The 72,089-nt window shown below is 35.5% G+C and overlaps 3 protein-coding genes, 3 long non-coding RNA genes and 2 pseudogenes across 10 annotated transcripts; 2 read left to right on the top strand and 6 right to left on the bottom strand.

Annotated features, from left to right (window-relative positions):
- Positions 1-3,085: 3,085 nt before the first annotated feature.
- On the bottom strand, positions 3,086-4,913 carry LOC136234227 (probable 2-oxoglutarate-dependent dioxygenase AOP1). The gene is made up of 2 exons (XM_066024133.1): positions 4,520-4,913; positions 3,086-3,792 (listed from the first exon to the last, which is right to left on the bottom strand). The coding sequence occupies exons 1-2, from the start codon at positions 4,897-4,899 to the stop codon at positions 3,213-3,215; spliced, it is 960 nt and encodes a 319-aa protein (XP_065880205.1). The 5' UTR covers positions 4,900-4,913; the 3' UTR covers positions 3,086-3,212.
- A 17,409-nt stretch (positions 4,914-22,322) lies between these two features.
- Positions 22,323-33,407, bottom strand: LOC136233462 (cytochrome P450 71D445-like). Its single transcript, XM_066023416.1, has 2 exons — positions 32,506-33,407; positions 22,323-23,183 (listed from the first exon to the last, which is right to left on the bottom strand). Exons 1-2 carry the CDS (start codon positions 33,400-33,402, stop codon positions 22,563-22,565), a joined length of 1,518 nt encoding a protein of 505 aa, XP_065879488.1. The 5' UTR covers positions 33,403-33,407; the 3' UTR covers positions 22,323-22,562.
- Positions 33,408-34,862: 1,455 nt separating this feature from the next.
- On the bottom strand, positions 34,863-48,635 carry LOC136216610 (cytochrome P450 71D445-like; annotated as a pseudogene).
- Positions 35,753-39,869, bottom strand: LOC136220676 (uncharacterized). 3 transcript variants are annotated; one of them, XR_010684667.1, is made up of 5 exons: positions 39,514-39,869; positions 39,108-39,275; positions 36,655-38,509; positions 36,508-36,587; positions 35,753-35,970 (listed from the first exon to the last, which is right to left on the bottom strand). It is a non-coding gene; the product is annotated as an uncharacterized lncRNA (long non-coding RNA). The 3 variants fall into 3 exon arrangements; XR_010684668.1 differs by having other exon boundaries at positions 36,655-38,722; positions 39,552-39,869; XR_010684665.1 differs by having other exon boundaries at positions 39,552-39,869.
- On the top strand, positions 42,202-45,792 carry LOC136220690 (uncharacterized). Of its 3 annotated transcripts, none has more exons than XR_010684675.1 (7): positions 42,202-42,508; positions 43,141-43,213; positions 43,305-44,601; positions 44,684-44,761; positions 44,846-44,921; positions 45,487-45,586; positions 45,689-45,792. It is a non-coding gene; the product is annotated as an uncharacterized lncRNA (long non-coding RNA). The 3 variants fall into 3 exon arrangements; XR_010684676.1 differs by having other exon boundaries at positions 43,084-43,213; XR_010684670.1 differs by having other exon boundaries at positions 43,080-43,213.
- Positions 48,636-49,384: 749 nt separating the features above from the next.
- Positions 49,385-64,041, bottom strand: LOC136216601 (cytochrome P450 71D445-like; annotated as a pseudogene).
- On the top strand, positions 51,664-52,532 carry LOC136232940 (uncharacterized). The gene is made up of 3 exons (XR_010690726.1): positions 51,664-51,732; positions 51,922-51,971; positions 52,071-52,532. It is a non-coding gene; the product is annotated as an uncharacterized lncRNA (long non-coding RNA).
- Positions 64,042-65,295: 1,254 nt separating the features above from the next.
- On the bottom strand, positions 65,296-68,171 carry LOC136232234 (cytochrome P450 71D445-like). The gene is made up of 3 exons (XM_066021662.1): positions 67,635-68,171; positions 66,108-66,511; positions 65,296-65,919 (listed from the first exon to the last, which is right to left on the bottom strand). The coding sequence occupies exons 1-3, from the start codon at positions 68,137-68,139 to the stop codon at positions 65,296-65,298; spliced, it is 1,533 nt and encodes a 510-aa protein (XP_065877734.1). The 5' UTR covers positions 68,140-68,171.
- Positions 68,172-72,089: the final 3,918 nt, after the last annotated feature.

The following is a 72,089-nucleotide window of genomic DNA, read 5'->3' as shown; positions in this document are numbered from 1 at the left end:
CAGGTGCTCCGCCCGGTAATTGGCAAATTTGTAGTTGTGTATTTTGATGACATTCTGATTCATAGCCAGTCCTTGGCGAAATAGGTGGAGCACTTGCGGACAGTCTTTGACCTATTAAGGAAACACCAGCTGTATGCCAACACTAAGAAATATGATTTTGTCATGGAGAGCCTGGTTTTCCTTGGGTTCGTAGTCAGTGGCGATGGAGTCCAAGTTGATGGGGAGAAGGTAAGAGCTATCCGAGAATGGCCTACTCTGAGGAATGTGAGGGACATCAGAAGTTTTCATGGGCTAGCAACATTTTATCGCCGATTCATCAAGAACTTCAGTGCCATAGTGGCCCCATTGACAGAATGTTTGAAGAAGGGAAAATGGTTCGAGTGGGCTAATGCCCAAGAGAAAAGCTTCGCCCTGATCAAGGAAAAGTTGAGTACAACGCCCGTGATGGCGTATCCCAATTTTGATAAACTGTTCGAAGTTGAGTGTGATGCCAGTGGAGTTGGGATTGGTGGGGTCTTGATGCAAGAAAAGAGGCTCATTGCATATTTCAGTGAGAAACTCTGTGAGGCACGGCAAAAGTGGGCCACTATGATCAAGAGTTTTATGCTATAGTAAGGGCGTTGAAAGTGTGGGAACATTACTTGTTGGGGAAAGAATTCATCCTCTACACTGACCACCAAGCTCTCAAGTACCTGGGAAGTCAAAAGCAACTTCGAAGCTCCATGCATGCCCGGTGGTCCGCCTTCATAGATAAGTTCCCCTATAAGCTTATCCATAAGGCTGGAATACAGAACAAGGTGGCGGATGCCTTGAGTCGAAGGGTGACACTAATCAAGACAGTAAACCTGGAGACTGATTGTTTTGAACACATCCGAGGAGAATACTTGGCGGATCCTGCTTTTGGCAGTATCTGGGAAAAGTGTCAGCACTAGCATGGGGATGGGGCGTATCATCTGATGGATGAGTATCTCATGAGGGGCAACCAACTTTGCTTACCCTGCACTTCCATCCGCGAAAAGGTTGTTCGTGATCTACATGGCGGATCCCTTGGAGGGCATTTTGGGCAGGACAAGACATATGAAGCAGTGAGTTCTCGTTATTTCTGGCCTAAGATGAGAAGAGATGTTGCCTACTTAGTAGAACGATGCTATATTTGCCAGATCGCCAAGGGACGCACTACCTATGCTGGCTTGCAGCTACCTTTGCCTGTGCCAGAGATCATATGGGAGGATCTGTCCATGGACTTTGTCCTAAGGTTGCCCAGAACTCAGAGAGGCATGGATTCCATCTTTGTTGTGGTTGATCGGTTTTCAAAGATGGCCCACTTCATACCTTGTCGTAAAACTAATGATGCCTCAGCGACTGCTAAGCTATTCTTCAAAGAGATTGTCAGGCTACATGGCGTACCTAAGAGCATTGTCTCGGATCGTGATACGAAGTTCCTCAGTCACTTCTGGCGAACGTTGTGGGCTCTGTTTGATACGTCTCTGAAGTTTAGTACCACTGCCCACCCTCAAACAGACGGACAGACCGAGGTGGTCAATAGAACTTTGGGAAACTTACTGCGCAGCAAATGTAAGGATAAGCCCAGGATGTGGGATGTGGTTTTAGCCCAAGCTGAGTTCGCCTACAACGGCTCTGTACATTTGGGAACCGGGAGATCCCCATTTGAGGTAGTATACATAAAGACCCCAAATCACGTCCTTGACATAGCCCATCTTCCTAAAGGAAACGTGACTGCCAACCAGCTGGCTAAGGATTATGTGCAGATGCACCAAGAGGTGAGAGAGACTCTTGAGGAGAGAAATCAGAAATTAAAGGCTAAGGCGGATGAGCACCGTAGGGACCTACAATTTGAAGTTGGGGATGAGGTTATGGTATATTTGGGCAAAGAGAGACTCGCCAACGCCACAACCAGCAAGCTTCGGCCTAGGAAATACGGGCCATATAAGGTCACCAAGAAGATCAATGCCAATGCATATCATATAGCATTGCCGAATTGGCTTGGTAAAATCTCACCGGCGTTCAACATCCGTGACCTTAGCCCGTGGAAGTCGGATGGCACTTTGGAGTTCAACACAGACAAATCAGTGCCGAATTCTTTTAAAGAAGGAGAGAATGATGCAGACATCCTAACTGGGATCGCTGATCACACGCGCTCTGGCGGATCCTCAGACATCGGACCCACGGAGGTTGTACCTAGGAGGGCGGATCCCCAGGACATACAAGCGGGGCGGATCTAGGAGTACACAAGGAGGCGAATCAACATCTACCCCTGGGCGGATCTCGGTTTACTTCCTCCCGAAGTAATTCACCAACAACCCTGACAATCCATACCTGTACCATTGTACTGATTGTCGGGGCGTATCACCTATTTTACCCTTTTATGGATAGCCTTATTGAAACCCTAATAGGGGTAATCCTTGTCTTTTATTATCATTAAGGGGATGTATTTAAACCCCCATTTTGTAAGGATGAAACAACTTTTTATTAATAAAAAATCATTCTCTTTGAGAAACTAAGGTTTATACCTTGTTATTGGGATTCACTCCTTCTAGTTTAGCTAGAGAAGAACATCTTTGTTGGTTTACGATTAAAACCTTCATTTATCGCTTTCCATCTGTATCAGTTGGTATCAGAGCCGATCGTTTCCTGACCCGAAACTTCTTTTGGCAATGGTTCAACCTCGACAACCGCAAGATTCCATGGAAACCGGTGACCGGAGGTATGAGGAGCTGAGGGAGCACCTCGCGGAGCAGATCCAAGCCAACCATGAGCGGCAGCGCAATTACCTTCCGGGTGTACATACACTAGCCGAATCTCCCAATCATTTGCATACAACCTTCGACACTTATTTACAAGCCAATAACAACGATGATGATTCTCATTTAAATCCTCCTCAAATTACTTCAACTCCGCCTATCAAGCCTACGTTGTAGATTGAAGGACATCAACAATGATTTAATGGAAACTAATTTTTAACTTTGAAAACTTTTAATTTAATTAGAATTGTCGACAATACCTTAAAATACGCAAGTCACAATGCATTTGATCTCCATATATAGGCTATAGATAGAAAAAGAAACATAACCTCCACAAAATTACCAACAATTAGATCAGAATAAGAACGATCACATCTTTTATTCTTTAAAACAAATACACAAATCCGTCCCAATAACAATCTTCTCATACAACATGACATGAGTTTATGATCAAATCCCAGCATATTTATACACTAGTTGGTCCGAATCGACAGTCGGATCTTTAGTATTACAGAATTTCAAGTATTCCGAGTGAACAAACTCTTTGAACATAGGAGGATGATTGTCATCAATTAACTCTTCCTCTGGCTTGATTATTGCACCCTTTACAGGAAATAAAAAAGCTGCAATAGAATGTCTTTCCTTATCTCCCTTCATGGACACTCTATGCTTCATAGAATGTAATCTTCCATTACTCCAAGCCATCAAAGGATCACCAACGTTAAAGATGAAGGAATTAGGATGAGTTGGAAGCCATTGAAACCATTGTCCATCTTTGGTTGCAATTTCTAAACCTGTACATTCATCTTGACAAAGAAGTGTGCACAATGGTTTATCTGTATGGGCATAGGCTCCAAGGATGTCTTCTCCTGGTGGAGGTGGTTTGTATTTCATCATACGGAGTAATGTTTGAGTTCCCATTGTTGCTACTGTTTCTGGCTTGTCTCCAATACCATAACTATCAACAATTAGATTCCTAATTGTTTGATGTAGATCATGTAATGGCTTCACCAGAGTGTTAAAGGTTTTGCTGTATCAAAAGATAATTATTATTAGCTCTTTTAGTTGATATTTATGTCACATAATAGAAAATATTCTTTAAATCTTATCAATTAGTTACTTAAAGGTTAAATTGCATCAATGTCTAAAAGGTCAATAAACTTATTTTGTATTAATAAAGTAATTTAACTTTTCTTTTCTTTTGATAAATTTATTCCTAGAAAAATTGCTCCAATAGTGAGATTTTATATTAATCTCCGAGACAATAGACATGATATTGGACAATAGACATAGCTTATGGGTCTTACTGATCAGTTTAAAGCTTTAAAATTAAAATGTACCATGATATCGTATGAGAGGCTGTGAGACCTAAAGGTTATCAGAGGCTTTGATACTATATTAAAAAATAATTTGACCGGATGGATTCAAGATTCATTGAGAGGTATGTGCTTTTTGGGTGCTAAATTGATATTTTTTTAGTGTTCTTTTATGAAAAATTTAGAGCTTTGTTCAGAGTTTCCATAGAATTTTGAGGTTTTTCTGCGACCAGTGGATGCTCAAGCCTTTCCAAAAAGACCCCTCAATCCCTCCGTGCTTAAGTTTATGGAGAAAAGTACATACAAACACACAATTTTAATGTTTGAGTTTGCTTTAGTAGATAATACTGTGTAACTTTTAGATTGACACGAAATCGAGGCATGGATGACGTATGCATCATAAAACTAAAAGAAGAAGTATGAAGAAAAAGGAAAACAAACCAAAAGTGATCTTCAGCAAGTGGATCATCAGCCATCATCAACTGAGCAAAGCCTTTGATAGACTCATAGTTCGAAGCATCTTCAATGCCAAAGCTTTCAAGTAAAGGAATAACTGGATTTGGGGAAGCATAAGCCATGAAAGGATTTGAATTTGTGTTCTTCTTTTTAATCTCCATTGGAAGAAGATAAAGTTTGTTTGTCAAAGAGAATATTTCCTCTCTTAATTGACTTGAAATTTGTTCACAAATCACTTCAAAACACCCATAATCTTCACATGCTTCTCTAACCCTTTTGCTTACTTCAATCCATTCTTGGCTTCCTCTCTCTATCTCCTTTGAAAGATCAATTATTTGGATTCGATTTTGAGATTCTGAACCCATTTTTTAGTAAACACTTTGTTGGTCAATTCTGTACCTTAAATTGCTTCTTTCAATGTTATATACAGGGGATAATTAACCTTCACCGTAGATTTAGCCCTAACATACGAAATCATGTAAGTAAGATCATTTTTGCTATACGTGATCGAAAATTTGAAAATATTTACCATGACACTAACACAATTAACAACTAAAGTATGATACATACAAGTTAATCAAAATTTTGTTTCAGTTATTAATATAATTATAAATAATCAACCAAAAATATACAAAACTGTTTTATGTTATGATAAAATTATTTAGAAGGTATGATGTGACACTTAAATAACAGTCAAACTATCAATTTCAAATTTTCGGTAAAATGGGGTAAAAATTGATATTTCATGGAACGGTTAGGGTTAAATATGTATAATTTCGTCCTATTGCACTTCTCATAAAACCTTAGGATTAAATTTGTCCATTATCCCTGAATATATACCTCTCTGTTTCTATGTATATTTTATTTAGGCTTAGTACTCATTTGGTACCTAAATTAAAATTTCAAAGTCAATAACAATTTTAAACTATCAAAATCATCAATTAGGTATTTAAACTAAGCAAAAATAATTAATTGAGTCATAATCATATCCAAAACTCATAAATATTTGAATTTGAACTTGTTGTTTCTCAAAGAATATAAAGTTTTTTTTTTTGTCAAATATAATATTTCCTCTTTAAATTGAGTTGAAATTTATTCAAAAATCAATTCAAAACACCCATAATCCTCATATGAATCTCTAACCATTTTGCTGACTTCAATCCATTATTGGCTTCCTCTCTCAATTATTGGGAATTGTTTTTGTGATATAAAAGTTCCTAGCTATATGTAAAGAACAATTTTTGCTTAATAAATGATTGATTATTGTCATAATATTTAAGGTAAAACTTTTTTTAAAAATACATATGATTATACTTTTTTTTGTCAATTATATGTCTATAATTTTACTTTTGTTCAAATGAAGACTGATGTGTTTTGTTAGGACAAGGAGGTTTTCACTTTGCTATAAATATAAATAAGGATATTTTTAGTTTACACTATTAAACTGACCATTTACGATCTTAAAATTGTAAAATTCCAAGAATTGATTATATTCTAAACAACTTTAATTTTTTAATTTGGAAGTCATTTATATGTTATATAGTGAGGAGAGACAATGTGAATGTTTTGGATGAGAATGCTTTGAGAATTATGCTTTTGGAAAATAAAAAAATTGGTTTTATTATAAATATGGTACTAAACAGCTTTTATTTTTGAAATTTTCCATTTTGAAGCCGTTATCATTCAACTACAAAACTATTGTTTTAAGGGTAAATAATTTATTAGTCCCTTACTTTTTACTTAACACATTGTTTAGTCCTCCTATTTTGAAAAACACATTATAAGATCCGTAACTTTTGTGAATATTAACCATGTTACTGTGCTATTTTATGTCTGTCTGTTTATACCAAATATAATGGTTAAAAATCTAAAAAAAAATAGACAGAAAGGTCAAAAGGTTAATATTGATAAAAAAATAAAGATCTTATAATGTGTAAAAAGTAGATTACTAATAAATTATTTACCCTTTATATTTTAAAGCAAAACCAAAATCTTATTCCGTTTGAAAAAAAAAATACATAAACATTGATAAAAAAATGTAACCACCGGCATAATTATTATTAATTTTTTTTTTGGAATTTAGCCTTTTGCTTAATTCATTCTATTCTTTGCTTCCTCTTTCTATCTCCTTTCCAAAGGTCAATTATTGGGATTTGTTTTTGAGATTCTGAACCCAATTATTAGTATACTTTGGTGATGCAATTTTACTTGACAGTAAAGTGTAAATTTATCCAACAATGATATGTTTGTTGAATTTGAAAAATAATTTACTAAACTGTGTTTTCAGACATGAAATGTGTCATTTACATTTGACCTAATAAATCATCAGTTTTCAGAACTTGTCTAAAATAGTAGATTGGATCGCTGAATATTAGAAGTGTCTTACTAGCTCCCTAAACTTGCTCATTTCGTATCATCAGCTCTCTAGACTTGTCCATAAAAGCAGAATAGGTCCCTGAACTTTGCAAGTGTCTCACCAACTCCCCAAACTTATTAAACCTAAATTCTAAAAATACGATTTTCATCTATTCGAGAGGTAATTTTTCCACTTCTCATACCTTTCAACCTAATTTGGGGAGTTGGTGAGACACTTGCAAAGCTAAGGGAGCTAATATACTTTTATGGACAAGTTTAGGGAGTTGGTGATACGGAATAAGCAAGTTTAGGAAGCTTGTGAGACACTTGCAAAGTTCAGGGAACCAATCTACTATTACAGACAAGTTCAGAGAGCTGGTAATGTATTAAGCCTTTACATTTATATGTGCGTTATTTTACCACTAATTAGTAACACATCACAACTTACAAAAATTATACTGTATTTTATATAAGTTGAACAAAAATTTCATCGAATTAAAAAATATTAATCTCTAATTTATTATTAAATCATAAAATTAGAACCAACTAATGGACAACTGATACAGAATAAGGAACATAATATATGTGTTTTATAGTGATATCAAGATTTGATCCAACTTACCAACATTAGAGTGTAAAAGTACTTTTGGTTGCTAATATTAGCAATAAAATTCTATTATTTTAGATGTTACACGTAAAAATTTCATGGCTATTTACGAGTATTTTTCTACTTTATCCCTATATAGTACCAAGTTCTCTATTTGTATGTATATTGAAATTAATTTTTGATATAAAAATTCATAGCTACGTTTAAAGAATAATGTTTGTTTAATAAAATTATAAATTATTGTCATAATTGTTAGGCAAGTTTTGTCATGTAACTATTTTTGATAGAATCAAAATTTGGATTCAAGCAATTATGCAGTCAACATTCATCAGCTCTGGCAATGGTATTATTTTTATTTAAAAATTATTTTTTTAGTTTTTTTTTTGTATTTATTATTTTTTTAGTTCTTAATAGTATGTGTTTCAAAAAAAACAAATTTAATAAATTATTATGTATATGACAGGATTTGTTGTTACAAATAATGACAATAGTATATATAATTCCCATGCTTTTATTTGCGGTATAATGTTTAAAAAATTTAAAGAACAGAATACAAGTTTTTTTAAAGGTTAATAAATACTCTTAACTTGTCTAAAAGAAATTAATTGTTCTCCTCAACTTTGAAAATATACAAATAACTCCCTTAATTTATGCACAGGCCAAGTTGAATCTTTGTGCAATGCCCTTAGGACTGCCCTAAGAGTAAGGAGGTTTGGCAGAAAGTTCTTCCGCACCACATTCTCCCCTCCTTCTTTGCCTACCCTGAGAATGACTGGTTCTCCAATGGGGTTAAAGGTAGGTTAATGGCTAGCATGGAGCAGGGAGACATTTTATTTGCTATTATCTGCCACCACCTTTGGAAGTGGAGAAACGAGGAGATCTTTGGTGAGAAGACTGTTTTTATTCAGAACTTACCCGAGTTCTTCTCTAAAAAGCTCCTTACCATTACGGGGAGCTTCAAAGGGGACCCCCTTGCCAATTCTACCCAGAATAAAGAGGTTCAACTCGTTGGGTGGTGTAGGCCGAATGATGGAGTGATTAAGTTGAACACGGATGGGTCCTGTCTCAACAATGGAAAGATCGCGGCTGGAGGCGTGCTCAGGGACGCGGGAGGTGCCTGGTTGTCTGGATTCACCCATAACCTGGGTTTGGGCTCATCCTTTTCAGCGGAACTTTGGGGTATTCTTTCTGGAGTCAAGCTTGCCAGAAAGCTGGGTATTAAAAGGTTTGCTGTGGAGTCTGATAATATGGAGGCTATTAGTATGATCTCTAATAATCATGCTTTTTGTCTTAGTAGCCAGAACCTTATCAAAGCAATAAGAAGTCTTGGCTCCTCCTTTGAGTCCTTAGAGTTCAGCCACATCTACAGAGAACAAAATCGAATTGCGGATCGCTTGGCGGCGGCTGGGCACGAGGGGATGTTAGGTGTTTCCACCCTTTCTGATCCTCCTATCTATCTTTCTTCTCTCCTTTTAGAGGACAAAGTTGGGGTTAGCTTTTGTCTCGGTGTTGGCTTGTTTTCTTTCTTGTTTCTACCAAAAAAAATTATGTATATGACAGGATTTGTTGTTACGAATAATGACAATAGTATATATAATTCCCATGCTTTTATTTGCTGTATAATGTTTAAAAAATTTAAAGAACAGAATACATTTTTTTTAAAGGTTAATAAATACTCTCAACTTGTCTAAAAGAAATTAATTGTTCTCCTCAACTTTAAAAATATACAAATAACTCCCTTAATTTATACAAAAGAATCGGATAGTCCCTTCAGTTTGTATAAAATGTAATTAATTAATATTCGGTTGCAAGAAATTATAAGTTGCATGCGGATGTTCTCAAGTAAAACGACCATGATCGGAGATATGAAGTTCTAATATCCGAGAGGAAAAATTTAACAGTTGAGCTAGTAAGAGCTTCATTTTTAATATGTTTTAATTTATTATGTAAATTGTGTAGTAAAATTCTAAGGTATGTGCAACATACATTCCGCATGCAGCTTATTATTTTGTAACCGATTGATTAATTGATTACGTTGAGGGCGCTCTTAGAATATTTTAAACAAGTTAAAGGGAGTATAAAATACTTTGAAAATACAGGAGGCCAATTAAACTTTTTGTATGATTCAAGAGGCAGATGAATATTAACAATTTTTTTAAATAAATGAACCAGTGGATGACAATCCCTACGCGTATGAGGAGAATTATTTCATTGTTTAAATTTTGGGGACAGAGATGGGAAATACCCATTATGATGCGGACATCCTAACTGGGATCACTGATCACGCGCGCTTTGGCGGATCCTCAAACATCAGACCCACGGAGGTTGTACCTAAGAGGGCGGATCCTTAGGACATACAAGCGGGGCGGATCTAGGAGTACGCCAGGAGGCGTATCAACATCTACCCTGGGCAGATCTCTAGGTTTACTTCCTCCCGAAGTAATTCACCAACAACCCTGACAATCCGTACCTGTACCATTGTACTGATTGTCGGGGCGTATCACCCATTTTACCCTTTTATGGATAGCCTTATCAGAACCCTAGTAGGGGTAGTCCTTGTCTTTTATTATTATTAGTAAGAGGTATTTAAACCCTCATTTTGTAAGGATGTAACAACTTTTTATCAATCAAACATCATTTCTCTTTGAGAACTTAAGGTTTATAACTTGTTATTGGGATTCACTCCTTCTAGTTTAGCTAGAGAAGAACCTCTTTGTTGGTTTACGATTAAAACCTTCATTTATCGCCTTCAATTCGATCTGGGAATGAGTGGAAGACGGCTTTTAAGACCAGAGATGGATTGTATGAGTGGGTAGTAATGCCATTCGGGATGACTAATGCCCCCAGTACATTTATGAGGCTGATGAATCAAGTGCTTCGCCCGGTGATTGGAAAATTTATAGTTGTGTATTTTGATGACATCCTGATTCATAGCGAGACCTTGGTGGAGCATGTGGAGAATTTACAGATAGTGTTTGACCTGTTAAGGAAACACTAGTTATACGCCAACACTAAGAAGTGTGACTTCGTCATAGAGAGCCTGGTTTTCCTTGGGTTCGTGATTAGTGGGGATGGGGTCCAAGTTGATGGGGAGAAGGTAAGAGCCATCCGAGAATGGCCCACTCCGAGGAATGTGGGGGATATCAGAAGTTTTCATGGGCTAGCAAAATTTTATCGCCGATTCATCAAGAACTTCAGTGTCATAGTGGCCCCGTTGACAGAATGTTTGAAGAAGGGAAGGGGGTTCGAGTGGGCGGATGCCCAAGAGAAGAGCTTCGCCCTGATCAAGAAAAAGCTGAGTACATCGCCAGTGCTGGCATATCCCAATTTTGATAAACTGTTCGAAGTTGAGTGTGATGCCAGTGGAGTTGGGATTGGTGGTGTCTTGATGCAAGAAAAGAGGCCCATTGCATATTTCAGTGAAAAGCTCTGTGAGGCACGGCAAAAGTGCGCGACGTATGATCAAGAATTTTATGTTGTAGTAAGGGCATTGAAAGTGTGGGGAGCATTACTTGGTGGGAAAAGAATTCATCCTCTACACTGACCATCAAGCTCTCAAGTACCTGGAAAGTCATAAGCAACTTCGAAGCTCCGTGCATGCCCGGTGGTCCGCCTTCATAGATAAGTTCCCCGATAAGCTTATCCATAAGGCTGGAAAACAGAACAAGATGACGGACGCATTGAGTCGAAGGGTGTCACTAATCAAGACAGTAAACCTAGAGACCGATTGTTTTGAACACATCCGAGGAGAATACTTGGCGGATCCCGATTTTGGCAGTATCTGGGAAAAGTGTCAGCACTAGCATGGGGATGGGGCATATCACCTGATGGATGAGTATCTTATGAGGGGCAACCAACTCTGCTTACCCTGCACTTCCATCCGCGAGAAGGTTATTCGTGATCTACATGGCGGATCCTTTGGAGGACATTTTGGGCGGGACAAGACATTTGAAGCAGTGAGTTCTCGTTATTTCTGGCCTAAGATGAGAAGAGATGTTGCCTACTTAGTAGAACGATGCTATATTTGCCAGACCGCCAAGGGACGCACTACAAATGCTGGCTTGCAACTACCTTTGCCTGTGCCAGAGACCATATGGGAGGATCTGTCCATGGACTTTGTCCTAGGGTTGCCCAGAACTCATAGAGGCATGGATTCCATCTTTGTCATGGTTGATCGGTTCTCAAAGATGGCCCACTTCATACCATGTCGCAAGACTAATGATGCCTCAGCGACTGCTAAGCTATTCTTCAAAGAGATTGTTAGGCTACATGGCGTACCTAAGAGCATTGTCTCGGATCGTGATACGAAGTTCCTCGGTCACTTCTGGCGGACGTTGTGCGCTCTGTTTGATACGTCTCTGAAGTTTAGTACCACCGCCCACCCTCAAACAGACGGATAGACCGAGGTGGTCAATAGAACTTTGGGAAACCTACTGCGCAGCAAATGTAAGGATAAACCCAGGATGTGGGATGTGGTTTTAGCCCAAGCTGAGTTCGCCTACAACGGCTCTGTACATTCGGGGACCGGGAGATCCCCATTTGAGGTGGTATACACAAAGACCCCGAATCATGTCCTTGATATAGCCCATCTTCCTAAAGGAACCGTGACTGCCAACCAGCTGGCCAAGGATTACGTACAGATGCACCAAGAAGTAAGAGAGACTTTTGAGGAGAGAAACCAGAAATTAAAGGCTAAGGCGGATGAGCACCGCAGGGACCTACAGTTTGAAGTAGGGGATGAGGTTATGGTATATTTGGGCAAAGAGAGACTCGCCAACGCCCCAAGTAGCAAGCTTCGGCCTAGGAAATACGGGCCATATAAGATCACTAAGAAGGTCAATGCCAATGCCTATCATATAGCACTGCCGAATTGGTTTGGTGAAATCTCACCAGCATTCAACATCTGTGACCTTAGCCCATGGAAGTCGGATGGTACTTTGGAGTCCAATCAGGGCGGATCAGTGCCGAGGTCTTTTAAAGAAGGAGAGAATGATGCGGACATCCTAACTGGGATCACTGATCACGTGCGCTTTGGCGGATCCTCAAACATCAGACCCACGGAGGTTGTACCTAAGAGGGCGGATCCCCAGGACATACAAGCGGGGCGGATCTAGGAGTACGCCAGGAGGCGTATCAACATCTACCCTGGGCGGATCTCTAGGTTTACTTCCTCCCGAAGTAATTCACCAACAACCCTGACAATCCGTACCTGTACCATTGTACTGATTGTCGGGGCGTATCACCCATTTTACCCTTTTATGGATAGCCTTATCGGAACCCTAGTAGGGGTAGTCTTTGTCTTTTATTATTATTAGTAAGAGGTATTTAAACCCTCATTTTGTAAGGATGTAACAACTTTTTATCAATCAAACATCATTTCTCTTTGAGAACTTAAGGTTTATACCTTGTTATTGGGATTCACTCCTTCTAGTTTAGCTAGAGAAGAACCTCTTTGTTGGTTTACGATTAAAACCTTCATTTATCGCTTTCAATCTGTATCACATTATACGTGGGAAAGGATGTGAATGTAACATCTGTCCCATTAACATACATACTCGGTTCTTGTTAGACACTTTTTTTTTGATAGATTCTCTCCCAGTTATTTTTTTTTACGTACATTAGGACTCAAACTCCATATCTCTAGGTTAAACGACTTGTGGTAGGACGTGATTATTTCAATTCCATATTATATGAGTTCCTAATTTAGGATAGATATTGATACGAGTAAATTTGTCGGTAATGCTCAGTTGAGATCTCTTAAACGCCCAAAGTAAATTTGTTCACATGCAAAGAAACAACTTGGCGTTCTGGAAATTCTGTAAGTTAATTTTTCTACGTGTAGGAAATGATAAATTATATTCTCATTTACAACGAAAGCTTCAATACTTATCGAAAATAAGGCGTCACTGATGAAGCTTTGTTCACTACTACGATCAGGACCGGCCCTAGGCCTAGGTCAGAAGTGCCATGGCCTATGCCCAAGGCTGTAAGAGGTCCAAATATTTTTTTTATCAGCTGTATATAAATATATAGAGTAACAAATAAATTATACTGATATTAATAAGTATCCAAGTAGTAAGCACTCAATACTCATTTAAAGGGGATTTTATACAGAGATTCGAGTGTTCCACCTCATGAAAAACACCTTCCATATATTGCTTGACACCTGTCCTCCACCTCATTAATTTAAAAAAGGGCTTAATACATCATTTGCCCCCTGAACTTGTCCAAAATGGTTGATTGACCCCCTGAACTTTCAAAATATCTTGATAGCCCCCTGAACTTGCATAAAATGTTCAGTTAGCCCCCTGAACTTGCGTAAAATGTCATCAATTAATCATTTGGTTGTAAAAAAGTAAGTCAAATGCGAAAAATATGTTACACGTGCCTTAGAATGTTATTACATACTTCACAAAATAGATTAAAACATGTTAAAAAAGAATTTCTTACTTATTCAACTACAAAACATTTTCTTTAATATTATAATCGCATACCTCGATCTTGGTCGTTTTACTTTTTTAAGATGTGTGCAACATATCTTCCGCATTTAACTTATTTTTTACAACCGAGTGATTAATTGATTATATTTTACGCAAATTCAGGGCGCTAACTGAACATTTTATGCAAGTTCAGGGGCTATCGAGACCCTTTGAAAGTTCAGGGGGCCAATCAACTATTTTGGACAAGTTCAGGGGGCAAATGATATATTAAGCCTTAAAAAAGCTTTTTATTATTTACGAAAACGATGTTTTGATTGAATAGAACGACTTTATGACTTCTTCCCCGCTCTTCCTGTTTGTTCGACGGAAGTCTCAGAGCCACCGATCTCCACTGTCGCCGTTCGAGTACCACTTCCGATCTCCACCGCGGCTCGTCCAGACCGCCTACATCCTTAATGGTTTCCTTAAGCCCGTCCAAATTAATTTCGGGTGGGTCAGCAAACAAACTGAAGTTCTATGGGTTGTTTCAAAATTCTGCTGGCCTGAAGATCACTGCGCTGATAACAACATTCCTCTGCCTAATATCACCAGCAAGATCCTTTCAAAGGCAACTGAGTACTGCAAGAAGCACGTCGATTCTCCTAAGTCCGAAGACCTTGTTGATGGAAGTTGCTTATCTGTTAAGAGAATCGATGTTTGGGTAATCACACGATTTAGGTGTTTTTATAATTGAATAAAAAATTGAACTTGCCAAATCACAGAAACCTTCTCCCAATAGATGAAAATGGATTTATTTATCAGTATTAGAATTTATCATAACGTTAATGGAAAAGGTGAGGACCTCTTAAGTTTTTTCTTTCTTTGTGGTCTTTTACCCATTCCTTTTGTTTGTACGTATCTTTATTATCTTGAAATATGGATTTGAAATTTCATTTATTTTATAGTGGTGCACATAATTATCAAGAAAAGATGAATTTTGGGATTTGAATTTTGAAATTTGATGATTTAGTGTTTGGATTTAGAATGTTTGTTGATGTTTCTTCATCTTCCCTTCTATCTGTACAACATCTTTTTTTTTCTTCTTCTTTCCATTGATCTCTGGTGGCGGCAGCGAATATCGGCAGCAATGTTGAGGCAATTTTTCCTCTTCAGCCGATTCGTTCCTCCTGCCCCATTTTTTATTTTTTCTTGAAGAAACATTAGAACTATTAACGATTAAAAGGAGAGGAATTTTTAAATTAATGAGGTGGAGGACAAGTGTCAAGTAATGTATGGAAGGTGTTTTTCCTGAGTTAGAACACCCGGATCTCTGTATAAAATCCCCATTTAAAGGGGCTTAGGATCGATCCCCTCAAAATGTAAATTTGTTTTTCTTAAGATAAAATATTTTACAAATATTTGGATTTCTTAAAAAAAATTATACAATTATTAAAATTAATAAATTTACATAGAAATTCACCTTTTAAAAACTTATTTACAATTATATGGAATAATACTTTCAAATTATACTGAATTAATAAAATCAGTATTTTTAATATATTTTAAATATGTACTAAAAACATTATTTCTAATATATTTTTTATATAAATATTTGGATTTCTTAAAAAAAATAAAATTTATACAAATATTAAAATTACAAAATTTACATAGAAATTCACTTTTAAAAACTTATTTACAATTATATCAAATGATACCTTTTTTAAATAAAGGCAGACGAACTGACAGAGGAGAGCTCAGGACATACCAACTAGGTCGGCACCCCCTGAAGAACGCCCGAGGCCAGCGCCAAATTTATTAAAGAGAAAAGAAAAGAATAAAGAATACAAGCAAAGCAGCCTAGGTGAAATGGTAGTTGTGTTGTCCCACACGGTCGCAAAAGAAATCAGAGATACATAAATTGGGGAGCTCATCCCACCAGACAGGAGCATCTGTTGTTCTACCAAAATTTGCTAAAGAGTCTGCAATTTTATTCCCTTCCCTATAAATGTGAGAAGCATCCAATGCAGACGAGCTTAAATGCTGCAGACAGAAGAGCCAATCCTGCAAAAGGGACCAAGGGACCTCCTTAGTGCGATTGCGGATGATTCCAACCACGTATGTTGAATCACTCTCGATCCAGAGGTTAGTCCAGCCACGCCCAATCGCCGTCTTAATTGCATAGACGGCAGCAGTAAGCTCAGCGACGAACGGAAGGGTAGGGTCCATGGCGAATGCAAAAGCCCATTTTGAATTGGTTATCCGCACTTCTGAAAATTCCCCCACAGCCTGAGCATTCGGGTCGAATTACGACAGACGCATCTGTGTTCACCTTCGTCCACCCCATCGGCGGAGGTTGCCCGCAGACCAGAACAATCCGAGGAGAATCGCGAAAGTTTAACTCAATGCCAAGTTCACGCAACATGTGTTTTTCAATTAGCGAGTTCCCGCATGTGCCAAACCCAAATCCCGCAGCCTCCCGGATGTACTGCCAAAGCTTACGCAGACACCGGTAAATGCTGGGCTGCTGATCTTCAAAATAACATTTATTTCTGGTAAACCACAGTATACCAATTGCACTGATAATTGCAGCAGACCATTGGACCCTTACCTGTGTGCTAAAACGCTGCCTTGAGGTGTTTTGAATTAGATCATCAAGGGTGGTAGTAATGATTTGTCTGCCGAACAAGGAGCTAATTCCTTTCGAAACTTCCGCTGCAAATCGACAGGTAACAAAAACATGATCAATCGACTCAGCAGCCGCTGCACAAAGGAAACAGCGAGACACAATCGACATCCCTCTCATACGAAGTCTGTCATGAGTCGGAAGCCCACCGCGCAAAGCCCTCCAACAAAGAAGCGATCGTGCCGGCGGAATTTGCTTTTTCCAAATGAAATTGCACCAATGCGGAGCACTGATATTCAGGGTCATCCAAGTGTAAAAAAGCTTTGTAGTGAAGGTACATGTGACTGAGGGAGTCCAAACGTAAATATCTTCCTGCTCATGCCCTCGTTTGATCTCCCGCACGCAATCAGCAATATCAGCAGGGATGCTAGGCAGATTTTCCCAACTTGCGTCTGCCAAGAAGTCATCCACCCCATCAAGCAAATACTTCCATTCCTTCAACGGAATTCCACTCCTAACTGCAACAGACGGCTTAATCCAATCACTGTTCTAGAAATTCAAGTGGGATCGGCGACCAATCCACTAGAAGCAATCCGATGTTAGGGTTTAAAACACTCTTTTGATGGAAATCCAAATCGAGGAGTTCGCCAACATGTCGCGCGGCAGACCTGCGATAATAAATCTAGAGCGCAACAGAGCAAAACAAAAGGAGTCTGATTGCATAACCCCCCAGGCCAATTTACCAAGCATGGAGATGTTAAGCCTTATCAAATTCTTCATGCCTAATCCTCCTTTTTCAATAGGCTGACAGCAGAGCTTCCAAGGCACGACAACAATCTGTCGGGAGTCAACGGAACCAGCCCAGACGAAGTTCCGTATAGAGCGCGATAATTTGTTTAGCAATGACGAAGCCCACTTATAGACAGTGAAAGAGTGAATCAGGCTTTCGCTGATAACTGAATTTACAAGAGCAATACATCCTGCCATTGAGAGGTGGTCACCTTTCCATTTAGAAAACTGAGAAACAACCTTATCCAACAGACCAAGCAAGTGTCTTGTCTTTAGAGAGCCAATGAAAAGAGGAATGCCAAGGTATCTGAAGGGTAAAATGCCTCTGCGCATCCCATTCTAATTCATCAGAAGCAAACCGCGTCTATCAGAGATGCCCGTTCCCAAAAAAAATTCAGATTTCTGCCAGTTTACCTGCTGTCCTGCCATGGTACCATAGAGTGTAAAAGCCTTATTTATGGCTTTGATGTTCGCCAGAATAGCCTTGCAGAAGAGAAGGACATCATCCGCATAGAGAAGATGAGTTGGGAAATTTCTAGAATTGGAATAACCCATTGCCTTGATTGCACCCCTGTCATGTAAGTGCATTAGCCATCGGCTAAAGAAGTCCTCAGCAATACCAAATAGAAGTGGAGAGAGAGGATCTCCCTGGCGGACTCCTCTAGAGCAACTAAAATACCCAGTGGCAACTGACCCACTGATGATGGAGATGCGTGTAGAGGAAAGGATATTGAGTATCCAGTCCCTGAATTTGAGAGAGAAACCGAAAGCCTCCAGTACAGCTAGGATGAAATTCCAATCCAGAGTGTCGAATGCTTTCCGTATATCAATTTTGAAGGCCATGCTGCCCCCAAAGCACCTTTTGTTAAGCATATTTGTCCCTTCGGAAGCAGTTGCAATGCACTGATGTATGCTTCTACCCGGGATGAACCCAAATTGGTTGTCAGAAATAATCCTGGAAGCAATCTGTGAAAGCCTGTCAGCCAAAATTTTAGCGATAATCTTATAACTAAAATTACTCATGGCAATAGGTCTGAATTGATCAATTGTCATTGCTTCCTCGACCTTCGGAATTAAAGCCATGATACTAGAATTCATACCAGGCGTGAGAGAGCCGTTTGCAAAAAAACTCCGAACCATTGCCACTAACTCAGGATGGATGATATCCCAAAAGGATTGATAGAAGGCCCTAGTAAAATATCAAATAATACTTTGAAATTACTAAATTAATAAAATCATTAATTTTTAATATATTTACTAAAATAATTATATTTTATATATTTACTAAGGTTTATAATTTATGAATTTTGGTCTATTTTTTAAATTGGAGTATAAAATCATACTTTATTCTTATATATGAAAAATAATGACATATTGAAAAATAATTTTGATAATATGATTTAATTGTAATGTTGTAATCAATTGTGATATTCATGTAAAAAGCCTAAAAATTATTTAGGTTTTAAAGGGTCTAAATAATTAATATTTTAAACTTAAAAGACGCTCATTTGACTTTTTTAAAATAGATTGAGGGTTAATTAAGAATAAAAACTCATATTTAACCTATGTAGTATCCAAAATTTTGTCATTCTATTTGGTAACATTTTCCAAAATTGTTGAAACTGACATCTCTTTGAATACTTTTTTTCTTTTCTGAAAGAATCTTTGTTTACCAAAAGTCCAAGAAGAAGTAACTCTGATTAAATGAATGACTAATAAAAGTGGAAAAAGTATGTGAAAAAGGAAAATACAAGAGGTGCGTGTTGATTCATTTTTTTAAAGCCCTTCACTATAAGAAAAACAAGAATTAGCAACCAATGTTTGAGACAAGATTAAAATCGGTTGCAATTGCAACCAGTGTGATTGCAAAGCATTGTTACAGGTTGCAAAGGTAAGGATTAGATTTCTTCCATTTGAGACAAAAAATACAGTTTCAAAGTTCTTTTGGTTGCAAATAGTGCAACCGGATCTGTCTCAATATATATTTTCTGGTTGTCATTACTATTATGGGACCTTAGAACTTTTTATTATTAGTTATAAATTTAGTTTAATGTATGTATAACTTTATTTTTTTAGAAGAGTATGTATATAACTTTAATTGTTACTTATAAATATATTTTGTTTATTTATGTCAATTGTTTCTTTCAGTACGGAAATATATATATATATATATATATATATATATATATATATATTTATATATATATAACAAGCTGTCCACAAATTCACCGCCGAATAATATCGTCACTAATCCGACGGTATAATATTGTTGGTTGATGACATGAGCTTTCAACTTTCCGTCCAAAACCTCATTGGAAAACTTGTTGTTGAAATTTTGAACCGAATTCTTTGCTACCAAAAGCTAGTATCTAACATCATTGACACACAAATATGAAGTTGGATATTGAAACCAAATAGTGGTAGTAAAAGAACGGTGAGTTAACTTTGCCACCAACTTAATGACTACCTTATTTGTTGCAAACTTTGCTATCTTAAAAAAGATCTGGTTTCTCAGATTTAGCAACCTAGAAATTACCAACTGGTTCATTTTGGTTGCTAAAAGTAAAAAACTGGTTGCAAAAACATGTTAGCAACCAGATTTTGATTGGTAATTACTGTTTTTCTTGTAGTCATTTGATTCACTTGGTCTGAAAAAGACCAAATATTTTGTACATGAATAGTGACATATATGCATACATAGATTGTGAAGCCAAAAAAACTAGCAGTGGTTGTGATTAATTTTGCTAGTGAGCTATATGATATGTGGGTCATCAGAAGTTGGTTTGGATTGGTTGTTATTAAAGACATATATTATAAATATACTTGTTTTTCTATATTAAATAATTTTATATTAATATTTTTAGTTATATAATACATATTTTAATTAAATTGTAAAATTATTTGTTGATTAATAAATAAAAATTATAAAAAAACAAATCCCATTAATCTTCAATTAAGCCCCGAATAATCCGGGAAGGCTCCGTCCATTCGACTAAGACCTAAAGTTTTTTCCAACCTTAGTCCTGCACTGCTTTATTCTAATCTCATGCTATATGCATCTAAGGGATAAATCTTAAAGCAACTTTGATGTTGTGTGTCTTTTGCAAAGAAAATCTTAGTATTTTCCATGTATCAGTGTAACCAGAAAGAACATGTAACATCCTAACAATTTCTATATCAGATAACAGTTGCAAATAAATGGCATTACACTCTTATAACATATCTTGTCTAGAAATGGATTGTTGGAAAATTTTGAATAAAATTATTTGTTAATTTTAATACCAACAAACACCTCCTTTCATGAACAGTCATGTCCTTCGTGAACAGTCGTGTTCGTACGTAAACAGTCGTGTCTGTCCGTGTACAGTCGTGTTTGTTCGTGAAATGATATATCCTTTCGAGTTCTATTTATATAGAATGAATTGTCAAAATTCACAAGTTGCAAAAAGGTTGTTGAAGTTTTTCAAAGTACTCTTTTGTCTGTTCACAATGTTCTTGTTTTACTACTCTGGTGATAACTAGGCTACACACGGTTTGAGTTCGCTTGCCTAATCTGTTGTATCCTGGGAGACGATCGTCAATAGCGACGACATCTGTCTTAAGGAAACTGCTAATACATGTCTCAGATTTGTCTATCTCTTTCCTTTTAATTTCTAGTTTTATTGTTAGTATGTTTTTCTGTGTTTAATTTGTTTTTTGGTTAATCACATCCAACATTTTTAAAACAGACATAAACGTTTGTCTAACAGAAATGGCGATGTATAACTTCAAAATGAAAATTATAAAAAAGAGTTATGGTAAGGAATAATATCATATGTACGGAATCCACAGCAAATCCAATTTGGGACCATATTCTCATCTAATGTAATATGATATTTCGAAAGGAATGTTCTTTCTTACCGAATAAAGATTGTAATGTTTAGTTCGGTCTTTTTATTCCTGTCATAATGTCGTGATGGAAAAACATCAGTAAATAGTGAGGACGTCCTAAGGTTTATTTTGGTCTGGTATTTCATCTCTGCAGGAGACGAAATTTCGTTAACAAGTTTGTCACAAAGTTTGGGCACAACAAACCTAAGCGAAATATGTGTCAACCGATATAAAACTAAGTTATGGAACCATTTTCCGCCATTATTTGAAGGTTTACTGATAGTGCACCATGTTATGGAACCAATTGAACTAAAAAACTAAGTTGATAGTTAAGCCTCCGATCATAATTTTTATTATTATTTATAACATACCTCTTCATGTTAATTATCCTTGAAACGTGTACAACATGAGTGCATCTCACCATGTGTTGAAATTCTATCAATAAATGGATTGCCAAAACCCTCGACTACTTAGTCTAATACATTATGATACCATGTTATTCAACAAACAGAAGTAAAAGTTTAAACTGATAATATCATAATTATTTTTATTAGAAAAAAACAATTTGTTATTACCAATTAATATTAGAGCAATGTGACAAAGGCTTCATCTCAATTCTGGTATTTCATGAATAAAAACAAATTCTTATACTTCATGCATCATCAAAGTAACAACCCATAAAGACCAAATTCCACTCTAATGTACTGGATGAAGTGCAAAATTAACCTTAATGTATAAATTTGTCCAAATTTAATGCTAATTTTCTCAAACAATATCAAATTTAGCCTACTTTCCTAAAAGTTTGAAAATTCTCAAAAGTGTTATTTAACTATCAAATTGTATATTCTAAATATCAATTATATCTAAGATATTTATAAATATGTTACTAACACAGTTATAAAAAAAAACATGTTAAGGACCAAGAATAACTTTTTATTATTATCTCTCACATACCCCTAACGCAAATCCCCTTCGACTTGAAACGTGTACATCACAAGCACATCCCACCATTTGTTTAAATTCATCAATAAATAACGGTGTCAGGAAGAGACTCTGATACCATTTCAAGGAACCAATTGAACTAAAAGTTTAAGATTACAGTTAAGGTCCAAGGATAACTTTTTATTATTATTCATGAGATATAGTTCAAGGAGCTAACAAGACACTTTTGAGTTTAGAGACCAATCAAATTTTTAAGTCAAACTACATAGTCTCCTAATGTATGAAGACTTTATTAATATACATAGTCTTGTCTCTATCCAATCCTAAGAACAATGCAAATAAATTAAGCACAAATGACAAGATTTAACAACAAGGATACATTAAACATGATAAAAGATTATTTGGGACTAATTAAAACATTATTTACCTAGTATGAGTATGGTATGAAGTAGGAATGATGCAGAGATTAAATTTCCTTTTCGTAGTAACACCAATCTCTTCAGTCATATCAAAATCTTCCAATTTGATTCCATCAGCAAGTTTCCAGTCAAAATGGTATATCAACTTGGCAAGTGGAAGATCAACATTTGCTAACCCAAACACTATTCCAGGACAGCTTCGCCTTCCAGCACCAAAAGGAAGATACTCAAAATTATTTCCTTTAAAATCAATTGAACTATCAACGAATCTCTCTGGTTTAAATTCCTCCGGATCATTCCAATATTTGGGGTCTCGTCCCATTGCGTATGCATTAACCATGATTCTGGATTTCACTGGAATATCATATCTATCAATCACACAACTCTTTGCACATTCTCTCGGAACCAACAATGGAACCGGAGGATGTAGCCTTAAGCTTTCTTTGATTACTAACTTTAGGTACTTTAGTTCATGTAAATCGGTTTCATCGACTCTTCCTTTTGCATTGCATTTTTGTCTTATTTCTGCTTGTGCCTTTTCCATTACTTTATGGTTTTTTATTAGTTCAGACATTGTCCATTCTAATGTTGTAGCTGAAGTATCAACACGAGCAGCAAAAATGTCCTGAATTAAAATCACACATCATTAGAGTAGACTCATATCCACACAAATATGTGTCAGCAATTTTAGTCAAATATAACAGATGGTTGAAAGGAGGATAAAAAAGAATAAATAGATAACTAAAGTTTTTAGTTCAATAGGTTCATTCGCATTGTATTAGAGCCTCTTAGACCAAGTGATTGAAAGTTCAAATCTTAAAAATCTTATTTGTTTACACTTTTAGTTCAATTGGTTCCTTGTTACATTTTTCAATTTGATTTTTTGTTCAATAATTTACTAGTCCCTAAATTTTTTTTGGATAGAAACACGTCATGTGGAAGGAACAGAGGAAGGGCATCCACACGACAGGTGCCCATAAAGGAAAGGTTCTACTTATTTTTTATTAATTCACACGGTGTGGGAAGATTTCAACACGTGGCGTGGGTTATCAAAATTTTAGCCCACGCGACTAGTCAATTTTCTCCACAACATGTGTGCCATGTTATCTTGTAACTATTTTACCCCTAGTGGCTTAGGGCAAGTTGGTTGTGCCTTGGGGTTCATGCCTTTCCTAACCTAGGGTTTCAGGTCAACAACAATGGACTTTTGTTAGGCCCTTCGGCCCTCAAAGTAACGCTGATGAGACCACCACCATGACCACCACCGCTCAACCATACACAACCCCAATCCATTTTCATCCCCAACCTTATTTTCCCATACCGCAAATTTACATAGCCAATTAACTATTAAGCTTGATTCCTCGAACTCTGTTCTCTTGAAACCGCAAGTTTTATCCATTGTGTGAGTTAGTGGACTATGCTATATGGTACCAAAGGGATAAACAAGTCCTGAGCTGGTTATTGGGCTTCGTTTCTGTATCTTTGCTACCACACATCGCCTCTACTGCCTCCACTATTGAGGCGTGGAAAAAATTGACAAAGGCCTATGCCTCTGGATCTCATTCTCGGATTTGGAACTTGAAAGATCAATTACAAAAAGCTTCTCATGGCACTGATGATATGTCAAACTATGTGTTTAAGGTTCATAGTATCTACTATCAACTTGCTTTGTATGAACATATTGTTCCTAATAATGATTTTGTTGATGATTTATTGAATGGTCTTGATGAGAAATACTTCCTGTTTGTTCGCTCAATTCAATTACAAACCGAGCTAATTGACTTTGATCATTTTTTTGGCCTGTTATTGCATGAAGAACTCAATTACACCGCTCATCTTCATCAACGGTAATTGAACCCACTGCTCTATTTACCACTCGGCCAGCCAGCAGCTCTCGTGGTCGTCGTGGATGCGGCCGAGGCAGATAATCAATCGAGGCAGCAGTGGTAGAGGTTCCTCGGGTTTCAGTAGGAAGCGGATTCGGCCTATCGAAGGGACAAATAATTCTTCCTATGGTGTTTCTAATGGTGCTAGATATTCAAATAATAATTTTTATGGTGTTAACAATGCTTCTCGATACTCAAATAATACTTATTATGGTGCTAATTGTGCTTCTCGATACTTATCAACCAATAATATGTTGGTCCCGTGTAACGTGACAAAGTTAGTTCCAAGGGGGTTAGGAACTACTTAAAATTTTTCAGTCTTTTAGCACAGCAATACTGAGTAAGGTTAGAGGCAGGCTTAGTCAACTGCTGACTAAAACTGCTTCTATCGTGAGTCAAGAGATAACACTTAAGTCTATTCCTGAACTCAGCTCTCAGATCACTCAACTCAAAAATTTCCCTATTCGGATCTTATTTCCTAACCTCATAATCTTGCAAATTTACTTGAACAATGATGTCCCATCTCTATTACAACGTTAACTACTCCTTCCCGTCCTTTTAACACTTCAACTTCAAATAGTCTTAAATCCACTAATTATCCCCAACCCATTGTCGCAATCTTTCGGTGATCATATTCTTTCTTCCAAATCTTTTGAGGTGTCTCACTTGCCTTCCACATCTCCCTCCACTACCTCGTTATCCTCTCCCTCTCTTTAAGCACCTCAATATACCCTTAATATGAAAACTAGGCTTCAAACTAATATTCATAAGCCTATCTATAAACTTATCTCTTCAGAGTCCACAATGGAGAAAAGCAATGAAGGAGGAATTTAATGCCCTTGTTTGTAATAAAACTTGGGATCTTGTACCACCATATGTTTCTCAAAATGGCTTGAGTTGTAAATGGGTTTTTTGAATCAAATGCGATTCAAACGGTAAAATCATATAGTACAAAGCTCATTTTAAGGAACACGATTTTAGGTAATGATTTCGTAGATATGAGTACGATTAGTTCACTGAAAACCATATTGAGGAGTTGGAAATTGTGCTCCTCGGTATGCCCAAGACCCCTAAAAACAAGACCATAATAGGTTGAAACATATGGACTTTACGATGAGCAACCCCAACCCATTTTCACAAACAGAGCTAGATTAAAAATGTTCCACTATTTAACATGGATGCCACCTTCCCGAATCAGCCTCGTGTAGTGTTTCGGCGGGACATATACCAATTTTTTACCCGTCATAGAGGGGTAAATTTCATCAATGGTGTACAACTTTTGCCCTATTTCACACTTTGGTGTACAACCTTTATTTTGTTTCACTAATATGTACGACCTTATAGGTGACCTCCCAACATGGTGTACATGTAAAAATGACTGGTCAAACCGATCAACCCTGCCATTTCACCTTTTTTCAACTCTTTCCTTACAAATTATGGGACCCATATTATATTCAATTACGATTATACCCCCATCCCCTTCCTTTGAACCCTCTCTCTCTATCTTTGCCTTTCTCCCTCAAACTCCATACGTAGAGTTCTTCCAAATAACAAATCCAACCTGAAATTTTAAAATTAAAAAACTTTTTCTATTAATCTATTATTACATAAACGGAGTTATTTGAATTGGAAATCCAAATCCACCGGCCACGTAAAGTGGATAAGAGAAAGCAGTGAGCGGTTTAGAATGAGAAGGGACAGTTTGTTTAACGGTGGTCAAAGGAAGTCCTTTTTACCTCTCGATTCCGACTGCACATTTGGAGAATGATGTCGAACTGGCCTCTGACCAGTGAATTCGGAATCAACGCCTTCCTTGAAGGGAAGATGACGAAAAAGAAAAAAACCAGAAGATAGTTGGCCTACCAAAAAGAAATTAGCAGGCGACAGAAGGAGGAGGCTGAGTTTTGCGTTTGAGGCAAAGAAAAGAGAGACGGTCGGAGTTGGGATTCACCATCACGAAGAGAAAATCTGCCATGGTGGATTAGGTTTCGCTTTTGAGAGAAGAAGAGGAAGATGATGGAGTGAGGGATGGCTAGGTTAATCTTTAGGATAATTAGATAAATTGTAATTGGAGGAAGAAGATAGAGTGAGCCATGAGAAAAAAATATGATCTTACTGATTTCAAATAATGGTGCGGCTAGTGAGAGGGATAGGAAGAGAGAGAAAGAGAGAGTTGAATGAGGGAAGATTGTATTTTTATTTTTATTTTTTTAGGGATAAAGGTATTTTAGTCATTTTATATGTGGTAGGGCTGAGGTGGCGCGTTGACCAGGCGTTCACCTGTCATTTTTACCTGCTGTGCACCAAAGTGGGAGGTCACCTATAAGGTTGTACATATTAGTGAGACAAAATGAAGGTTGTACACCAAATTGTGAAATAAAGTAAAGGTTGTACATTATCGATGAAATTTAACCCCTTATAGAGCCAATCCATATGAAATTCCTGATACTCCGGGTAATCAATTTAAGAAGAACATATGACCATTTATACAATATGAATGAATTAATGAAGGAGGTCATATTGATTGGATTTACTAACGTGAGATGGTCGGCCATCAATAGCGAACTCCCTTTCCACCTACCGAAATTTGTTGTTATCTTATCTGCAATTTTCCTAAGATGATGAGCCCTAGGTGCTCTTTAGAAGAGCGGAACACCAAGGTAATTGAATGGAAGATCTCCAATTCCAATACCAATGACGCCAGGCAAAAGACCCAGATGTCTAGCAATAATGTGCCTACCAAAATACACCTCTGACTTCTGCCAGTTCACTTATTGACTTGAAAACAAGCCATAGATAGAACAAAAAAAGGCGTCATTAAGAAGATGAAAATTGGTCATTTTTGCCCTATAAAATATGAGGATATTGTCAGCATGTTGGATCAAATAAATAAACTTTCAGAGGTACAGAGGAAGAGTATAATTGCTGGAAGAAATTCTCTTCTAATTCTCTTGCCTTACTACTTTGTATTGATAGGTATTTATAGATTACAAACATGACTCTTAGTAAACCTCATTAACTCTCTATAAATACAGATACATACATAGATACAGAAATGACTCTTGGACACTCTATAAATACAGATACAGAAATGACTATTGGATAATACACTGAACCACATTAAAGACTCTATTAATTATAAGTTTATTATTTCAACACACCCCCTTAAACTTATAATTTTTTTATCCCTTAGTTACACCAAGAACACCTCTCAATCTGCTGAAATCTTCCAACTTCAAAGCTTTAGTAAAAACATCAGCAACTTGATCTTTGGATGGTACGTGCTTGAGTTGAATTTCTTTCCTTCCAATGCATTCTCTAATAAAGTGATACTTGGTGTCAATGTGTTTGCTTCTATCATGAAAGATCGGATTTTTAGCCAACGCAATAGCTGACTTATTATCAACAAAAACATCAGTTGCTCCATCTAGAGCAAACTTCAAGTGTAACAATTGCTTGTTTCTTAGAACTCCAAGCAAAAACAGCAGTTCCCATAAAAAACACAAAACCAGTTGTGCTTTTTCTATCATCCACATCTCCTCCCCAATCACTATCACTGAATCCATACAATCTGAAATTGTTCTGGGAAAAGTAAAATAGACCATAATCCAGTGTACCTTTGATGTATCGAAGTATTCGTTTTCCTGCCTCCATATGAGTCAAAGTTGGAACCTCCATGTAACGACTAATAAGTCCAACTCCATATAAGATATCTGGCCTTGTACATGTCAAAAATCTCAGCCTTCCAACCAACCTTCTAAACAAAGTTGGATTCACCTTTTCTTCATCATTATGCTTTGACAACTTATTTCGACAATCCACTAGCGTAGAAGCTGAATTACATTTATCCATCTTGAATTTTTTTAAAATAGCTTCTGCATATGACTTCTGAGACAAAAAGACACCTTCATCACTTTGCTTAACTTCAGTGCCCAAATAATATGACATCAGCCCCAAATCCGTCATCTCATAATTATTTGTCATCAACTTCTTAAATTCTTCAATCATCTTTTGATCAGATCCTATGAAAATTAAATCATCAACATACAAGCATACATACATTATTTTTCCATCCTCATTCTCCTTGATATACAAAGCATGCTCATATGGACATCTTGTGAAGCCATTCTTCTGGAAATAGTCATCGATGCAAGAATACCAAGCCCTTGGAGCTTGCTTAAGGCCATACAAAGCCTTTTTTAACTTCAACACCTTATCTTCTTGCCCTTTCACACTATAACCCAATGGTTGATTGACATAAACTTCTTCTTCAAGAGTTCCATTTAAGATTGCTGATTTGACATCCATTTGGTGAATTTTCCATCCTTGTTGAGCTGCCAAAGAAATAACTAATCGAATTGTCTCAATTCGAGCCACCGGAGCAAAAACTTCTTCATAATCAATTCCGGCCTTTTGAGAAAAACCTTTTGCAATAAGGCGAGCTTTATACTTCTCCACTTTTCCTTTGGCATTTTTCTTTATTTTGAAAATCTACTTCACTGCTACAACTTTTTTTCCCTTTGGCAATGTTGTCAATTCCCAAGTGTCATTCTTTTTTATGGAATTGATTTCTTCATCCATTGCTTGTCTCCATTGCTTATCTCCATTTCTTTTCCTGAACAGCTTCTTCAAATTGTATAGGTTCTGTATCAGCAAACAAACAGAATAAAGTAGCATTATCTACTTCTTCAGTTTCTGCATAAATCTCACTCAAGCTTCTCATTCGAGAGGCTGCCTTTGTGATGAACTTTCTGGGGATGAGTCTGACATATTTGTCTGAGATGTGGAAGGTGAATTCGGTGGTGTGATAATTACATCTTCATTTTGACCTGCAAAATCATCATCATATACAGGAAGAAAATCATAATTTTCATCTTCTGGAATCTTCCAATTCCAAGAGCTTTCTTCTTGAAATTCTGCATCTCTGCTTATCACAACTTTTCCATTCCGAGGATTATAAAATTTATAACCTTTGGAATTTTTTCCATAGCCAATAAACACCATCTTCTCACTTTTATCATCCAATTTGCTTCTCAATTCGTCAGCAACATGAACATAACCAAGACAACCAAATACTTTTACATGAGAAATATTTGGTTTCTTTCCACACCATGCTTCATTGGGGGTCTTTTGCAAAAGCTTCTTTGAAGGACTTCTATTATTTAAATAGACTGCACATGTTACTTCTTCTGCCCAAAATTCTTTTGGCATACCTTTGCACTTCATCATGCTTCGGGTCATGTTAAGAATGGTTCTATTTTTCCGTTCCACGACACCATTTTGTTGAGGAGATCTTGGAACAGTAAGCAATCGACGAACACCATTATAATCACAGAACTGATTGAATTTCTCAGATGTGAATTCTCCTCCTCGATCAGTTCGCAATGCTTGAATCTTCAAACCGCTTTCATTCTCAACTAGTGCTTTAAACTTTTTAAACACTTCAAATGCTTCAGATTTTGCCTTCAAAAAATAAACCCATGTTTTCCGAGTATAATCCATACACCATTTGTTGCTTGCACATTTGCTCCAGTCCACCAAAATTCAAGTGACCCATTCTGAGATGCCACAGCCATGCAGAATCTGATGAGGCTTTCAAACACATAGGACGATCACTGTTGATTTTTAATTTGAACATCTTGTTTGCAGACATAGGAACTTTTGCAATCATTTTTTTTCTTTCCATCTTTCATAACCAGCCCATTCCTTTGCATCTCCACTTCATAACCTTTCTCCAAAAGTTGTCCAATACTCAAAATATTGGATTTCAAAGCTGGAACATATTAAACATGAGAAATAAATTGATGATCTCCATTCTTAAGTTTGATAAGAATGTCACCACTTCCCACAACTGGAACTTTTGTTTTGTCACCGAAAGAAATACTTCCTTTCTCAGATTCATCAAGCTTATAAAAAAGTTCTTTATTTCCCGTCATATGATTGCTTGCTCCCGAGTCTAGATACCAAGACTCCTTGCTCCTTGCTTCATCTTCGCTACATGTCAGTAACAAAGTTGATTCTTCATCTTCCTCCTCGGCAAAATTGGCCTGTTCGTCTTTAAAAGGTTCAGATTTACACTCAGCAGCATAATGTCCAAATTCTTGACAATTGTAACATTGCACACGAGATTTATCACGACCATGCCAATTATTTCCATGGCCTTGGAAATTGTTGCCTCTACCACGTCCTCTTGCATTCCATTGCTGATTATTGGTGGCTTCATTATTGTGGAAATTTCTGCCACCTCTACCTCTTCCATTATATCCACGATTCCAGCCACGGCCACGGCCTCTACCTCTTGATCTTCCTCTTCCTCTTCCTCTTCCTCTTCCATATCCACCTTCAAATTGCTTCTTTTCTTCTTTATCATTCAAATCTAGTTTCGCCTGCAACACCTAAGCGACAGGTTCTTCTCTATTTTTTAATCTCTCCTCATGGGCTTGTAACGAACCCAAGAGTTGATCTACAGACATAGTCTCCAGATCTTTTGATTCTTCAATTGCAGTCACCACGTAATCAAATTTCTTAGTCAAAGAACGAAGGATTTTTTCTATCATAAGAACATCCTCCATTTTTTCTCCATATCTCTTCAACTGATTGACAATTACCAAAGTTCTATTAAAGAACTCATCAATTTTCTTTGACTCTTTCATCTTGAGTTTCTCATACTCACTTCTCAAGGTTTGCAAACGCACCTTGACTACTTTATCTTTCCCCTTAAAGGAATTTTCGAGAATCTCCCATGCCTCCTTGGCTGTTGTTGCAGTCGAAATTTTCGCGAACATATTCTCATCCAGACACATGTGGATTAGAGAGAGTGCTTGTTGGTCTTTCTTCCTTTTCGCTTTTTGAGCATTCGTCAATTCCTCCTCATTCTCTGGCTGCTCATATCCAGTTTCTACCATTTCCCATACATCTTGGGAACCCAACAAAGCCTTCATTCTAATGCACCAATTATCATAATTTTCCTTTGATAATCGTGGATATTTGTATGGGATCATTCCATTCAACATTGTAGAGAATTTTTGCTGGCTCTGATACCAATTTGTTGGATCAAATAAATAAACTTTCAGAGGTACAGAGGAAGAGTATAATTGCTGGAAGAAATTCTCTTTTAATTCTCTTGCCTTACTACTTTGTATTGATAGGTATTTATAGATTACAAACATGACTCTTAGTAAACCTCATTAACTCTCTATAAATACAGATACAGACATATATACAGAAATGACTCTTGGACACTCTATAAATACAGATACAGAAATGACTATTAGATAATACACTGAACCACATTAAAGACTCTATTAATTATAAGTTTATTATTTCAACACAACATACATTTCATGGGTAGGCATATTGCAAGACCTAAAGTAGATGATTGGCGCAAGTTTCCCATGGTCAACTAGACTGTTCAATACACGGCTCAAAAAATCCTTTCAATACCAAATAAAATTGACGATAGCAGATCCCCCTGTTTAACCCTCCAGAACAAGCAAACTAACCATCAGTCCCCGTGTTTGACAAAATTGAGAGATGAGCCGAGGAGAGGATATTGAGTATCCAATCACTAAACTTAACTGAAAACCTAAAGGCCTGTAAAATCTCCGGTATGAAGTTCCAATCTAAAGTATAAAGCCTTCTTGATATCAATTTCCATACATATGTTACCCCAAAACATTTCTTATTCAAGAAATTGAAATCAAGGCTAAAAATGAAGAAATAAGAATTTTTTTTACTCAACTGTTGCATGCTGGATTGTGTGTTGTGTTTTCTAATAAATTTTCTTTAAATACCCTGAAGCAAAATGACATCGTGTGAAGCATGTCGATTTGCTTTTGGGCTTAAAAAAGATTGGATGCTGAGTCCCATACTCTTCCTCAAAGAAGCACATCTATCATGGCTGGAGTTGCCAGCGATACCAAGGCCCGAGCCGCCAAAATGACAGCTTTCAAGTGTTTTCTGGCGGCCGGATGACTCTCCCTGGCTCCACCACTCATGCCACTCTATATCATAGAACATGCATGTAATAATATTCAACATAATACATTAAAAGACACTAACCCCGATAAGTGCTTTGATGGTGACATCAGTCAAAGGAATTTGAAGATCCCCTTTTTCTTGCAGATTCAAAAGAACATCTACAAGATCTTCTTTCTGATCCTTGGTGATCTTTGTTCTAGCAGATCTATGTTGTTTCAGGATGTCCTCGACTGTTTGATCAAGTTCTTGGTGAGCTTTTTCAACTCTATTATTTATCCCACTAAACATCTCAAGCCATTTGATTGAAGGATAAGCATCAGCAATACTAATCCCTTGCCCAACTTCAAACAACATTTTCTCAATAGCTGTTACAACTTTATCTTCCCCTTCCCATATCTTTCCATAGGCTACTCTTGAAGTAATACAATAGGTCAAAGAACTGATCATCCTGGTAATGTTTATAGCCGAACCTGGTTTAGTAGATGAAATTGATTCAATAAGCTTCGATGTTTCTTCATCCCTGATTGATCTGAAGGACTCAACACGCTTTGCAGACAGCAACTCTACTGTTGAAATCTTTCTCAACTGTCTCAAGTAATCTCCATAAGGAGAAAAAGTGATGTTTTTATAGCCATAGGTTGTACTTTTAGCAGCACTCAGTCGAGGCCTTTGAGCAAAGATGAGATCATGGGTTTTGAGGACTTGTTCAGCAGCTTCAGGAGATGAAATCACTATATTTGTAACTTCACCAATCTGAAGATGCAAAATGGGTCCATATTTGTTGGACAATTCTCTCATTTTCTGGTGTGGTAAACATCCAATTAAGTGGTGCATATGTCCTATCAGAGGCAGTTTCCATGGCCCTGGAGGTAGGTTTGGATTTGTGGTTTTGAATTTCTTCCAAATCAGAATAAGGAAGAGGAGGCTTAAGATGGACATTATTGCACATTCTGAGGAGGCTAAATGAAACTCCATCATCCAGATTGACACACAGTATTCTGATTGCTTTTTTTATATATTACTTGTTTGTTTCTTTTAAAAGTAATAATTGACTTCAACTACAGATGTTGTTTGTATGTGTACGTCTGTAATAATAATAATAATATTTCTATGTTTACATTCTGACTTTTGCTTAATGTGAGGATCATGGCCCTATTTTACTTTTATTTTTATATATATATTATGAGGAGGGTTGACATGGACATTATATATAAATTAATTGCTAACTAAAATACAGATTAATAGCCAACAGTTTATTTATAAAATCTCTGTTGCCTCTGTTGACACGTTCGTCCCTTGTCATCCCCTCTCAAATCGAAGGTGGGTGAACATCCGTTTGGTCAAGGTGGGTGAACCATTAACTTGGTCGCTTGGAAGGGCTGGTTGCGGGGGTGTTTTCCGCAGTGATAGAGGCTTCACACGAAGGTTGCTTCGCCTTTCCAATTGGCACCAATTATGCGCATATTGCTGATTTTAGGGCCACAATTTTTACTGTTGAAATGGCATGGGAGAAAGAATGGCATTATCTATAGGCAGAATCGAGCTCGTATTTGGTTGTCTGTATGCTATGTCAACGCTCGACTTTGGTACCATGGTCAGTCCGCCAAGCTTGGCTGAACTGTTTGTGTCTCTGCTCTCTAATGCATGTCACAATCACGCATACTAGGCGGCCCATGCCTTGGCTCGATTTGGTGCCTTGGCCACTGATATTATATGGTGGCCTTGGGCCTCTTGTTTTCACCAATCCTTTATGTTTGATGACCTTTGTAATGTAGCGCATTTACGTTCAGGTTAACTCTTTCTCTGTAAATATTTTTATTTTGTGCAAGGGTAAGGGGTGCCAGCATAGCTGGAATGTTTTGCTTTGGCTGATGATCATGTCCCAGCTTCCATTTAAAAAATTAATTAATTAAATTTTTTTAATTTTGATTTTTTACTACGTTGACAAATCATCAGAAATGCTTCTAAAACACTTATCCTCATTTCTTTTTGCTTCCGCTATTATATATATAGTATATATTAACGAGTTAGTAATTGACAATAAATAATGTGTTAATGTGGAGTATTATTTTATTTTTTTTGCTCTTAGAGTGACAACTAATCCAAAACACCTTTAAAACACTTTTTCTAGATTTTTTTTTCTTAACACTTACAAATATGCGACTAAGTAATTGTAGCTGGCTAGACTAATCCAAACTATTTTGAATACAAAAAATATTGAACAAGTTTTTCACAAAATAGATTTTTCTAGTCAAATTATATAAAATCTAATATAACAACAATAAAGTTAATAATTTATTAATATCAACAATACATCATCTTATTTATATTTAATCCTAACAAAAATGCAAATAAATTAAGCACAAACAGTACTATTTAACCAGAGGGATACATTAAATATGATAAAAGCGTATAGGAGACTAATTAACACATATTATCTAACTAGTAGGAGGATGGTACACAGTAGGAATGAGGCAGAGATTAAATTTCCTTTTCGTAGTAACACCATCTCTTCGGTCATATAAAGATCTTTTGACTTGATAGCATCAACAGGTTTCCAGTCAAAATGATATAACAATTTGGCAAGTTGAAGATCAACATTAGCTAACCCAAATAATATTCCAGGACAACTTCTCCTTCCAGCACCAAATGGAAGGTATTCAAAATTACTATTTCCTCTAAAATCCATTAAACTATCAATAAATCTCTCTGGTTTAAATTGCTCCGGATCATCCCAATATTTTGGATCTCGTCCCATTGCCCAGGCATTAACCATGATTCTAGATTTGGCTGGAATATCATATCCATCAATCACACAACTCTTTGCACATTCTCTTGGAATCAACAATGGAACAGGAGGATGTAGCCTGAAGCTTTCTTTAATTACTAACTTTAGGTACTTTAATTCATGTAATTCTGCTTCATCTACTCTTCCTTTAGCAATCACTACAAGAAAAACACTAGTTAGGGACCGAAAATTCAGTCCCAATTCAGTCCCTAAATGTAGTTACTGACTGAATTTCATGAGTTAAACGGAATTTATTCAGTCAGTAACTCGCTAGTTGGTAACTCGTTAATGACTATTTTTACGATTTAGTCGTAAACTTTGCGACCAATGCTACTCAGTCGCAAACTTTCGTCGCTAAATTACGGACTAAATTTGTAGTCTAACCCACAAAATATAGTTGCTAACTGTGCTCTGCGAATATTCCCAATTCTGGTTTTTTACGGAATTTAATTAATTGCGACTAAGTTTCCGTCGCTAAACTGAATCTTTTTTATTTTAAAATAATATTTTGGAAAAAATAGAAAATTAAATTTGGATCGAAGAGAGTTCACTTGCAGTAAAATAATAACTAAAACATACATACGTAATGATTAATGACTAGAATATTGAAATTAACATTCAATTCCATTGTAATCTACAAAACATGTTAGTAAGGTCAACACTGTAATCTACATCCATATGCATGCCAGTTTAGATTTTTCAAGTTTCGTAACAAGGCCCGAGTGAGACAGGAACTGCAAATTTGTTCAAAAGAGGGCCTGATGAAAACAAAAACAGAATTCAAGAATTATTAACAATAAATTATATGTATGTGAGTTGTCTATTTTGTTCCTGGCCTGAAACTATACATGTTCTATAAAGTATCATAAGATTCAAAGATTGTTGCTAACTACAGGCATCAACATCATATAAAAAAAAACTTATATTTGATCATTAAACATGAGACACTACTTTATATCAATCCATTCAATGCACTAAAACATTTTAATTAAATGTCTCAAGTGATTAATACCCTTAGGCAGTAGTCACATTTGATGTTAACCTCTTAGCCAGTTAAAGGGCGGCCCGGTCGCATTACGCGTCCCCGCTGAGCGAGGGTCCGGGGAGGGGTCCCACCACAAGGGTGTATTGGGGGCAAGCCTTCCCTTGCCAATTTAATTGGCAAGAGGCCTCTCCTAAGACTCGAACCCGTGACCTCTGGTCACACGGCAACAACGTTTTACCGTTGCGCCAAGGCTCGCCCTCTTAACCTCTTAGCCAGTTAAAAATGAAAAATGTCTGCAGTGAATTTATACCTTTCCCATCTAGCATAAGCTCATCGTTTATGATCTGAAAAGCTGCCTCCTTTGGTATCGAGTTCTCTAGCATCCTATACCTGAACCAACCGCATACCAATTAGAATATTCAACAACAGAACAGAACAGGACAGAAAGAAACTATACCTTGGGAGTGATTCTCGTACGTAGCGAGAGGCAAATGTGGAATGAATAGAGACATCAGATTGTGAAGCAATTTTTTATAGCACCATTTTTGTAAGTAGACAGAAGAAAATCAAAATGAATGTTGGGTTTGAAGAAATGGTATGGTATGGTATTTATAGTGAATAATCAACAAATGGAGATTTGAATGGGATTTTGTGTGTCACAACGGGGAAGCAACCTACGTTAGGAAAATTAAGACTTGGCGTAATACCAAAATTGACCTTTTATTCAACATTGAAAAAGTCAACACGCAATGCCATTTGATTCCTCTTTACGGGTTTTTTCATATTACCCACTGGAACTGGATTACCAAATACCAGAAACCATATCGTTGTTTCATAAATTACTTATATTTAATTCAGTTAAAGAAAATTATTCATTCTCAAAATGTATTTTTTACATTAAGGTTTTTATAGTTTATCTATAAAGTAGCATAAACTTAGTGATACCGGAACACATAACACATTAGCATTAACAAAAGACAAAGCTAATGATCACTAAGATGGAAACGCAACATACAGTTAGTACATATATCACATAAGGTATGACTTAAGATGCTTAAATAATTACTTATAAAAGCAAATTTCAAAACACTTGAATAATAAAAAAAAATGTAGTTTTAACCAAATGAACCTAGAAAATAGGTCTAGCAAGATCTGTTAAGCACTAAATTGTTTGTTTATGCCCTGTTTTGACAGTTTAGGGACCTTCAATATGAAGTTCTGTCAATATAGTCTACTACAAAAGGAAATGTAAAACAAGAAGCCATATTTTAGCAAAGTCAAACAGTGGCACCTTCTGGAAAAAGCTTGTAAGCACCACTTGCCAACTCAAGATTTACAAGAATCATGGAATTGGATTCCCATACTTATATCTATGGGCTTTTGAAAGTTAGTCGTTGGGCACAACACAAAGAACAATATCAAGTCATGCTTAACATAAATGAAATAACTATAACAATGATATACAGATCCATGTGTTTTGAAAGTAAATGAACATAGTTACACAACATCATGAAACACGAGAGCTGTCACAACATCAAATCTGTTAATTGTCAAATATTAGAGCTGAGTCTTTCTAAGAAAAGATAATTCCCAAATGAGTACATTCATGAATCATCTCTCTAATTATCAATGTAACAATTTATCAATATCAGAGCTGAGTATTCTGTAATAACAATTTTTCTTTCTAAAAAGTGAAAACAAAGAGTGGGGAGATTAAATAGCTCTTTTTTAACTAGCTGCCTTAACCGTCGCGCCAACTCATCTGACTTCCAACTCAGTTCGCGGAAAGCCTCCACTCGGTCAACTGGTTATTCCAGATTGACCACATCCAAGTCCCATTGTTTCTCCTCCGCCAGTCGAGTTGCCTTACAGGGTCACTCAAAAAGCACGCATCATTGCATCTAGATGATGATAATTTGATAAAAACTTAAAAAGACAAGCGGGACTCTGTCGTCTAGCTAAGTCAAAAACAGGGGCTATGAAACATCCCTTTACGGGTCCTCTCTCACCATCCGGCTAGGCAGAATGGGTCGTGTTTAGTTTCTTTTTCTAAGTCAGATCTCTGGCCTACATTTGAGTCCAGTAGGGCAAGACGCTTGGCAACTATGATAAGTTCAAAACCTAGCATTAAGGGTGTTAGCACGATATAAGAGAGGAACAAAACAACCGTTTGCATAATCCTCTCCCTGATAGTACAAGTCCTGAGAGAGAGAGAGGTCCTAACCGAATGATGAAGTCGTAATGGAACAAACCTTTATTCACATTCTGGCCTCTAGGCCCACCTCTCCTAGCAAAACTCACACTAACATGATCTGTATGGAAACATTAATGAAATGACATAAATATAATATTCAAGTGAACAAAGATATTAAATGATAAATTCAAACCTATTATGGTAATCTAGGTTTCAATAGTAGAAGGCACACTCTATTATTTCCAAATACTGCAGAAGAAATTAGTGGTATGAACATTCTGAGGACCTCAAATAAGAAACAATAGAACCAGTTTCAGTATATCCCAATCAGCTGCAAATAGAAAAGAAAAACATATGCAATCAGAGAAAGAAAGCTCGTACAAATCACAGCAAGCATTTATACAAGATTCAAGAATGTCAAATGCAACCAATTGAGTTTCAGTTATAAGGTCAGGACTGGCAAAAGAACACATAGATTACCTGATTGAAGCTACCATTCAAAGGATTCATTTATCACTTAAACATAGTGCCATTAACATGGAAACCAAAGTAAAAGAAGAATCTTAAGATTGCTGTGTAAAAAAGGAAGGAAAGTTGTCATAGAAGCTAAATGTCTTTACTTGCATAAACCAAGAACAGTGGTATTAACTTGTGCAAATTGAAATATAAATAATCAAAAGAATGAGAATAACACTTCAAATTTAGAAATGAATTACCTAATCACCTCAACACCAAAGGCTCCATTTCACAAATTCAACAGCTTGAGCCAGATCGAAATTCAAAGCGGCAAATGCAGATCTGGAATCGATTCCCTAAAGATGCTTCAAGTGTTGTTTGAGAAGTCTTTTGTAATCATACTCTGAACTGCTTTAGATTCGAGAGGCCTAACAACACAATCAATAATAAAAAAAAAAAGGAAAAAGAACACAATCTATAAGAACAAAGAAAAATATCAGAAATTGAAAGAGGAGAGGGAAAGAACATCTAAGACCAAAAAACACCCAAATAATAAGATGAAAATAATACTTACTCTGAAAACCCTAAACCCTAAATGTTAACTAAGCCATGTAAACCTAAATGTTTACCAGATCTAAAACACAAAATAAAAGGAAAAACTAATACCATGTCTGAATCGAAGAGTAGTGGTGTAGATGCCTCACCTTCTGTCATCGGAAATCTCCATTGCAAAATATCAACCCCTTAAGCCTCGTCGGTAGCTTCTCCTTGCGTGGATATCAACCCTTTAAGCCTCGTCGTTCTATTTCTCTGTTGATCTCCATTGCGAAATTACACAAAAAAAAGGACGGGAATTAATAAGAAATGGATGAACAAGGAGGAAATGGTGTAAGGATAGATGGCCAAAGAAGGAAGAAATAACAAAAATGTAAAAAGAAAACGAACAAGAACAAAAAGAAAGAGAACGAACTAGAAAAGATAAAGTGAGAATCCCCAAACGAGATGACAGCTGTAATAATGGAGAGAAGTAATACTTCTTCTTTTTATTTGCTTTTTTTAATTTGTTTTTTTTATTTAACAACATAAGGAGTAGTCTGCAAGTCTAGAAAATAGTCTTTAATTTGGGGCCAGCTTTTGCCACCAACATCTTCATTAACTACTAACATTAGTAGTTAAATACGGACTGAATTTAATTCAGTAGTTAAAATCAGTCATTAACTCTTTATTTTCTTGTAGCGAATGTATTTTTCTCTTACTTCTGTTTGTGCATTTTTCATTACTTTAGGGTTTTTTATTAGTTCAGACATTGTCCATTCTAACGTTGTAGCCGAAGTATCAACACCAGCAGAAAATATAGCCTGAATTAAAATCAGAATTCATTAGAGTAGACTTGTGTCCCCACAAATATGTGTTGAAAATTTTAATTAAATATCAAAGATGACTGAAGGAAGCAAAAATAAATAAATAAATAAAGACAATTATGTACACATGTGTGAAAACCGACAATATTGTATCTTATGTGAGAGATAATAATAAAAGTTATTCTCAAGCCTCAACTATGGGCTTACGTTTTTAGTTCAATTGGTTCTTTGACATGATATTAAAACATGCTATATCAAAAGGAATTCGTGTGATAGATGTACAAGAGATAATAATAAAAATTATTTTTGAACATTAACTATCAACTTAAACTTTTAGTTCAATTGGTCCATTAACATATTACACGTATCAATTTTAGTTAATTTTTTTTTTTTTTGTATATAAGTGAATAGATCCTATATTTGTTGATTTATTTAGTTATTTAGTACTCATAATTTAATAATACATTCTTAGATAATGTACAGACTAATAAATTATTTACCCTATTTTTTATAGGTAAGATGGTTTGATGCAGTGGCAAGGCACATTCCAAAGTTGTGTTAATTACATGATATAGTCCACAAAGTCAGAAATAGAATGATAAGCCACGCGAAACCAACTTCTTAAGGTGAACCTCGAGGGAAACTAACTTCATAAAGTGCATCTCTGGGAAACCAACTTACTAAAGTTAACCTCATGTGAAACCAACTTTCTAAAGTATACATTAGGGGGAAACTAACTTCCTATCATGTACCAACTTTTTAGAATGTACATCACGGAATACTTAAGGTAAAAGGGATCATGTATTTTGTGAACTATAAATATATATTTTATTAGCTTTGTCAAATATTGAATTGAACAAATCTATAATAATCACTTTTTCTTTAAGAATTATATATATTTATAAATGACAAGGTGTTCAATTATAAAAAGGAACACTATACCATAAAACCCCTACTGCAACCAAATTTGAATTTGTTGCTTGCAAATTGATGCATTAAATGAGTATATTTTGATGTATTTCTATAATGTTGCATTTTTGTTGCATTAAACTTCAAATTAGCAAAATGATAAAAAATTATGCAACAAATGTATTTAATTGTTGCTTGACATGTTGCTTTAGAATAAGCTAATTCAACAATTTGTTTAAATTGTTACTAAAATAACATAAAACCGAGAAAAACAACAAAATTATAATTGTTGCAATCACATTTGAGCGATACAATGCAACAAAAATAAAGCAAAACTAACAAATATATATTGTTGCAATAAAAATATCTATTATTTTATTAATATATAAATATTAAGTATTGATTTTTGGACAAAATTATATAATCTTAATTTTTGAGAACAATTATATAATGTTAATTTTTGGGAATAATATACCATATACAATATTAATTTTTAGTAATATATAAGCTTCCAAAAAAAATTAAAAATTTTGTACGAATTTTTTTTTTTGAACTTTCTATGGTATTGTGCATAAATTAATTTGAATTTGTTCACCAAAATTAATTTCTTTAAAAATAAAATAAATATTATTATATAATTTGATATTAGATTATACAATATTTTGAATTCAACCCAAGGTAATATATTTGGGTTTAATCAGTTTATTTTTTTACGTGTAATTTTAATAAGAATCGAGATTGGTTATATGTGATTAATTTTTATGGTCGAAATAATAAATAATAAAATTTCATATTGAAAACCAATTGATTATCCGAGTTATTGATGAATTTTCAATTATTCGACGGATATTGAACACTTAATCGTTTAATTTTCGGTTTATTCTTAAAATGAAAATAAGTACGAAAATAAAAGGAGAATAAATTAAAGAATAATTACTCAAATTAGGAGATTGGGGACTAAATTGAAATGTTAGAATAAATTAAAAGAGAAATTATAACACCAAAGGACCTAACTGTATAATTTAGTAATCGAGCGAATGAATAAAAACTTTTCCCTAATTTTAATTCCAGATCTCAAAACCATTTGGATTTGGGGGCGGTTCATTTTTTCCTCATCCCTCTCTTTGGAGGTTGCGATGGATATTCTCTCTTTGGCTCCATGGATTCTGACCCCCTTTCTCTCCGATTTGGCTCCTGTTTATCCTCTCTTGGGCTAGTCGTCTTCTATGGTTTCTCGCTCAGTTTCAAGACCTTAGGAGGTCTCATCGGACAAGTTCCGGCGGGGATGGTTTTCGCCTCCGATGAAGAACGACGGCGGCGGCTATTCCGCCTCTGATGATGTGTTTTGAGTCCTTGAGGAGGCTCGATCGGTCTATAATCCACATGGAAAGGTGAGTTTTGAGGTTTTTTGCTCTCTCTCTATATTGCCTTCTCCGACCTCGATTTATCTTCTGGTTTTTACTAGTTCTAAGAATTCCTAGAGGCGTAAAGGGTATTATGTGTCTTTGGTTTGAGATGGGTGTTTTCTATGTTTGTTCGATTTAGAGATGGCTATTTGCTGGTTGTTTGGTGTTGATTATTCATGCCGTGAAATCGATTTTGTTGGCTCTGATTCAGACTTGCATTCGTTGATTTTTGTTGTTTTTTTTCTTGGTTCCGTGAAGGAATGCTTGGCTGCTGTTGATTTTCTTGCAGACAGTCCTTTGAGACCCTCAAACTTGTTGTCTGGCTTGAAGCTTCTTGCTTCACTGATGTTGAGCATTTTTTAGAGGGTCATTTTCTTTTGTGAACTGTTTAAATGCTCTCTAAGTTGTAACAAATCATCCATTTTCCCCTTTACTTTGTGAACTGTACTGCTTCCATGTAGAGGAAGAAAGAGTGCGGTGATGAAAGTCCAATAAATTTCAATACAATTCTGTTTACATACATGTATTCTGTATTCATGGGTTGCTTTTGGTAAAGTAAGGAAAGAGCAAGAAGGATTTGATAGTGGTGGACACTAACATACAAACAATGTGGCTAGAGCCATTGTTGCAGCTCTCAACTGGAACTCCACTCCCGACGCTCGCAAAGCTGCTGTCACTTTTCTCGAGACGGTATGTACTTACTCTCGCCTCTGTTATTCTTGCTTTTCCCTTGCTCTTTTAATCACCTCACCAGAAGATTTTAATTTTTAAAATGATTCAGGGCTAATCAGAAATGGAACTGACTGCCGGAGTCTTGGGAGCCTTGAATTGGGAGAAAAGGAAAGTAGGCACAGATTTTGAATACTGGTGAAACCGAAATAAAGAGAAGAAAGTGAGTTAACATATGACCAATTCAATGGGTCGGGTGATTAAAGATGAAGAAAAGTGCAGTAGTGACCTGAAACTGAAAACAATGGAAAATTAATCCCTTTTGAAAATGAGAAATTATTTCGTATTCTTTGAATCAAAGCAATTACTATGGAACATTGAATTGTTGTTTCCAAGGGAAAACTCATTTATACATGTTGAAGCCAAGCAATGAAAATATTTTCCTCGGAAATATTTTCCAAAATAAACTATTCCATTGAAACAAGCAGGAGTCTAGATTTTGGTATATCTTTATCTTATTTCCCTCCTTTTAATCACCCTGAAATTTATGTAGGTCCCTGATAATAAAATCTTGAATGGCAATTGTTTGTTGGACAATCTGTTTGTTTTTGTGCTTGTTTCAACTGCTTTGTCGAATGTAGTGAGAAGTGTTATAAAGTTCATATGTTGAGGTACTTGATTGAACTATTGGCTAAGGAACTTGTTTACCTTTAAGGAAAACCCTCTTTTAACCATTGACAGCAAAGACTTGGTTCCTTTTGTGTATTTTCAATATGATATGATTTCTTTTACTATTTATGAGAATATACATTGGTTGGATCCGAGATAAATGGAACTGCTTCTTTTATCTTAAAACGTTGGTTGGATCCGAGATAAATGGAACTGCTTCTTTTATCTTAATCGTTTGATAATGAAATCCTTGATGGAATGAAAGAGTGGAGTTGTTGCAAGAAAAATAGTCATGATGATTTCTCCCTATTTTTGGAAATTCCAGGGTACGTTACTACTTCTTTTCTCTCCTTTTTTTTCTGTTGTTATTGAGGATTGATTAATTCTGGTACAAATTCTTGAAATTAAATTTAGTAGCTGTTTACAAATATTGAATGACCAGTGATTGGCTGTTTCATTTACTCACACAATCAAAGCTATGGAACCTTTATTCTTAGTTGTTCTTTCTGCCATGTTTCCTGGTGAGGTAGGCGTTTTGAATCCATGTTTTAATGAGTCCCTCATTCGTTTGCATTATATTGAAATGTTGGAGTATGATTTTGACGCTTTGGAGTATGATTTGAAGTAGGTTATTGTTATGTTAAAGGGTAAATAATAATTAAAAGAGAATTTATTTACAAACATTAAGGAGACTTGCTCAGAATAGAGAAGCAGCAGGGAAAAGCAGGCTAAGAAAAAAGGTCTGTTTGTGTGATTCTGTCTGTCCAATTTTATTTTATAAATAATTGGTTTTTGCTTATTTTTGTTATTTTGTAATTATAGGCTTATGTTCAGCAACTAGAGTCAAGTAGGATTAGGCTAACTCAACTTGAACAAGAGCTTCAAAGAGCCAGATCTCAAGTAAGTTTAATTTTGTTGTTAAATGAACCTAATTATCGTTGAAAACAAGTTTAAGAAATGTAACCTATTAATTAATGTAATTAGGGGGTTTTCTTTGGAGGAGGAGGTTTAATGGGTGGAGATCAAGGTCTTCCTGTAGGTATAGCAAACATAAATTCAGGTATGATATCTTTCTTATTTATTGGGTTTGTAAAATGAAGGATTATTATTAAGATGGGGTGGTATATAGATGCTACTGTATTTGACATGGAGTATGCGTGATGGGTGGAAGAGCATCACTGAATAAGTTAAGATGGGGTGGTATATAGATGCTACTGTTTTAATTTTTGACACCATGTATTTATTTATATTTGCATATATTACACCTTAATTTATAATCTTTGTATTTGTATTGTTCATATCTTGAACTTGTCAATTTTGGACCTATAAGTTTTTTATTTATTGTTTGGCAAACTTCAAATAAAATACAAGATTGCATAGCCGATCAAATTTGAAGTGTGTCAAAAGAAAATAAGAGTATCACAGGTCCAAAGTTGACAAGTTCGATTGAATGACGAGATGCCGTGAAAGTTTCTAGAAATGGGTAGAGTTAGGCATCAATCCTATAAAGTTGATGTCCGTTAATACAACCATACATTTTATCATTTTGTTTTCATCGCTTCTTTTAGTTTCTACTCATTTATTATTATTATTATTATTTATTATTATTATTATTATTATTGCAGATAATAGTTAGCCAAATAGAGCCATTAAATGAGCAACAAATATTAGGGATATACGGCTTACAACAATCAATTAAGGAGGCAAAAGAAGCTTTATCATAAGGTCTTGAAGCTCTTAATCAATTTATCAAATCATTCTCATTGTAACATAATTTCATAATGAGAATTTGCAATTCACATGAGTTATACGTAAATTCTTGTACAGGATGATGATGGAGAAGATAACGAGTGATATGAATGAAGGAATTTGAAAACTATGTATTGGACATATTATGATACTCTATTTTATTTTGTAAGAGATTGTGTATGTTTTGGATCATTGTTTAGAATTATATTTATTATATTTTATATTACACTTTCCAAAATTAGTCAAAATTTGCATTTATTACAAGTTTAAATTATTCAAAAGAAATGCAACAAAAAGATACAGATTATAATTGTTGCAAAAATTAAATTATAAATGTTGCAGATTCAGTTAAAATTGTTGCATGATTAATAAATATGTTGCAGATTGTTGCAATTTCAATTAATAAATATGTTGCAGATTGTTGCAATTTCAATTAATAATGTTGCAAATTCGAATTAAAATCGTTGCAAAAAAATCATAAAATTTGTTGATTGAAATCTAAATGTTGCATTAAAAGCAATATTCATGTTGCGGAAACTATTAAAATTGTTGCAAAATTTAAATAAATTAGTTGCATTTGATTTAATGCAACAATAATAACATGTTGGATTATTATTTAAATTTGTTGCTTCTTTCATAATTTGTTGCAACTAATTAAAAAATATCCAACAATTCTAAATTGTTGCTATTATTTACAAATTGTTGCATTAGCAAATAATGCTACAGGAGTATCCGCAACAATTGGATTTCTGTTGCGTTTGACCTATTTTTGGCCTACTGCAACTCAAAAAGGGGTCTAAGCCAACAATTTCACTTGGTTGCATTAGGGGTTTTATGGTGTAGTGAACACTCATTTGTAACTATGTTTTTATATTATTTTACAAGTTTAGTTGAGAGATGGAAAAAATAAATAAAAAATTATGTCATTCAAGAGCGAGCTGCTAAGTTTCCGACGGGCGGGGCGGTCCTGTCTGACTCCGCCATGTTAAAAGATAAACTTATATTTATTAAAGTCTCAATTATGATACATAATTTTAAGAGAGGGGTATATTTCCAACAATCATTGAGAGAAAAGTATGTATTTCTATATTTGGTTCAATCAAATCCTTCTAAGGTAGTCTTTATATTCAAATTTGATGTCCTAATTAAAATCCTCATTTTTCTTCTATCACGAGAAATTTTACACCAGGAGTAATACTCCAGACCAATCAAAATGGTTTGAATCCCACTACATGTGGTGGAAAAAAAAAACTATATATGAATGTGTTGTGAATTCATTGGTTGGGAGTATTACTCCCAATCTACTCTAAAATTTCTCCATCTATCACAGTGATATCCCAATTTTCTGTCTGGACTTTCTTGCTCGAGTTCTCAGAAGCTAGAAATTTTACTTAATTCTCGAGTATTTCATTTGTTTTTCAGGGATTAAAGGAGTTTGAATGATTTGTGTGTGGATCAATCTGAGTTATTGGGTGATGATATGGTTCTAGCTTTGGAGTCCCAATAATTGAAACTAGGGTTATAATCTGTTTGGGAATTTTTTTTTCTTGGGAGATATCAGCCATCTTTAAACATGTAATTGGGTTAACTTGACTGGAACTCTGGACTGTTTGGTCCTAGAGCCTCTGATACCATGTCATAGAACTGATTGAACTAAAAATTCGAGCCGATAGTTATTAATTTCTGAGAGCTATAACTGCTAGATATTAATTGATTTTCATGCGAAATTGTGATAAACAGTTGTTTTAAAATTCTAACCTAACACATCATATCTATTGTGATGAATAGAACAGCAAAAGTAAGAACACAGAGAGCTAGACCTTCTTATAAAAGTTTAAGTGTTAATTTTTGCATTTAGTATCTTGTTGGACATAGCATAAAAATTGATGTGTTCTGGTTTGATTATGTTTTGCATTTGGTTTTCCCTACTTTTAATCTTATATGTTCCATAGCCGTTGTATTGTTTCCTAAAAATTATTTGTGTTTCCTAACCTACAAGTCTTATTTCAATCTATATATACCTAGAATACAAGAACAACAAAAGAATTTTTGCAGCCATCATCATAATTATACCTCTAAAACTTTATAATATATTCAACATAATACATTAAAGGACACTAACCACGATAAGTGCTTTGATGGTGTCATCACTCAAAGGAATTTGAAGGTCCCCTTTTTCTTGCAGATTCAAAAGAACATCTACAAGATCTTCTTTCTGATCTGTGAAAGATCCAGTGATCTTTGTTCTAGCGGATCTATGTTGTCTCAGGATGTCCTCGACTGTTTCATCAAGTTGCTGGTGAACTTTTTCAAGTCTCTTATTTATCCCACTAAACATCTCAAGCCATTTGATTGAAGGATAAGCATCAGCAATACTAATCCCTTGCCCAGCTTCAAACATCATTTGCTCTATAGCTGTTACAACTTTATCTTCCCCTTCCCATACCTTTCCATAGGCTACTTTTGAAGTAATGCCATAAGTTAAAGAACTGATCATCTTGGTAATATTTACAGCTGAACCTGGTTCAGTAGAGGAAATTAAGTCAATAAGCTTGGATGTTTCTTAATCCCTGACTGATCTGAAAGACTCGACACGCTTTGCAGACAGCAACTCTATTGTTGAAATTTTTCGCAACTGTCTCCAGTAATCTCCATAAGGAGAAAAAGTGATGTCTTTATAGCCATAGCTGATACTTTTAGTAGAACTCAATTGAGGCCTTTGGGCAAAGATGAGATCATGTGTTTTGAGGACTTGTTCAGCAGCTTCAGGAGATGAAATCACTATATTTGTAACTTCACCAAGCTTAAGGTGGATAATGGGTCCATATTTGTTTGATAAGTCTCTCATTTTCTGGTGTGGTAAACATCCAATTAAGTGGTGCATACTTCCTATGAGAGGCAGTTTCCATGGCCCTGGAGGAAGGTTTGGAGTTGGGTTCTTTAATTTCTTCAAAATCAGAATAAGGAAGAGAAGGGTTAGCACAGACATTATTGCCCATTCTGAGAAGGCAAAATGGGATTCCATGGTCAAGATTTACACACAGTAGGTAGCAAAGAGATCAGTCTACTCGGTTTTTGTAATATTGTGGGGTGAGACAAATTTGATATAATAAACAATTATGTCACTAACCAAAAAAAATATCTAAACAATTATGTTATAATAATAATAATTCATATGGACAGCAGCTCTTTTTTGTATATTATATTACTAATTTATTCCCAACTAATTCATTTAATAATAGTAATTCACAAGGCATTTCTTGTTTGTATTATATATTATGCGTTAGTATTGTTGAGATTTGATTGAATGTACATATAGCTAGGTAGAGTAATTGAAACTATTTTTCATACAAAAATATTTAAAAAGTTGTTTACAGAAAATGATTTTTGTGTTCAAGTTGTGATATCTTCTAATATAGTTAAAATATTAAAATTTGTAACTTATTAACAGGCTTAACACATTAGTACTTTCCTGTATTTGCTCTAAAAAAATGGATTGGTTTGTGAGTTTACAAAGTACGTTGGTAGCTTTATGCGTTTGCCTAAAATTAAAATTGGTTTGTGAGTTTACAAAGTACGTTGGTAGCTTTATGCGTTTGTCGATTTGTTCAAAGTGATCTATTGGCCCCTTAAACTTGGTTAGAGTTATATATTAGACCCTTCAACTTTTTTAAAGTGATCATTTTGTCGAAATCCTCTTTTGTTTACCCACCTGGACTTAACGGTTTAATCATATAATTTTAAGCAAGTTCAGTGAGCCAACCAGATATTTCTTAACTACGGAGACGAATCAGACTTTTCAGTAAACTTCAAGGGGACTCATGATGTATTAAGCCTTTATTAATACTATCAAGATACATATTTGTCTTTGTTCAAGCCTAACAACACACAAATGGTAAGATTTAACAACAAAGATACACTAAACATGATAAAACATTACATGAAACTAATTAACTGATATTATTTAACTAGCAGGAGGATGGTATGGAGTAGGAATGATGCAGAGATTAAATTTCCTTTTGGTAGTAATACCAATCTCTTCGGTCATATCAAGATTGTTGGATTTGATTCCATCAGCGAGTTTCCAATCAAAATGATATAACAACTTGGCAAGTGGAAGATCAACATTAGCTAACCCAAACAATATTCTAGGACAACTTCTCCTTCCAGCACCAAATGGAAGGTACTCAAAATTACTATTTCCTCTAAAATCCATTGAACTATCAATAAATCTCTCTGGTTTAAATTCGTTCGGATCATCCCAATATTTTGGATCTCGTCCCATTGCTCAGGTATTAACCATGATTCTAGATTTGACTGGAATATCATATCCATCAATCACACAACCCTTTGCACATTCTCTTGGAATCAACAATGGAACAGGAGGATGTAGCCTGGAGCTTTCTTTAATTACTAACTTTAGGTACTTTAATTCATGCAAATCTGCTTCATCTACTCTTCCTTTTGTATTGTATTTTTTGTCTTATTTCTGCTTGTGCCTTTTCCATTACTTTAGGTTTTTTTATTAGTTCAGACATTGTCCATTCTATTGTTGTAGCGGAAGTATCAACACCAGTAGAAAATATAGCCTGAATTAAAATCAGACATCATTAGAGTAGACTTATGTCCACACAAATATATGCTGGAAATTTTACGTAAATATAAAAGATGACTCAAAGAAGCAAAAATAAATAAATAAATAAAGCTCATTATGTACATATATGTGAAAACCGACAATATTATATCTTATGTGAGAGATAATAATAAAAGTTATTCTCAACACTACAAGAAAAACAAACAATAATGAGCAAAAAATAATGAGTGGTGAAAAAACCTATCATTAAAAGTATATTTTCTATAATTTTAATGAGTGGAAATAAAAACCTGTCATTATTAATTATAAAAAACTTAACTTTACTAAAATTTTTAACATTAAGCTCATTATAAGTGCTAAATATTTTGGGCGGGATAAATTCCCACCAAAACAAAACCCACTTGACCCTAATAAAGAAATAAAAAATACTTTGTAATGTTAAAAGAAAAGAGAAAATAAAATATTGCAGTCCATCTCTCTCCTGTACGAAACTCTCTCTCTCTCTCTCTCCTCTCTCTTTGATTAGCTCCGGAAGGAAATCATTCCCTTACTCGAATTAGCTCTAGAAACCATCTTCGTCCACCTCTATTGTCACACTCTGATCAATTGGACGATCCCCATGATCGACTGGGACAAGAATTGGTAAGCTCCCTTGTGCATGAGATTGTTGCCCTTTGTACTCTTCTCCTCAAAATCCGAGTTTTTCTGGTTCTCAAATTAAACAAAAGTTTAGCTATTTTATTGTTTATTTGTATAAATGCCATTATTAGATATATACTTATGCCTTTATTTGCAGGTCTACTGGAAAACCTAATTTGTGCGATTGTGTTTTTCTTATGCTTTATTTCTTTTTTTCGTTCGACTTGGTTAGGTTTGTGTTAACAATATGTTTTTTTTAATAATTTTGCAGATATGATCTTTCAATTGCGACTTAGAATTAATTACTTGAACCATGTTATGGAGTCAAAAAGAAACATCTCTATATGGGTGGGTTTCTCTGAAATCTATTTTACATTGTAAAACTTTCAGGAATTTCAATTGTACAGATAGCCATTAGGACTCTATTTCAATCCTCTATGTGTATTGGAATGAGTCTAATGATGAACTGAACATTTGGAATGATGAGTATTGAGAAGAATTAAGAATTTTCCCTGGAATGAATATCAATTCCCTTGACCTGATTGGATATACTTCAATTGATGTAGGGAAATGTATTTTAATTTGGTTCTGAGTTGGAAGATAGTAATTTTAAGCACTTTTGACTCTTGTAACTTGAATTTTATTTCACTCATTATGATAATTTCTTAATATTTTTCTAGTCATTGTTGATATTGGATGTATGGGGAAAGTATATTTTTGATGGCTTGGTGATGTTTTGCTTACTTATGCTCTTTCTTTCTCTTTTGTCGATGTGTAATTGCAAAAAGACCATCAATCTTTGACGATTGACTGTTGAAACATAGGTGTTAAGGAAAAACTTATGGAAGCTACAAAAGAGCTTCAAGATGTTTTAACTACTAGAACAGAGGTTAGTCTTACAAATAGTTGTCATTACTGTATTTGCTTAGCATATTATAACTATTTACTGTGTGTCAAAGGAGCTCCAATTGCTGCTTCTATTTCATTCTGGTTATCATTCTTTATGTTGATTGCTTATGTGATGTTTGGTAAGAAGTTTGAGCATACTTGGGATGGATTTTCCTTTGATTCTTTCCAGTACGTTCTTACTCGATTGAAACTTTCCCTTCCTTCTGCTGCAATGGTGTGGTAAGTATTCATGCTATACTTACCGATAATCTACTACACAAATTAAGACTTAATACATCACAAACCCCTGAACTTGTACAATTTATGTTGTTTTGGCAGTTTGGAATATTGGGCATTTGAAATTTTGGTGTTGTTAGCAGGAGTAAAGACTCAACCATAACTACCTCACTCGTTGCTATATGGTTCATTTCTTTCACTTCCTTTTCTTCCATAAAAAAGCTGAAATACTTGGTACAATTCATCATTTTCACTCAATTTTTTGCAACTGACAGAAAGTTCCATTCTTTTGTTTTTAATGTAAGGTATTAAAATGACATGATTGTATCAAGTATAGAAGTCAAATTTCAGCTTTTTTTCTTTGTTTTGTGTTGATTTTCAGCTATTAGACATACTGCCTTGTTCATTTGGATATGCAGTGTGAATACAGAAGCTATAGCCTTCAATTTAACTTATGGCCTAAGTGCTGCTGCAAGGTTTAATTCTACCTAATTCATACTTTCTTGAATTCATAATAATTTAAGCTAATTTATGAGTGACATTACAGCACAAGGGTGTCAAATGAGTTAGGAGCAGGCCATCCAGAGAACGCTAAGGGAGCCATGGCAGTGAGTCTTAAGCTTTCACTGATTCTTGCTCTGTTGATGGCGTTGGGTCTAGCACTTGGTCACACCTTCTGGGTTGGTCTTTTCAGTGATAGCAATACAATAATAAAGGAATTTGCCTATTTCACACCATTTCTTGCAATTTCAATTACACTATTATCAATACTGGTCTGTTAAGTGAGCTTATTCTCAATTGGCATTCTGATTGTTGCCATTCTTTTATTTCATTACATATTATTCTTATGGCTATCCACAAATATTACTATATGTTTGTAGGATGCAATCAATATCAAAGAAACTTTACTGTATTCTCCCTTGATTCCGTGTTGTTTCGGCAAGTTAGAACAGTAGTATTGATGTTATATATAAATGGGGTAATTAGGAGTTACAATGAGTGCAGTGAGAGTGCTAATGAGGATATCTTGATTTTCTTTTTTCAGGTGGACTTAGCAACTCGAGGTCAGGTTTGATAACCTGCTTTCAAATTTTGGTTTTCATGTGGTAGCATGAAACAGTCACCTTAAAGCACATAGCTTCTAATACTCTATCGTTTCTCTAATTTCAGAGGACCTGGTGGCCACTGCTGGCAAGCTAATGCAGGCAGCTCAATACCATTCGGTGGAACAGGTTTAAATGTCAGGTCTCTGTTGTTTTAAATTTCCCATTTAGTTATTTGCTGATTCATTATGTTGATTAGATTATATGTATAATTTACTAACAGCTTGTTGAAGTTGCAGTCCCCAATCCAAAGAAAGATGAGATTCTGGTGAAATTAGAAGCAACTAGTCTAAATCCATTTGATTGGAAAATTCAGAAGGGCACAGTGCGACCTATCTTACCTCGTAGATTCCCCTGTTCCTGGTAACTCTATTTTCTTGCTCATTACTTTCCTAAAACTTATTAAAATGCTCATTCACTTGGCTCTCTGTTCCTCTTAAATTGTTGGTTACATGTCTGATCCTGAAGTAGAGTCTGTATATGCTGTAAGGAAACTCCTCTTTAATAAAATTTCCTAATTTGGTTTCCATTTTGGCAATATATGCCCGAAACCCAGTACAACATGTTTCTAGGTATTTTCAGTGCATACTGAATATAGGAACCCAGTACGACATGATTCTGGGTGTTTCTGATTGAGAAATTAAAACTATTGGAAAAGAATTCGTGATTATACTGATATTCATGTCCTCCGTGGTGGCCTAGTAAGTTGTACCCTTCATTCTTTTTGTCTATTCTTTCTTCTCACTGTTAGTGATTGGGAAGTATATACTCCTCAGTCATTAAAGTAGTTTATTATTGTTAATTACATCCACACAGGGAAACTTGAGATGCATATATTTGATTGCGAAAACTTTAGCTATATGTAAAACATTTCAGGCTTTCAAACATAAATGAAAAGAAAGTATATAAATGATAACTGGGTAGATACATTTAAATGCAAGAAATTAATATATAGTCCTGACCTCTAACAGAATACTTTTTACAATGAGGTGTTTATATGTGAAAGCCTTTGCAATCAGAAACTATTGATGAAAGAGCAGAGTCTCCATCCCCTTTGACCTTGGATGCCCACTTTGAGTTGCAACGGAGCTCACGAATGTGACAGCCCCTAATTAATTCTCCTTTTACTCGTGTTGCTAACACCTAAAAATCCCTCTTTCCCATAGACATCATCTTTTTGTTGATATGCACAATTTTTTTGGTATTTAGCTCTATTCTTCATAGATTTCCATACTTTGACTACTTAATAGAATTCTGATTTCATTTTGTAGGATTTCCCAGTACTTTGAATGTGATTATACCTTATTTGCTAGAGTGTAAAAATTATACCTTCAATCTTTGATATGTTAATGAGATGATTTCATTGGAATTTATGTGTTCTTTTAACATGTCTGAGAGTTGAATGTATCTAATCTAGAGTAGCTCTCTTCAATCCAAATTATTATAAATATTTTTAATTAGATGATTTTTAACTATTATAAATATTTTTAATCATTATAAATACTTCTAATGAGTGTATTTTTAATAATTATAAATACTTCTAATGAGTGTTTTTTTAATCATTCTATAGTTTCTAGTAAGGGTAAATGTCCACTCACTATAAGTTAATAATGAGTGGAGCTATTCCGCTCATTAATACTTTTAGTAAGAAGGGCTTTCTCAAGGGGAAAATTCCGCTCATTAAAAACCATTAATGAGTGGAACTAAACTTTTAGTGATGGTATTTCCCATCATTAAATCCCCTTAACTATCAGCTTAAGTTTTTTGTGTGTAAATAAGTGAATAGTCCCTACATTTGTTGATATATTTAGTTGTTTAGTACTCATATTTTAATAATACATTATTTTTTTATAAGTAAGATGGTTTGATGCAGTGGCAAGGCACATTCCAAAGTAGGGTTAATTACATGATATAGTTCTCAAAGTCTTAAATAGAATGATACCCCACATAATTTAATTTTTTTAAAGTGAATCTCGAGCGAAACCAACTTCCTAAAGTGAATCTCGAAGGAAACCAACTTACTAAAGTGTACCAACTTCCTGAGGATACTTTAAAATAAACAGGGATCATGAGACTATTTAATATTTTTAAAATGTATTTTGTAAACTATAATATATATTTTATTAGCTTTGTCAAATATTGAATTGAACAAAACTATATTCTTCAAAAAAAAAAAAAAAATTGAACAAAGCTATAACAATCACTTTTTCTTTAAGAATTATATATAACAAGGTGTTCAATTATAAATAGGCACAACACCCATTTGTAACTAGTGTCTTTATATTATTTTACAAGTTTATTTGAGAGATGGGCAAAAAAAAATTTGATGAGGTTGAAGAGCGAGCTGCTAAGTTTCTGACGGGTGGGCCGTCCTCTCTTACTCCGCCATATTAAAAGATAACCTTATATTTATTAAAGTCTCAATTCTGATACATAATTCTAAAAGTGGAGTATATTTCCAACAATGAGAAAAGTCTTATGTTTCTATATTTGATTCAATTAAATCCTTCTAGGGTAAGTCTTTATATTCAAATTTGATGCCCTAATTAAATTCCTCATTTTTCTTCTATTACAGTGATAGAAGAAATAGATGCCTTGAAGCAGAACGAGACTTGGGATTTAGTTTCCAAACCCAAAGATGTGAAGCCTATTTCTTGCAAATGGGTTTATAAAGTAAAGCAGCGCCCTAACGGTTCAATTCATAGATATAAAGCTCGATTGGTGGCTCGAGGATTCTCACAGAAGTATGGTTTGGACTATGACGAGACATTTAGTCCAGTTGCAAACCACAGTACGTGTTCTACTAGCACTTGCAGCTAGTAAAGATTGGAAGCTCTGGCAGATGGATGTGAAGAATGCTTTCTTACATGGCAAATTGGATCGAGAGATATACATGGACCAGCCTCAAGGGTTCGAGATCAAGGCTCAACCAAACTATATATGCAAGCTGAAGAAAGCGTTGTATGGATTGAAGCAAGCACCCAGAGCATGGTAAGGGAAAATAGCGAAGTTCTTAATTCAAAGTGGCTACATGATGGCACCAGATGATTCGAGTTTGTTCGTGAAAGTCCAAGGTGAGAAGTTGGCTATAATATCAGTTTATGTTGATGATCTTATCATCACAGGTGATGCTGCTGCTGAGATAAATCAAGTTAGAGCCAACTTATCAGTACAATTTCAAATGAAATCATTGGGAGAGTTAAATCATTTCCTTGGTCTTGAAGTTGAACGCATAAAGGAATGACTTTTCTTGTGTCAGCATAAGTATGCTAAAGATCTTTTGGAGAAGTTTGGGATGCTCGAATGCAAGCCTATTTCAACTCCAGTAGAAGTACACATAAAGTTATGTTCCGCTGAAGGAAAAGGACTTAGAAGATGCTACAATATATAGACAACTAGTTGGAAGCCTGATCTATCTCACTCGGACGAGGCCAGACATATCATATGCAGCAAGTATGGTAAGTCGGTTTATGCAGAATCCGAAGAAGCCTCATTTAGAAGCTATTCGACGAATTCTTCGATATGTTCGAGGTACAATGGAAAATGGTATTTTATATAAGAAAGGAGGAAAGATTGAGGTGCGCGGATATTGTGATGCTGATTACGCTGGAGATCATGACACAAGACGTTCGACTACAGGTTATGTGTTTAGTCTTGGATGAGGACCTATATCTTGGTGCAGCAAGAGACAACCTACGGTTTCATTATCAAGTAACGAAGCATAATATAGGGCAGCAGCAACAATAGCTCAAGAATGTACTTGGCTTATACAACTTATGAAGGATCTTCACCAGCCAGTAGATTACTCGGTACAGTTATATTGTGATAATCAGTCAGCTATTCACTTGACCGAGAATCCAATGTTCCACGCGAGAACCAAACATGTGGAGGTGCATTATCACTTCATAAGAGAGAAGGTTTTACGCGGAGACATCAAGATGTATTATGTGAAGACCGATGATCAAATTACCGACATATTTCCGAAAGGACTGAATGGTGCAAAATTTGAACAGTTCAAAAGGCATCTAGGAATGACAAGCAAGTACGAGTTACTAAAAGTCGGTGTTGAGGGGAAGTATTGAAAGTCCACCACTGACTTTGGTTATAGACCAAAATACAAATCTAGAATTTACTAAAGAAAAATCTAGCAATAATTGAGACAGATTTTTAAATGCACCGACTTAGTTTTGTGGATGAAATTTAGCCAAACTAAGTATAAATACATATGTTGAGATGAGTGCAAAGTGAGAGAGTCTAGAGCAAATAATAAGTGAGGAGTTATGGGTGAGTGACCCAAATGTGCATATAAAATCCAAATATAGTAATTTTGTGTGTGATGTGTATGAAAAATGAGTGGAGTGAGTAATGTAATAAATTGTCAAAGTTCAATTTGACACAAGTAAAATAATTCCATTTGCAATTAGATCTTCCATATACATAATTTAACAAGTGGTATCAGAGCGGGCGGTCAAGGACCGGTACGTGGTCGAGTGCAGGCAAGCGGTGAGGGACCGAGAGTCGAGTGCTTCGAAAGTTCGTGATCCGGGATCGTGGTGGTACGAGGTATTTTTAGCGCGCAGTCTGGGACTGTAAAAATTATTGGTCGGTGTTACTTGGTTAATTACAAGAGATAACTAAGTCGTGATGGCAGACATGTCTACCTCGGTAAGCACTTTTGAAAAACTCAATAATAATAATTATAGTACTTGGACTACTCGTATGCAATTTTATCTGCTCGGCCAAGATTTGTGGGAGACTGTTGGAGGAAACGAAACCGCGCCTCCGACGGAACAAAATGACCTTAAGAAATGGAAGGTCAAGTGTGGTAAAGCTATGTATGCTTTATCAATTTCGATGGAGGACGATTTGCTGCAACGCATCAAGGATGCTAAAAACCCCAAAGAAGCGTGGGACACTCTTACCAGAGTATTTCCAAGAACGAACGACGCCAAGCTCCAACAACTCGAGAACGAGTTACTGTCGGTCTCGCAAGATGACATGACGGTGAGTCAATACTTTACTAAAGTTAAAACTTTATGTCAAGAAATTTCAAAATTGGATCCTGAAAATAAAATTACTGAAACAAAAATGAGAAAAATAATAGTCCATGGGCTGCGTCCCGAATTTAACGCGATTGTCACGGCAACCCGTGGATGAGCTAAAGAGCCAAGTTTAAATGAATTAGAAAATACCTTGGCTAATCAAGAGGCTCTAGACAAGCAAATTTCTAAAGTCTCAGTCAATGATGAAGATAAAGCTCTTTTTAGCAATAAAAAGAGCAAGGATCCAAAAGAGACGAGATCGAGAAATGGCGAAAGATTCAAAAAGGATTGCAGAAAAGGCAACAAAGAGGGAGTTGGCAATAAGGGGGAGCTCACCACAACCACAAGCAAACACACGAGAAGACACATCGGCACAAGAACGACCAATGTTATAATTGTGGCAAAAGAGGCCACTATGCTCGAGACTGCAGATACAAGAAAGCAGAAGGAAACGTTGCAACATCAACACATGCTCAAAATGAAATAGAAGAAGATTGGGATTTTGAGGCTTCGTGTGCAATTATAGAGCCAGTGACATGTGATACAATCATGCCTTCCATAGTAGATGAAAATGATGAGCTAGCACTTACCGCTGTAAGTAATAAATTTATCAATTATCATAATGATTGGATAGTGGACTCTGGATGCTCTAATCATATGACAGAAGATAAGGAAAAATTATCAAGCATGATAGAGTATAGAGGGGAGCGAGTTGTTGTCACCGCGAACAACTCAAAAGTACCAATCACACATGTTGGCAAGACGATGGTCGTGCCTCGATACAACTCTAAGGAAGTACAATTGGAGAATGTATTTCATGTACCTGGGATGACAAAGAACTTGATATCAGTGTCGCAGTTGACATCCTCAAGCAACTACGTGGTATTTGGTCCAAACGACGTGAAAGTGTATCGAAGTTTGAGGCCAACAAGCACACCTCTTATGGAGGGAAGAAAACTTGAGTCTGTCTACGTAATGTCAGCACAAACAGCCTATGTAGACAAAGCTAGAAAGAACGAGACAGCCATTCTGTGGCATGCACGCCTGGGACACGTGAGCTATCGTAAGTTGAAAGTGATGATGAAGAAGTCGATGCTCAATGGACTTCCACAACTTGATGTTCGAGATGACATAGTATGTGTCGGATGCCAGTTCGGTAAAGCACACCAGTTGCCATATGAAGATTCTCAGTATCGAGCAAAGGAGCCGCTCGAGTTGGTGCACTCTGATGTATTTGGTCGTGTGAAGCAACCATCAGTTAGTGGTCATCAATATATGATAACTTTTATTGACGATTTCTCAAGGTACGTATGGGTATATTTTATGAAAAACAAGTCAGAAGCATTTAGCAAGTTCCAAGAGTTCAAGGAGAAGGTCGAGAAGGAACTTGATCGGAAGATCCAACGCCTTCGCACTGACAATGGATGAGAGTATACTTCGCACGAGTTCTCAAGATACTTACAAGATTGTAAGATTCGACGACAATTGACTTGTCCTAATACTCCACAACAAAATGGGGTAGCAGAAAGGCAAAATAGACACCTTGCGGAGATATGCAGAAGTATGTTACATGCGAAGAATGTTCCACCTCGGTTTTGGGCGGAATGTATGAAGACAGCTGCAGATGTTATCAACAAACTATCACAAGCACCACTTGGATTCATTTCACCCTTCGAGAAATTATGGAAGATCAAACCCACTGTAAGTCACTTTCGAGTATTTGGTTGCGTATGTTATGTTTTCGTTCCTAATCATTTACGCAGCAAATTTGATAAGAAAGTTATAAGATGCATCTTCGTGGGTTATGATAATCAAAGAAAGGGGTGGAAGTGTTGTGACCCAACAACAGGAATGTGTTATACATCAAGAAATGTGGTGTTTGACGAAGCTTCATCCTGGTGGTCCCCTCATGAAGTTGTACTACCCGATTCAAAAGAAATTGATGAGAAATTACAGGAAAGACTTGAAAGGGACGAGGCAGCTGAAGAAATCATTCCAGAAGTGGAACCGATAGAAGAAAACCTCGAGAGCAAGTCACCTGAAAAGGCTCAATCTCCATGGCGTACAAGAGTACATCAAACACCTAAAGAAGAACGGCCAAGTCAACTCGAGGAGATCGTTAATGATGACAAATCAACAGAAGAACAACAATCACTGGTGCGAAGGTCAACAAGAAAAAGGAGACCAAATCCTAAGTATGCTAATGCAGCAGTAATTGAAGAATCAATTAAGGAGCCTGAGACGTACGAAGAAGCATCCTCAATTAAGGAGTAGAGAAAGGCTATGTAAGAAGAAATAGATGCCTTGAAGCAGAACGAGACTTGGGATTTAGTTCCCAAACCCAAAGATGTGAACCCTATTTCTTGCAAATGGGTTTATAAAGTAAAGCAGCGCCCTGACGGTTCAGATGAGAGATATAAAGCTCGATTGGTGGCTCAAGGATTCTCACAGTAGTATGGTCTAGACTATGACGAGACATTTAGTCCAGTTGCAAAGATCACCACAGTACATGTTGTACTAGCACTTGCAGCTAGTAAAGATTGGAAGCTCTGGCAGATGGATGTGAAGAATGCTTTCTTACATGGCGAATTGGATCGAGAAATATACATGGACCAGCCTCAAGGGTTCGAGAGCAGGGCTCAACCAAATTATATATGCAAGCTGAAGAAAGCGTTGTATGGATTGAAGCAAGCACCTAGAGCATGGTACGGGAAAATAGCGGAGTTCTTAATTCAAAGTGGCTACATGATGGCACCAGCTGATTCGAGTTTGTTAGTGAAAGTCCAAGGTGAGAAGTTGGCTATAGTATTAGTTTATGTTGATGATCTTATCATCACAAGTGATGCTGCTGCTGAGATAAATCAAGTTAGAGCCAACTTATCAGTATGATTTCAAATGAAATCATTGGGAGAGTTAAATCATTTCCTTGGTCTTGAAGTTGAACGCACAAAGGAATGCCTTTTCTTGTGTCAGCATAATTATGCTAAAGATCTTTTGGAGAAGTTTGGGATGCTCGAATGCAAGCCTATTTCAACTCCAGTAGAAGTACATATAAAGTTATGTTCCGCTGAAGGAAAGGACTTAGAAGATGCTACAATGTACAGACAACTAGTTGGAAGCCTGATCTATCTCACTCTAACGAGGCCAGACATATCATATGCAGTAAGTATGGTAAGTCGGTTTATGCAGAATCCGAAGAAGCCTCATTTAGAAGCTATTCGACGAATTCTTCGATATGTTCGAGGTACAATGGAAAATGGTATTTTATACAAGAAAGGAGGAAAGATTGAGGTGTGCGGATATTGTGATGCTGATTACGCTGGAGATCATGACACAAGACGTTCGACTATAGGTTATGTGTTTAGTCTTGGATCAGGACCTATATCTTGGTGCAGCAAGAGACAAACTGCAGTTTCATTATCAAGTACCGAAGCAGAATATAGGGCAGCAGCAAGAGCAGCTCAATAATGTACTTGGCTTATACAACTTATGAAGGATCTTCACCAGCCAGTAGATTACTCGATACAGTTATATTGTGATAGTCAGTCAACTATTCATTTGACCGAGAATCCAATCTTCCACGCGAGAACCAAACATGTGGAGGTGCATTATCACTTCATAAGAGAGAAGTTTTACGCGGAGACATCAAGATGTATTATGTGAAGACCGATGATCAAATTGCCGACATATTTACGAAAGGACTGAACGGTGCAAAATTTGAACAGTTCAGAAGGCAACTAGGAATGACAAACAAGTACGAGTTACTAAAAGTCGGTGTTGAGGGGAAGTATTAAAAGTCCACCACCGACTTTGGTTGTGTACCAAAATACAAATCTAGAATTTACTAAAGAAAAATCTAGCAATAATTGAGACAAAATTTTAAAGACAAATTTTTAAATGCACCGACTTAGTTTTGTGGATGAAATTTAGCCAAACTAAGTATAAATACATGTGTTGAGATGAGTGCAAAGTGAGAGAGTCTGGAGCAAATAATAAGTGAGGAGTTATAGGTGAGTGACCCAAGTGTGCATATAAAAACAAAATATAGTAATTTTGTGTGTGATGTGTACGAAAAATGAGTGGAGTGAGTAATGTAATAAATTGTCAAATTTCAATTTGACACAAGTAAATAATTCCATTTGCAATTAGATCTTCCATATACATAATTTAACTGTGATATCCCAATTTTCTGTCTATAGACTTTGAGCCAGAAATTTTACTTAATTCTCGAGTATTTCATTTGTTTCTCACGGATTGATAGATGGCTTTGTAAATTTTACTTTAAATGGCTTTGTATCTCATTTGTACGATCACTGCTATAGGTTACGGCCTTTGGTGTTCATCATGTGCTATATGGTTGAAAATGTAATTTTGATAATTCATAATTGCATATATTAAAGGAGTTTGAATGATTTGTGTGGATCTAGATTTGGAGTCCCAATAATTGAAACTAGGGTTATAATCTATTTGGGAATTTTTTTTTATGGGAGATATCAGCCATCTTTAAATATATAATTGGTTAACTTCAGGTTTAACTGTTTGCTTGCTGATAACGGCTAGATATTAATTGATTTTCATGCGAAATTGCGATAAGCAGTTGTTTTAAAATTCTAACCAACACATCATATCTATTGTGATGAATAGAACAGCAAAAAGTAAGAACCAAGAGAGCATTAGACCTTCTTATAAAAGTTTAAGTGTTAATTTTTGTATTTAGTATCTTGTTGGACATAGCAGATAAATTGATGTCTTGCTCTTTGTTTTCCCTACTGTTAATTTTATATGTTCCATCTATATTGGAGAGGTCAGTATTTTGCTATTTTCCTCTTAACTTCAGGAAAGGATATTTCTATTTCATAAGGGTTGTATTGTTTCCTAAAAATCATTTGTGTTTCCTAACCTACAAGTCTTATTTGAATCTATATAAACCTAGAATACAAGAACAGCAAAAGAATTTTTCCAGCCATACTTATACCTCTAAAGCATTATAATATTCAACATAATAAATTAAAAGACACTAACCACGATAAGTGCTTTGATGGTGTCATCACTCAAAGGAATTTGAAGGTCCCCTTTTTGTTGCAGATTCAAAAGAACATCTACAAGATCTTCTTTCTGATCTGTGAAAGATCCAGATATCTTTGTTCTAGAAGATCTATGTTGTTTCAGGATGTCCTCCACTGTTTCATCAAGTTGCTGGTGAACCTTTTCAAGTCTCTTATTTATCCCACTAAAAATCTCAAGCCATTTGATTGAAGGATAAGCATCAGCAATACTAATCCCTTGCCCAGCTTCAAACATTATTTGCTCTATAGCTGTTACAACTTTATCTTCCCCTTCCCATACCTTTCCATAGGCTACTTTTGAAGTAATGCCATAAGTTAAAGAACTGATCATCTTGGTAATGTTTACAGCTGAACCTGGTTCAGTAGAGGAAATTAAGTCAATAAGCTTCGATGTTTCTTCATCCCTGACTGATCTGAAAGACTCAACACGCTTTGCAGACAGCAACTCTATTGTTGAAATTTTTCGCAACTGTCTCCAGTAATCTCCATAAGGAGAAAAAGTGATGTCTTTATAGCCATAGCTGATACTTTTAGTAGAACTCAATTGAGGCCTTTGAGCAAAGATGAGATCATGGGTTTTGAGGACTTGTTCAGCAGCTTCAGGAGATGAAATCACTATATTTGTAACCTCACCAAGCTTAAGATGGATAATGGGTCCATATTTGTTTGATAATTCTCTCATTTTCTGGTGTGGTAAACATCCAATTAAGTGGTGCATACTTCCTATGAGAGGCAATTTCCATGGCCCTGGAGGAAGGTTTGGAGTTGGGGTTTTGATTTTGTTCCAAATCAGAATAAGGAAGAGGATGGTTAGTATGGGCATTATTGCCCATTCTGAGGAGGCAAAATGAAACTCCGTCATCAAGATTCACACAGCAAAGGCATCGGAAATGGTTAGGATGGTTAGCATAGATATTATTGCCCATTCTGAGAAGGCAAAATGGGATTCCATGGTCAAAATTTACACACAGTAGGTAGCAAAGGGATCAGTCTACTCGGTTTTTGTAATATTGTGGGGAGAGACAAATTTGATATAATAAACAATTATGTAACTAACCAAAAAATAAAAGAAAAATCTAAACAATTATGTATAATAATAATAATAATTCATATGGATAGCAGCTCTTTTATATATATTAGTAATTTATTCCCAACCGATTCATTTAATAATAGTAATTCATATGGCATTTCTTGTTTGTATTATATAATTTATATGTTAGTATTATAGAGATTTGATTGAAAGTATATATAGCTAGGTAGAGTAATTGAAACTATTTTTAATACAAAAATATATATAAAAAGTTGTTTACAGAAAATAATTTTTATGTTGAAGTTGTGATATCTTCTAATATAGTTAAAATATTAAAATTTGTAACTTATTAACACGCTTAACACATTAGTAGTTTCCTGTATTTGCTCTAAAAAAACGGATTGGTTTCTGAGTTTACAAAGTATCTTGGTAGCTTTATCTGTTTGCCTAAAATCAGGGGCGGAGCTAGGGGGGTAGGGGAGGGTCTCCCGACCCTCCAACCCTACGGAACACCTTTGACGAACAGTGGTTCAGTTCTGAGCAGCTCCCCAAAATAGTTAACATTAGTACCTACAATGTAGAATATGATTATATGACATAAAACTAAGTTTGCATAGTTGGTTGTAGTGATAAATGAAGGAATCTCTACATCCAATTGGTCCTGTGTTCAAATCTCCCGTATTTTTGCATCTTATCTTGTGTTACTTTGTTCAAAGTGACCTATTGGTCGCTTAACCTTGCTTAGAATTATATATTAGACCTTTCAACTTGTTTAAAGTGATGTATATATTATTTTGTCAAAATCCTCTTTTGTTTACCGAAGTGGATTTAAGGGGCTTAATTATATAATTTTAAGCAAGTTGAGTGAGCCAACTAGATACTTCTTAATTACGGAGACTAATCAAACTTTTTGGTTAACTTCAAGGGACTCAAGGAACTCATGATGTATTAAGCCTTTATTAATATCAAGATACATATTTGTCGTTGTTCAAACCTAACAACAATTAAGCACAAATGGTAAGATTTAACCACAAAGATACATTAAACATGATAAAACATTACATGAAACTAATTAACAGATAATATTTAACTACTAGGAGGATGGTATGGAGTAGGAATGATGCAGAGATTAAATTTCCTTTTAGCAGTAATACCAATCTCTTCCGTCATATCAAGATTTTCCGATTTGATTCCATCAGTGAGTTTCCAATCAAAATGATATAACAACTTGGCAAGTGGAAGATCTACATTAGCTAACCCAAGCAATATTCCTGGACAACTTCTCCTTCCAGCACCAAATGGAAGGTACTCAAAATTATTATTTCCTCTAAAATCCATTGAACTATCAATAAATCTCTCTGGTTTAAATTCCTCCGGATCATCCCAATATTTTGGATCTCGTCCCATTCCCCATGCATTAACCATGATTCTAGATTTGACTGGAATATCATATCCACCAATGACACAACTCTCTGTACATTCTCTTGGAATCAACAATGGAACAGGAGGATGTAATCTCAAGCTTTCTTTTATTACTAACTTTAAGTACTTCAACTCATGTAAATCTGCTTCATCTACTCTTCCTTTTGTATTGTATTTTTGTCTTATTTCTGCTTGTGCCTTTTCCATTACTTTAGGGTTTTTTATTAGTTCAGACATAGTCCATTCTAATGTTGTAGCTGAAGTATCAACACCAGCAGAAAATATATCCTGAATTAAAATTACACATCATTATAGTAGACTCATGTAGATATTGGTTATACAGATTTGCAGATAGATACCTATAGTATTAGTTAAATACTATATATACTCATCTGCAAATGAACAAAACTACAGACTATCTCTATGTAATTAATCTTTAAAATAATAATGAATATAACACATTAAAATATACTGACCAGGATAAGTGCTTTGATGGTGTCATCACTCAAAGGAATTTGAAGGTCCCCATTTTCTTGCAGATTCAAAAGAACATCTACAAGATCTTCTTTCTGATCCATGCTGCTTACACCGCTGCTGATATTTGTTCTAGCAGATCTATGTTGTTTCAGAATTCCCTCAACTGTTTGATCAAGTTGTTTATGAACTTTTTCAACTCTTTTATTTATACCACTAAACATCTCAAGCCATTTAATTGAAGGATAAGCATCAGCAATACTAATCCCTCTCCCCAATTCCATCATTATTTTCTCCAAACATGTAACAAACACATCTTCCCCTTTCAATACCTTCCCATAAACTGCTCTTGAAGTGATACAATAAGTTAAAGAAGTGATCATCTTCATAAGATTAATACCTGAACCTGTTGGGGTTTTAGATAGAAATAAAAGAAATTAAAATAAATGGTGGAAATAATAAAATTAGATCTGTATAATCATTTCATTTCTTCTATTTCAAAATAACTGTCACATTTAATCAATTTTTTTATTGGAGTAGTGCAAAAATACTTTTAAAATAGTTCTGATCAATTTTACCGCTAAGGTATAAAATGTTGTAATTTTATTTCTTATTTCTAAAATTTTATCAAAATCATGGATAAAATTGCATCATTTTAAATGTTAGAGCTAAAATTGCATTATCAACATTAGCATTATTTTTCCACCTTATACCTTTCTTCTTTCATATTATTTGTTATGTTTATCTACCAAGACAATTTTTTTTCTATTTTACCTTTTTGAACGAATTTGATACTTCCTATAAATTTTAGGGTAAATAATTTATTACTCTTCCCCTTTTTAAGTAATATATTATTTAGTCTCACTATTTTGAAAAATAGATTATAAGTTCCTTATTTTTTATCAATATTAACATTTTGGTCTTTCTTTCAGGACAGTAATAATATGATATAGAATATCAATCTTACTCCGTTATTTTTTGTCTGTCTATTTATGTCATGTCATGTAAGGGTTAAAAATCTAAAAAAAAATAGGTAGAATAACCAAATAGTTAATATTGATAAATGATAGAAAACTTATAATATGGTTTTTAAAATAGAATAACTAAATAGTGTGTTAGTTAAAAATAAGGAGACTAATAAATTATTTATCCTAAATTTAAGCCAAATAAATCTGTATGTACTATTTAGTCAAATGTGACCATTATTTTGAAATAGAGGAACTAACTATTAACTTTGAATCTCAACAACATAACCTCATTCACTAACCGAAATTGATTGGATAAGCTTCGATGTTTAAAATAAGATGAATGAATAATGTGTTAGCTAAAAATGAGGGTACTCGTATATTATTTACCCTAAATTTAAACCAAATCAATCATTATGTACAATTTTTTACCATTATTTTGAACTGGGGCACTAAATATTAACTTTGGTAATCACACTAATTAAAAGCATATTACTTTTTTTTTTTAAACAAAACTGTTAAATCAAATTAACTAATTAACTTTGAATCAAATCTCAACCTAACCTGATTCACTGCACGAAATCGATTCAATAAGCTTCGATGTTTCTTCATCCCTGATTGATCTAAACGACTCAACACGCTTGGCAGCCAGTAACTCCATAGTTGTAATCTTTCTCAACTGTCTCCAGTAATCTCCATAAGGAGAAAAAGTGATGTCTTTATAGCCATAGCTGATACATCTAGCACCACTCATTTGAGGCCTTTGAGCAAACATGAGACCATGAATTTTCAGGACTTGTTCAGCAGCTTCAGGAGATGAAATCACTATATGTGTAACTTCACCAAGCTTAAGATGGATAATAGGTCCGTATTTGTTTGATAAGTCTCTCATTTTCTGGTGTGGTAAACACCCAATTAAATGGTGCATACTTCCTATCAGAGGCAGTGTCCATGGCCCTGGAGGAAGGTTTGGAGTTGGGGTTTTGATTTTGTTCCAAATCAGAATAAGGAAGATGAGGGTTATCATAGAGATTATTGCCCATTCTGAGGATGTAAAATTGGCTTCCATGGTCAAGATTTAGACAGAGTAGGTAGCAATGGGATAAGTGTACTCGGTTTTAGTAATATTGTGGGAACAGACAAATTTGATGTGATATTTATGTAATAAAGAATTATGTATGATAATAAAAAAAATTCAGATGGACTCCAGTTGTTCTATATATAGTAATAATAATTCACATGGCAGATGTTGTTTGTATGTGTATATAATATATACTAGTAGCTCTATAATATTCATGGAAAAAAATATATAATAAGTATTTTGAACTATTAATATTCTTATAATTTGGTTGAGAATTTTATTTATCAAGAAATTAAATCATCTAGAAACTTAAACTCGCTTTTATATATAAAAAAATAAAAAATAAGTAATTTTTAAAAATGATTTATATTCACGGTGGACTATGATGGCTCAGGGAGGAGGGTGGGGAGAGCGGAAAAAATTGGGTTATGAGTGGTAATGGGAGTTGGGGGTAATATCAGACATGGAATCTTGAGGGATATATCTAATTCTGACAAGGGTAGTGAGTGTAAGGGTAAGGCTAGTAGGAGTGAAATGGGCCAATCAGAAGTTATTATTTCCTACTGTATGGCCCACGAATCAAGGGTAATCGGAAAGGGTGGGAGACGTGTAGTGAGGTGCCTAGATGGGAGAGTGGGGGGAATCATAATATGGGAAATATGGAGGATGTTGAAATGGAACTACAAGAGGCGAGAAAGCATAGAAGGGATGTGGAAGGTGGTCATTCTAGTAAGGATAAAGTTGAGGGCAAGGAAAGTATTCCTAACATGGATAAGGAGGTTCCCGAGGATCAAGTTTCGACAAAGCGGTGGCCTGGCACTGACGTGAAAATGGGGGTGAATGTTAATGTGATGAGTTATTCAGAGCATCCATTGATGCGATGATTGTTGATAATGAGCAAGAACACATAATTTTTGAGTTTTTACAGGTTTAAATATTATTACCGGAACATTAGTGCAAGAACACATAATTTTTATAAGTTGAATATGCAAAAGATACAAGTTTTTGGCCTAATAGCAAACTATCCTTGTAGAGATTATCCATATCTCTACCGAAACAGCAAGCCAGAAACTTAAGCAGGATTTATTTCTCACTGAGAATCTCTGTCACGATCGAGATTTTGAAAATCTCATTTGAGATTCTTGATTTTCAGCAAAAAAAAATGCTTAAATCCTTCACTTTTTCCTATTCCACCTCTATTTAAAACACATTTTCTTCTTCCACAATCAATTTCACACCATATCAACTTTAATTTTTACAAATTTTCACCTATCCAACATACTTTCTTTTTCCATAAAATATTTCTGATTTTTTTCCTTACACCTTTTTACTATTCATCTTTTTCCCCAAACACAAACTCCATAACGTAACCCTCCATTTTTCTATCTTTATCACAATTTTTCTATTTTTCTCTCACAAATCCGACATTTATACACCACGCCTAGACATAAGAAGGTTACTTACAATGTGTCCTTTACCTCCTCCATTAATCATTTGCGTGTTGAATATAGAGCTCACATTCGACATTAATTCAGATGAGGAAGGGAAGTGGTATATGCACTCTTTCGGGCCAAAGTTCGTGTTTCACGATATTCTCTTTTGGATTTTACTACAGAGATTTACATTTAGGAATTTGGATAAAATTTATGAAGTTGGGTATGAAGGGATGACTATTTGATTTGCTTTCCTACACATATTTTTTGTGATCAGCCTCAACTATTTGGATGAATTTGGATGACTTTGATTCCAAGAACACTTCTAGCAAGCCCCTTAAAGATAATTGTATTTTCTGTTTCTCTTCATTTTGGGCATGTTGAAGGGTAGAAGGTTCGAAGTCGAGATTTGTTTGTCATGGATTGCATTTTTAAAGGATTGATGGTAGATAACGTTGGACAACTTTTTGACAATTTAAACAAAGCCACCGTTTCAACCACTAAGAAAGTTCCTTTGGGTACCTTGATTACGGGTATTGTTTTGGATGCTACGGGTAGTTTGGAGCAGTTTGAAACACTTACTCATAATTATTTTCCGATGTTGGATTATGCCGCATTTTTACATTAATTTCGTAGATTCACCAATGTTGGCTAGTTTATTTGCAAGCTCGATGTTGGTACTTCGAGTTCACATGGCAAAGGTATTTACATCAGCTGGTAATTAGGAAGCGAATTTTGGTGAGGATGAAGTAAGAGATTGAGGATGAGGACCCACGTGAAGACGTCGGGGACATCATATATGAAGTTATGGGTTAGCCACGAGTTTTCGATCACGTAAACGGTTATTATAGCAGTTCCCATAACGAGCAAACAATAAAGTTTTTGGCACAAATAAATGGCAACAATAGACAAATGAACTTAAGCATCGATGAGGTAGATAAACACATCTATAATTTGAGGAAGGAACATAAATCCACTAGTCGTCGGTCATTATCATATTTCCACCGCCACGGAGTCGAGTCGATGCGGTCTCCATATTTTGAATTATGGATTCTCCTTCACATTCAGGTTTTCTCTTTCCTTATATTTTATGCTTGTTTGTTTCGTACTCGTTTATTTCGGTTCTTATAATTTTGTACTCTATCTTTTCTGATTTATCAATTTTTGCACAATGAGGACATTGTCCTATTTAAGTGTGGGAGAAGATGTGTTCTAGAGATAGCAGGCTAAGATGTTTTGGTTGAAAGATGGAGATATGAATACCTAGTCTTTTCATGTGAATGTCGAGGTCCGTCAGCAGCAGAATACCATTTTATCTATGTAGGATGAGACGATGTTTGGTTCTTAATAACCCACACGATATGGTAGTTCATGTGCATCAGTACTTTACTATTGTCTTCTCTTCATCTAGTTGTGGTTCATTAAGTGCTGTTGATGTCATCCCATTGTCAGTTGATGCAGAATGTGATGCTCACAGCAGCCTTCGAATGTGATGAATTTAAGGCGGTTTTATTTTCTATGCACTTGGATAAATCGCCAGTCTTACGGGTTGAATCATAGATTTTTTAAGTCTTTTTGGAATAAAATTGGGAAGGAGGTGGGCACGTCTTGCACTAAATGGCTAAATCATGGGATGCTCCTGTCGAATTTGAATGATATGATTATTGTTCTAATTCTTGAGTGTGAGAACTCGGGTTTTTTTTAAAGGTTCCGTCCAATATCGTTATGCATTGTGGTTTATAAGTTGATTGCAAAGGTGTTAGCTAATGGATTGAAAAATATTATGATAAAGATCATTTGTGATACCCAATCTACTTTGTCCCTGGCAGGTAAGTAATTGATAGCTTTCCTATAGAATTTGAATTTATACACTTTATCAAGCACCAAAATAGAGGGGTGATATGGAATGTGGCTTTGAAAATCGATATTAACAATTCATACTATAGGGTCAATTGGAAGTGTTTGGATATGGTGATCGAGCATATGTGGTTTATTGTGAAGTGGATTGAGTGGATTATACTCTGTATTACCATGGTTCGGTACAAAGTGGCATTGAACGGTGAGCTCACGGAGTCGATCATATCGGGTAGAGGGTTACGACAAGGTGACCCGCTATCACCTTATTTATTTATCCTGTATGCAAAGGTTCTTTCCTGTTTAATTGAGCGGGCTATGGAGCAGAATAATAACTAGCACTACGCTAAAACTCCCTTCAGACGACGGTTAAAAACCGTCGTCCCGCGAGATATAAATCTTTCACGGGGCTCACTGTCGTCTTTTGCCCCTTCAGACGACGATTAGGTTCTGTCATGTGAAGATACAATACATGACATAAGCCTAGTTTCGTACTGTCAGATTAATCTTGTTACGATGTAGCTTTTTATTATTAACGTCACCTTTAATTTCATCACATGACATACTAATAATTAAAAATGTCAAGTAGATATATGGGAAATTGGCATATTGGTATTCGCGATGACAGTTTTTATAATAATTTATGTCGTT

Source organism: Euphorbia lathyris, chromosome 1 (assembly GCF_963576675.1).
Source record: "Euphorbia lathyris chromosome 1, ddEupLath1.1, whole genome shotgun sequence".
NCBI lineage: Eukaryota > Viridiplantae > Streptophyta > Magnoliopsida > Malpighiales > Euphorbiaceae > Euphorbia > Euphorbia lathyris.
This window is presented reverse-complemented; position numbering and strand designations above follow the sequence as displayed.

Excerpts from the sequence above, each read along its gene's own strand:
- LOC136233462 (XM_066023416.1), bottom strand. The coding sequence starts at position 33,402 with ATGATGGAGTTTCATTTAGCCTCCTCAGAATGTGCAATAATGTCCATC. Across the intron at positions 23,184-32,505 it reads CCATCAAAGCACTTATCGGG|GACATTTTTGCTGCTCGTGT; the intron begins GTTAGTGTCTTT and ends ATTTTAATTCAG.
- LOC136232234 (XM_066021662.1), bottom strand. The coding sequence starts at position 68,139 with ATGGAAGCCAATTTTACATCCTCAGAATGGGCAATAATCTCTATGATA. Across the intron at positions 66,512-67,634 it reads GATTTCGTGCAGTGAATCAG|GTTCAGGTATTAATCTTATG; the intron begins GTTAGGTTGAGA and ends AAACCCCAACAG. Across the intron at positions 65,920-66,107 it reads CCATCAAAGCACTTATCCTG|GATATATTTTCTGCTGGTGT; the intron begins GTCAGTATATTT and ends ATTTTAATTCAG.
- LOC136234227 (XM_066024133.1), bottom strand. The coding sequence starts at position 4,899 with ATGGGTTCAGAATCTCAAAATCGAATCCAAATAATTGATCTTTCAAAG. Across the intron at positions 3,793-4,519 it reads CTTGCTGAAGATCACTTTTG|CAAAACCTTTAACACTCTGG; the intron begins GTTTGTTTTCCT and ends CTTTTGATACAG.